Genomic DNA, 72,089 nt, shown 5'->3' with positions numbered 1-72,089 from the left:
GAAGAATTCGGCTGAAGACTTGTGGATCTCTGTCAAGGGGCCGATGACGCCCGACAGGGTCGCCCTGGCCATGGTGTAGGAGTCCACTTTTTATTCTTCAGACTTCTGATCCAGGGTCAGTCGGTGCGGTGGAGCTGATGGAGTGTCTCAAAAGTGTAAAACTCAAACCAGCTCAGACTGAAAAGACAATGTTCAAAGTAGTGAGGCGGACCTCACATTGCAGTGGGCACAGATTTGGATGAAATATGTAAACAGTGTACAGATTCCTGTCATTTTGTATTCATACAATGTCATGTGCGGAGAATGTTTACAACATTTTGTATGAGCTTTTTAATGTGTGGTACATAAAGGAAGAAATATGCCGAAGCATATACATATCTGCAAATGTGCGTGTGTGTGTGTGTGTGTGTGTGTGAGAAAGAGAGAGAGAGAGAGGGAGAGAGATGCAGTGTTATTGGGAGCACTTTGTTCTTAGAGCTCCCATGTGAAATTCATTGCGTGTGTATTTGGGAGAGAGAGCCAATTTAAGGTCTGCCCAGTGCTCTGATGGCTGTAATGCTGCCTACGTTTCACATTCTGGCTGCACTTGAGACTCATGATTGACTTTATTTGTACAAAAAAAGAAAAAGACACCGATGGCCAACAAGTTGATTTGACAGGATGCAGAACAAAAACTTTCTTTCGACTTTTTTTCTTAACTTTATTTGCTTAATATGATACAGTAAAGGCCACTGGAGAGACTCCTCCTTGTTTTGCTTTTTGATTGTTTTAGTATTTAGAATAAGTGAGCCTGAAAGACACCACTCAAAATGTTAATTTGTGGAAAGCCACCAAAAGGTAAAAAAAACTAAATTTGAATCTTTTACCAAATTGATTGACAGAAGTCAACAACCGTATCTAAATCAATAATGTTTTCTGGGCCTGTATTAATTGGAGTTTTGGATTTTAGTTAAATATAAAAGTAAAAGATATTGTTCAACCCCTATTCATCAAATGTCTTTCAACATAAAAATGCTATTTTTTTTAAAACTAACTTCATCTGCATTGTAAGAGGTCAGTGTGGTCCTAAACTGTATGATGTACATTTCCTATATTTCATCCCTCTATATATCATAAAACTAGTTTCTTGTTGAGTTGTTCATTTCATTCATTACTGTTAGAAATATCAAAGGGGGCATATAATGCTCATTTTCAGGTTCATACTTGTATTTTAGGTTTTCTATAAGAACATGTTTACATGCTTTAATACTGAAAAATACATTTTCAATACAATTTTCTCTGATTGATTTGATCTGTTTTTGCCCTCTGCATTGCTCCATTTTATCGGTCTTCAGTCTTCACTAATAATGCATTTATTTGATGAAGTTAATTGTGATTGTGGTAAATAAACATATTATCACTGAGCATAGAGCAGGATCAGCAACCTTTTAGATGTCCTGTGCTAATTTACAATGTTTATATGCATGTTTTTAGTTCTTTAGGCTGCTGCACGTCTCCTGTCCAAATGGAACAGTATGATTTAAAAATAAAATTAATACATAACTTGTAGCCTACTATATTTTCAGTTTCAGATTAAAAATCTCATATAACACATTGGAGTACAGATACATCCTTTGTTTATCCCATTCATCCATTGCAGCCTCATCCCTGCACATGCTTTGTCACTCTTTATACTAACACTACTACTCCTACTACAGTTACTGCTAAAGCTTTCTGGCACAGGATTTTCTGTTAGAAACCCATGTCTCCCATGTGCTCAAGCTGTGGGTGGAGATCATCAGATGGGGGGGGGATGGTGAACTCTCATGAGCCTTCATGTGAAATAGGAAGAGGAGCCAAGTCAGAATGGCTTGTTGAATCCCATGTTGTTGTTTTTCTATCTTGGCAGCTCACAGAAAAATGTCTTTTGAGTTGGTAAACACTCCAGATGCCCAAATGTATGAGTACAATCACGTTTTATGCCTCCTTTAATGATACATGCTTACATTATGTATTATTTAGCAGAAAACACATCACTGTGTAAGATCTTTTAAAACAAAGAACAAGCAATGCAACAGATATATTTATTTGTTTTCTTTTCTACAGCATTTTTAATCTGAGAAGTTTGATTAATAAGGGGTTTGAATTTGTTTACATTAATGTTTGTACATACAGCAGCATTTAATTACATTCATTCAGTAGCAAACAAAATGGTGATTTAATCATCTATGTGTGTAATTATACCTCAAAGTTATGTGGTAAAAACAAGAGGCTTAAAGTGTATTCACAATTATTTCTGAACTTATTCAACTTCACATGTTTTAGAAAATATCCAGAGAAGAGAAACCTTGAAATAAATGATTCGGGCTTCAAATGGATTGTGCCTGAAGGCTCATATTTTTTTTTAAGTATGACATCTCAAAGCCCAATTAGGCAGAAGCATCTCAGCAGTATCATCATGTTCAGGCGTTAGCTTACACTGGCACTAAGTTGATCTTCTTGCTCAAGTGCTGCTGGGAAAACAGGCCCCGACTCATTTCATTACTGCTCAGACAGACACATTCCCATGTGGAGATGAGGGTTTGTATCTTCTGCTGCGTGTTCAGAGAGAGAGAGACTGTACTTGTTGAGCTTAATTTGAAAGCTTGCCCTGCAAAATAAAAGCCTTAGTAGCAACGCATGATCACAAGTGCCATCGCCCGCACTGAAAGGCTTGCCAAGAAATTACATCATCGATGTGTTTGGGGGCCGGCTGAACATGTCACTGTGGCTTGCATTAGCAGAATGAGACTTACAATCAGTTTCTTCTTTTCAATTCAGTTTCTATTTATCATTGCAGACAGTGAGAGGTAATGATAAAAACAGGCAGTTGATATAAGGAAGGTGAGATTACCATTCTTGAAGGAAATGTTTAACATGTCAGGAAATACACTTCTTTGCTTTCCTTTCCAAGAGTCAGATAATATGCTTTAAACCAATCACATGACTGTAGCTGGTTATTCATATTCCTATCTTTTAATTATTATTATCATTTAAAATTTAGGACTTAAACATGTTTTGGGATGCATAAAAGTATAGTATGTCAAAAACTGGTTAAAGTGTAGTTTCGTCCAAAAATGCCTAAAAACAATTTAGAATAATAGATTAATCGTTAATCGGTTATAGTATAATATGCCCAAATATATTTTAATCCACTTTATGATATTATGGCCAAATATAATACAATATGTCGAAAAACAAAAAAATGGTCAAAGTGTAGTTTGTCCAAAAATGCAATCGGACACTGAATAGCATGTTGAGTATGGTGATAGTATAGTATGTCCATTTAAAAAAAACACTATACATTATAGTACGTCCAAAAATCGGAAATAACACCATACTATATGTCATAGTCAGTCATAATGTAGTATGGTCAGAAATGCCAAAAAAAGGCCACACTATAGTACGTCATAGTAGTATAGTACTTCAGTGGAAAGAAAATTCTTTTTCAGGTTCCCATTATGTGCTGTATAATGCTGGGGAACAGAAGACCCTTGGAAGATAGAAATGAGCTGCAGGAAACCGGGGGAAACAGCTAACCAGGCTCTTTTCAAAGATAAAAACAATTCAATTACTATATCTTGCTTGTTTAATCCGTGGAGGAACTGAATTGTAATACTAAATTGTGATTTTTTTATCATTTTTATCATTCAACCATTTTTATTGTGTGCAAAAAATTATCATTTTCTATTCTCATTTTGTTGTTTTTCATTCATTGGGTGTCAGTTGCCAGTTAGCAGCTCACCACAAGTTACTGAATCTCATTATCAATGTTCCAATCTGTCATACAGCATTAATTAGATCACTTTATTTTCTGTTAACTTGTCTACCCCATCCACACGTTTCTGTTAACACCTCGGCAGTGTTTGTGATGATGAGCCTCGCTGTGTTTTGACTTCTCTTATTTTAAACAGATGATATTATATTTTCAAAGAGAAGTATGTAAATCAACTGTCACGTGTCAAAAAGGTAGGGAATATAAAATGTATATGTTTGCTTTGTATGCTCTTTTCCCTTTGTCAGTTTGCTGTGATCAGAGGGAATACAGGTGGGAGGATTTGTCTTTATCTCTTTGAACAGCAAAACCCTAACAGTTTTATTTACAATAGCACAACTTTTTTGATCCCATCCAGTTATGCACAACATTGTATATTTAGGACATGTTCTCTGCTGTTCCACAGTTGAAAATAATGCTGAAATAACTCTTTTATTAAATGATGTGCTTGGCTGGGCTTTTGTATGCATAATTCATCCTGACATATATATCGATACAATGATAAAGGACAGCACAATGTGGAAGATGACAGACAGAGAAATAAAGGTTTGGCTTCTTTGTGGGATCTCATCTTTCAATTTCTGTTCTAAAGCGAAGTTAACAGAGCCTTTTAGTTTTGACATAAAGTCATTATCTTTGCGTGTGAACATGTCATATATTCCACAGGACTCTTCATTAAACACAGCTGGTAAAACTCAGACAATATGCTCACAAAAATGCAATATTTATTAAGCCAGTACATGTATTTTTAGCATATAGGAACAAAGCTCCTGGTCATTTTTGCATACTGTCAGCAGAGAGGGCCTATTGAAACCACAGGAACTGTGAAATGTAAGAATAAACAAACAACAAAGAGCCACATTTGTTTGTGGTGCATTCACATACAGCTTGACATCTGCTGTCCAGATTAAACGTTCCTATCACACTAACATCTACTTTATGACAAACAGGTACATAAAAGAAATGGAGGAAGGTTTCTTATAAACTGTGTAAATAAACAAAACTGAAAGCTGCAGAGGCACTTAATAAGCACATCTGCCTCTAGTGATCCTCACGAACATGTCATTTTCATCATTGCTTTGATGGCCGTAGCGGAGCAATCTTTGATGCAAGTAATTAGTTTGGCTTGAGGAGCAATTCATCTTTGACAATATAAAGACTCAAACATGTACTTTGGGAAAATTTGTTCCGGCTCCCTATTCCTAACCTGCGTGAAATACAGTATTTGTCAAAGTATTAGCATAACTTAAATCTCAGCGTAAACAACTTTGTTTGTTTATTTCTTTCTTAGAGGCCTGTGGTGTGAACATTATCTTTCACAACTTGTCATCTTTTCACTGCCGCATCTTGCATTCGATCAGGAGATGGATCCAACTCCCTGACAAATATTTTTTTTAATTTTTTTTTTATCACTGATGTGCTTAGCCAAGGTTTGATAAATTGTAAACAACAATCAGTGGTGGTTAAAGCCACATTCAGGTTACCCAGCCTGTTCAGTGGAAATTAACTAAACAGACATGCCAGCTGTGGCTCTTGACATTTGTGGTGAGAGCATATTTTGGTAAAAGGTGCAACTGGCACCTAAAATTTGTCTGCTTGTGTTTTTGATAGGTTACTTACAGGGATGGAAAGAATAAAACTTGAAACACCAGAATAGTGTGTCTTTTCAGCTAAATTAATCAGCATTAAAATGACTGCAACATCTTAAATGCATGCCCGTTGCTTGTACAGGACAGAACAGGCTCTGTCACCTTTCGGTTTCTTAAAAAAGTCATATTATAGTATGGTATCAAAATTTTAATGAAAATGTCAAAATTACATAAAAAATTTCATAGTACAGTATGGCATCCAAATTTCATAAAATACATTATAGTATAATATGACATCAAAATTTTAATAAAAAATGTCATAGTACAGTATTTGATGAAAGTTATTGATAAGAATGATTTAAAAAAAAAAAAACTCTTTCTGTTCTGACATCCAACAACACATCAAGACATCGTTACCAAAAACAACAAAAAAACGACACACTATACTATGACTTTATTTTGACGGGGTCATTTTATGACATCCCATAATATGGTGTTTTCCTGTCATTTCTGCCCATAGTATGCTGTAATATATATCAACAGACTATAACTGACCCATTTGAAGCATTTTTAGGCATTTGAAATTTGACAATTTTAGACAAAAATCGACATCCTATAGATTTTTTTTCCTCCAGTTTTGGGCCATATTATGCTCGCATATGTATCAACAGACTATAATTGACCCATTTGAAGCATTTTAGGCATTTTGAAATTTTACCATTTTTGACAAAAATTGACAAGTATGACTTTTTTCTTAGGGGGACATTTTTGCACATCCCATAATGGTGTTTTTCTGTCATTCCTGGCCATATTGTGCTCTGATATATATTAACAGACTATAATTGACCCATTTGAAGCATATTTAGGCATTTTTAAATTGTACCATTTTTGACAAAATTCGACATTCTATAGTATGATTTTTATTTTTATTTTTATTTTTTGACATTGCATAATATGGTGTTTCCCTGTCATCTCTGGCCATGTTAAGCTCTCATGTGTATCAACAGACTATAATTGACCCATTTGAAGCATTTTAGGGGTTTTAAAATTTTACCATTTTTGACAAAAATCGACATGCGACAAGTATGACTTTTTTCTTAGGGGGACATTTTTGGACATCCCATAATATGGTGTTTTTTCTGTAATTTCTGGCCATATTATGCTATGACCCATTTAAAGTATTTTTAGGCATTTTAAAATTTTTATTTTTAGCTTTTTTGGACAGACTACACTTCCACATGTATCCACAGAGTATAATTGGGACATCTAGCATTTTTAGGCAATTCAAAATTTGACAACTTTTGACAAAAATCGACATGTGATGATTAGCTACATTACAGCAGGAATCGGAAGTCAACAATAGCTCTAGACAACCACATATTCAGTATATATACATACACACACACACACATATATATATATATACATACATATATATATATATACATACATATATATATATATATATATATATATATATATTTATCTGTGATGCCAAAGTTAGAGCTTTTTTAACAGCCCCACATCAGTCCACATGGATGTGAGCACTGTGGAGCAGTCACCAGAAAGGTTCAGGCAAGGAGTCTTTATTTAGATAAATACATTTCAGAAATTTGTACTGATGAAAAATTCAATCAGCTTGAGAATGCACAACATCAAAATATCTTACACCCTTAGTCTAAATTGGGGTTAAGTGTGTTTAAAAAATTCTACTTAACCATATACACTTGTTTTGGATGAGACTGCTGATCTTTTTGCTGCCAGACCCACACATTTACAAGTTTCAAAACTTGGATGGACTTAGTCAGAAGCTTATCCAACTGAAAGGTACCATTTCTGCAACATATGCACGGCAGCTATCCTTTGAAGAGCACGATCACTGGAAAGCAACAGAGCACCACCGATTCATGTTATACACAGGAGTGTTGATGGATGTGTTATCTCACGGTTTGTACTTCCACAGTCAGATCCTCCATTCTCTTGGAGAACGATGAGGAAAAGAAAGGACCCTATCTGGAATATGTTTTTAGATTCTAGTTTAGAACTCTATTGTCTAACTTTTGCAACTTTCTACATGGATGTAGCTGATGGTGTCATTAACTGCATTTGAAAACCACCTACAGTCATTTCAAAAAATGGCCTGGATCAGTAAGAATCCAATAGCACAAGTAACCAAAACAATTACTGCAAAAACTCACACACAGAAATACAAGAACACAAACTCTGCTATGTGCCAGCCAAGGTAACTTCTTATTGCTTCATGTTAACAGTGTGTTTGTGAGCAAAAAAGGGGAAGATGGACCAGTAGTTGTCGATGTCATAAACGGAAACCCCACTGACACGGCACATGACTCAAACCTATTTCACAAAGTGTGTGTAGTGGACTTTCAGAGAGCAAGGATCTGTAATAAAGGAAACTAGCATTTTTACCAGTTATTTGCAATCTTCCATTTACTACACAACAAGGAATAAAAATAAAAAAGTAATTTACTTCTATCATGTTTTTAGGAATTTTAAAATTTGACAATTTTTGACAAAAATCAACATGCTCTTTCACTTTTTGGACACCCCGTAATATGGTTTTCCTGTCATTTCTGACCATATTATGCTCTAATATGAAACAACAGATTGTACTTCACCCATTTGAAGCATTTTTAGGCATTTTAAAACAATTTTGACCCCCCCCCCCCCCTTTTTTTTTTGGACATCCCATAATAAGTTGTTTTTCTTTGAAGCTTGGTAATTTCTTGTCAATTCTATTTATTAAATATGATCAGGAATTATGGAGGTGGATATTAATTGCTTTCAGGTTTTTAATTTGATTTAGGTCTTTGGGATAGGTTGATTTGGGGCCAAGTTAAAGGCTAATGCCTTACCCCAAGACTTAGAACACTTAATTCAAGGCTTTTCCAAGTTTACATATTTTGGTGCAACAGAGGCCTTTCTCCCACAGTGGCATGCTGTTAACATTATACAATTGGTAACCACTTTTAAAAGAGAAGTGGTGTCTTTGCACTACAGTGGTAGATTAGTTAAGTTCATTTTGTCATTAGTTAATGGTCAACAAGTCTCAATGACTCTGAAATCAGACCAATCAAGTGCAAAGTTACACCTTAAAGGGAAAGAACATCCAAAGCTCACTCTATTTGCTTACCTAAAAAAATTTGACAGGTAACATAAGCTCAAGGTCTGAGAGAAATGTGCTCTACAGTGAGGAACTTTACACCCTGTGGTCAGACTTCTCCCTTGTAATTTAATTAGTCATTAGTTAACCTTCCCAGAAAGTCCTACTCTTCAATTTGTCTTGTCATGTTCGGTATGTTACGCTTTGGCCTGCAGATTTTGACAAACAGAAGTTTGATTCTTCTCTTCTCTTCTCTTCTCTTCTCTTCTCTTCTCTTCTCTTCTCTTCTCTTCTCTTCTCTTCTCTTCTCTTCTCTTCTCTTCTCTTCTCTTCTCTTCTCTTCTCTTCTCTTCTCTTCTCTTCTCTTCTCTTCTCTTCTCTTCTCTTCTCTTCTTCTCTTCCTCTATTCTGTCTGGTATATACTTCTCTCTTTCCATGAACAGCTCACATCCCTCCCCTTAAAACAAACACTCCCTTGTTACAACATTACCAAGTTCCCTCATGGAAAAAAACACTTCATGCTGAATCCAAGGTGCAAGTGACATGGACAGCCAAATGTGTATGTCTGCAAGCTGTACACTGTACTGTATGTACCCAGACAGAGGAGACAGGCGGCAGGAGAGAGACAGGCTCTTTCTGCCCTCTCTGTTTATGCTGGCACTAAGCAAACCACTTGCCTTGCAGAGCAATGACAGGAACCAATCTCCTTAAAGTAATTTGCAATCACTGTGGCTGAAAAGGTATTTCGCATCAATGAGCTTTTGTTAGACATTTCATTTCAAACTTGAAATGAAATGCTATGCTAGAAATATTTGCTGCCAAATTTTAGGCAGCAGCCTTCTCACACTCTCATTTGATTTTGATGAATAAACACTTAAAAAAACATTTTCTTTTCTTCACTTGGCCTTTGAGGAAGGGTTGACATTCCAGAAGTTGTGCAGTGTTTGTTTAAATAGATCATATCTTATATCTTGCACGCTTTTTTGGGCTCTAATGGCGTAATGTGCTTTTTATATCCTTTCCAAACATTTTTAGCAGCTGTGCGAAAAATGCCATAGCCAGCGAGCTGTTGCCATCTACAGATTATGAGATACAGAATTGGGAAACTGTGGTGAGACCAGACGGCAAACAGTCATCAGTCCCGGCAAGTACAGTTGCTGAATTCAGTATGATGAAAGTGTTGCAGCGTGGGAACACTGCAGTTATAGATAGAGAAAATCAACTGAAGAGTGTCAGCACTCACTGAGCAGTTTCATTATAGATCCAGGTTTCATAAGAGATAAATAAAGTGAGCTCAGATTGAGAAACTCCATCTGCTGCATGTTGTTGAAAAAAGATTTTTGCAATGTAGATAATTGAATTAAAGCTTCTGTTGATCTGTTGGTCAATTACTGGTGTCACAACATATACAGTTACTATAGGAGTAATTGCTGTGCAGTTTTGTCAACATTCATGAGAGACTGAATCGCAATGAATTTGGTGATCCCTGACTTTTCCTCCAGCACCACCAGCAGGTTGACATTTTGGTTTCAGAGTGAAATGTCTCGACAACTATTGAATAGATTGCCATGCCACTAACTCTTGGGAGTGCACATAATATCATATACTTGCAGACTGATGACATCCAGCACAAATCTAACTTACTTGATTCCTGTGGTCTAAGTCTAGTACCTTCAGGTTGAATGCACTTATTGTAAGTCGCTTTGGACAAAAGCGTCTGCTAAATGACATGTAATGCAATGTAATATAATACTTATAAATGTCATTGTGAGCCGTGGATGACTGAAGAAATTGACTTCCATGTACATTGAAAGTGTGTTTCTGGTGGCTGTAATTGTTCCTCCCCTCCTTACTGCCTGTGAAGAGTTCCCATATTAAAGCAGTTTCAGTGTAAATGAAGGGTGAATAAAATCATTGAGTCTAAGTGCTACTGAAGCTGATATGAGGAAGTTTAAGTTTACATTGAATGCAATTGCTTAATGAAAGAAACCAATGTGATTATTTTCTCTAAGAGACCTCTGATAATAAAATCATGCTAGCATTCAGTTAAGAGTGCCAGCCTCACAGAGCTGCTTTCATGTCTATAGAGATGTGTTACATCAAGATGAATCAATACAGTGATAGAGTACTAAAGCACTTGATAGTAGTTACAACATATGGGAAGATGTGAAGGCATGTTTACCGTTGCTTGCAGCTATAATTAATTATTAACTTGTGCCACTGAAGGCTCCAAGGAATTAAAATGTCAAAACAAAACCTTTATTTTTTTACTTATTGTGTGAATATTTGGCATGGATGTGAATGAGCAGCTGTGAACAACTTAACAAGATATAGATTCATATATGGGTTTTTCTGACCTTGGGAATCCTGATTGACGATTGGTTGGAATAAAACCTTATGGGCCATGAGATTTTAAAAAGACATTTTAGTGAATGCAAGATTTATGACGAGCGGCGACTATAGATCAGTTCTGGCAGATCAGCAGAAATGTTGATTGATGTGCTCCATCCTTGTCCCATAAACCAACACTTTGTAATGAAAGAGTAAAAAATGTAATTATGTAATAAAGTCAAAGTCAAAGCAGTATTAATAACCTTTGTCAGCTTTTCAGACTGAAAACAAGAGTTTGGTGGTTCAGTCCCTGAGGATGGGGCCAACACACTCTATCCTTATTGACGTCTGATGTCGGCACGTCACGTTGATTGATATGTGCTGTCCCGACCATATGAATGTAAAGCAGGAGCAATATGGTCACCCATTGTTATTCTGTGGCTTGTCCTACACACACTAATGTGATGCGACAGCTTTGGTGGCACAGGACAGCTGAGTGTGACACAGCCAGCCAACTTCATAGTCAATAAACTCGGAACACTAACTCGCTGATTGTTCCTAAAGCAAAACACCAGAGCCATTTTTATCACTTTTCTTTTTAACATTTATTTTGTTAATGACAATACTACTATACACAAGTAAAAGTTGCTACTCCAATTCTTCATAGGACATAAAATGAACAAATATGATACAAATAACCCCGGCTGCTGCCTTGAGGTTTAAAAAAAAGGTAAAATGAATGCAGTAATTGGAGAAAAATTTAGATTTCTTGGTTTCCGAATTTAACTTAATTCTACTGTTTCCTGATTTATAATGGAGGTTACTATCAGAATCAGTGAAACAGGAGTTTAAAAAAAAAAAACTACTGACTGAAAAATACTGATGAGACTTAACTCATTAATGTTCAACTTCAGTTCACTTCAAAACAACTCCAAGGCAGTTTTCTATTTGCTGCTTTCCCACAATCACACTAAACCCCAGAATTTCTGATAAACAGATAATAAGTTACTATCGCATATGAGTTTTTCTCTCTTTGCCCAAAGAATTTTACATACTGTCCAAGAGCTGAGACACATAGAGGCACGTAGACCAGTGGGGACATATGTATGTACATATGTACAGAAACACCCAAATCTAGCGTGATGGCAGGTTAATGGGACTGGTGACGGCTGTTGTTGTGCTAGTGGGAAGTGCTTTATTATTTATTTTGGAGGTTTTTAGTTTTGCTCTTCTCTCTGGCCATCAACGACCGTCTCTTCCTGCTGGACAGGGCTCCCAAAGGTCGGATCTTCATCTCGGTGAAGTCGAGGGACATCAGGTGGCCCTTCCACGGCTCCCAGTTCACTCCCTGACAGCAGATTGAGTGAGAAACAGATTGAAGAGGGGGAAAAAAGTATGTTTAGGAGACATTGATGTGATGAAAGCAGAGGGAGAAGGGAAATGAGGCAGACAAGAAAAGGGTGAGAGACAGAGTCACAGAATAGGCAGGCAGCAACAACAGACAGGCAGAAAGACAAACACTAATAAACACCAGCCTCTGGCTTCATTTCATGTGAGTGCAAACTTGTTTTGACTGTTATTGCATTTTGCCGACAAACATTGCGGGAGACATCTGCAGCGGCAATATTATGGATGAAATCTCGACAAGCGCAGAGAAATCCCCCGGCATTTTCTTCAGTATCAGACTCTCTTAGACATAATAACTGTTGTTGTTACCCTATCAGCCTGGTAAAAAACACTTATGGTTTATAGCTGGTGTGAGAAATGTGTTTTCTTATCACGGCTGATGGATTCAGGCCATTTCTGCTTCACCTCGACAATCCAAAACAAAACAACGCAGAGTGGGCTGGGGTGAAGCTGTCTTTGATTGCTGACCAAGGAACAGCCTCCCGGTAGGCACTCTCTTTTTTTGTTTTTTTTGTCTTTCTGTAAGTATGTTTTGGAAGAACCCCAAATAACAGTGGTGATTGTTTTTTGATTATGGTGGTTAGTTGTATTTGTTCTGCATCATTTTAGCAGAAGCAAATCGATACAGGAGAAGCAGCTTGATGTAAGTGGTAGCTGTGTAACTACGACCTGCATTTCCTTTATCAGTGACAGGTACGCACAATGAAAACACAGCAGAACTTCCTTGAAACCTCCAATGACAGCTGAATTAATCAAGAACAACTCAATGAAAATTTGATTTGTCACATTGACATTTTGAGCTGAAGGAGACTCAGAACAACACAGAGAATAAAACAGTTTTGGGATCCACTTATTATTCCCAGACAAAAATTTTACCATAAAGCTCAAATTAATAAGGCAGATTTAGACTTTACACCAAGTTGGAGATTAATATTATACACTGTTAAGGGTGGAGTGAAGGCATGTTTGGCAGCATAAAGCCCCAGATCTCAAGAATATAAAGACTGTTAACTGGTAACTTGGGTTAGTATAAATCTGTCATCATATAATAGTCAGTGCCACCTATTGGGAAGAAGGCACACTACACCAGAAGACTTAATCCATGATGTTAAACCATTAAGACTTGTTATGTTTGGGGTATATTTATTAATGAACAGTAAAATTTACCCTCTTAAATCCATCCGCCTGCCTCAAAAAATTAACACCATATAGTGACCTTGTGCCATATTGTCATATGAAATTATGTATTTTAATACACATGCCCAAGTTTTGGAGAAGTTCATGAAAACCAGTGACTCCAGAAACTCCCTAGCTCTCTATAGCCCAAGACGTTTTGAATTTTTATACAGTTGTGGTTGACAAGATGCAGATCATGGTCTGATTTTTATATAGTTCTGACATAAAGCACGTCAAACTTACTCATACTCAAATATGACTTATTATAGCCCAATAACTTTTTTTGAACTGATGTATTAAGGATGTGTTTTAGAAACAGCTCCTCATGAAGTGTGAAGTGTGTATGATATGTGACAAATCTCAATGCACAATTGTTGCATGATATGTTACAAAATCTATCTGTTTTGACAGTTGACATTTTCAATGTGAAACGGTTGCACGATTGCTGTTAACATGTACAGCTGGATGCAGTTAAGTAAATGACTTGGAGGTTGACTTACAGATTAACCTAATTTAACAACATTGACTCCAAACAGCTCCTGGGGTCACAGTGCTGTGTTTGTTTGACCCCTCCTGATCACCCTAAACACACGTTCTCAGTCTTTATATCACTTCCTCCTTCTCACGGCATAATTACTACAGCCACTACAGGTCGCCGCCTAACAATTAATGTCAATATGGGGAATAATAAGCTGCTACCTTTCATAGTTATGAAGATGAACATTGAGAACAGCCAGATTTAGGAACATACTTAATAAACACATTTTCAGAAAAAAGAAGATGTTAACTTTTCAATTAACCTCATACATGCATTTTGACCTAACGTAAAAAAGAGGAGTCGGTGTTCAAAGATTAATATTCTTACAATTAAAATTTAAATACTTTCTTATCTTTTGTGTTTTTGTCATGTATGATATTTGCCCTTTTTTTGTTATGTATGGTGATGCAAGTACCTGCAAGAACTGGAGGAGCCACTCTACCAGCTGCTCCCTTTTACATGTTTGGCTTTTTTAACACCCACATTGGCATATCCACAATAATGGCACAATATGAACAAAAAACATGATCCAATGCAGGACTGCCTTCCCGCTCACTCACCAAACTATGCCTGTTGTCTCCCCATTTTCCATTGAGGTTGGCCAGGTGACAGTTTTTGTACCACCAGGCTCCACGGTGGGTCAGGGCACAGTTACCCAGGGCGATGTCATTATCATTGTCAATAGTAGTCCAGGGCCGGCCTTGGTGGTAGGTCATAGCGTCGCCTGAAGATCATCAATAATTAAATAAAATTAGTTGACTTTAAATGTTACAAACCCTACAGAACAGTCAGTATGCAGTTCATCCTTCCCCTATGAACAATATATTCTCAGATTTTGCTGCTCGCTTATTTTCTTCTGTTTGTTCCCTGACGGAAGAAATGTAATAAAAAGACAAAAATAGAGAGATACAGTATATGTTGCCTCAGCACAATGTGGTATGTGTAGACACAGTGTCCCACTTGCTGTGTGTCTGTATCTGTCTGCTTTCAAAGCCCACTAAAACCCTGCCTTTGTCAGATCCCACCTTCCCCATATAGCTGACTGAATATACAGTATCTCACCTGCTGTTAGCTTTCTCAGCACCCCTCAGAATGATGGGTGGCATGCCTACAGCTTGAAGCCCCTCTATTCCCCTCCCTGTCTGTCTCATTGCAGTCCTTGATCTCGCTTCTTCTTTATAACATTTTTTATTTTTAGTAAAGTGTCAGAGAAAAATATTAGTTTTCAGAGCTACACATGCTGCCTATTGTGTTGCTGGTGGTTTTGAAAAAAGGTGCAAAAGGCTCACCTGCTGTCCCACTGTATGTGCCGATAGTGAGTTTGAACTTCTGCTTGACCGGTGCAATCTTAAAGTTGTCATATACAGCATAGGCTCTCTCAGATCCCAGTCCCAGGTCAAACCGCAGCTCATATTGAGTAGGAGTGTTGGTGAGCTCATATATCTTATCCAGACCTGAGGGAACAGCCAGACAGAGAATGTGAAAGCAAGAAGAACTCCTCCATTACTGTTTATATGTGCATGTTTCAGTGTCTGCAGAGAACCAGTGCTCACCAATCCAGAACTCCTCTGTCAAGTTGCCAAAACCGGCTATGTACTGTCTCCAGCGTTTCATGAAGTCCAGCTTGCCAATGGTACGTCGCTGGAGCACCTGGAGGCAGCGAGCACAGGATGTTCACTCACAGATGTTCCACAAATATTTAAAACTGACTGCTTTCAGAAGTGGGTTAACATCTCCCCCACTCAACTTCCAGTAGCAAAAACTGTACAAATCAAAGCACAGAGGTCCAGATATCTTGACTTTAAGTTCTTTATAGCTTGTCAAAAAAACTGGATCATACATTACTCAAAATGCAACTGAACAGCATGCGGATATCATCATATTTTTTCAGACTTCGAAAAGCAGAATAAAACATTTTTTACAGGCTGTTTGAGTCAGTGGTGTTTACTGGTAGAAATTCTGCTATTCTACCATAAACATTACTGTCAATAAAAATAATATTAATAATACAAAAACATATATTATTATTAATATATTAAAACTATATTCAAAACATATAACTTTCCGTTTTGTTATGTTTCATGAAATATTGTGTATTTCTGAAGAGCATTTATTTATCCTACAATATATATATCTTTTTCTAAATTTCTAACTTTCTTTTCCACTAGTTTTGATATGTATGTATGTGGATATACAGTCATGGAAAAAAATATTAGACCACCCTTGTTTTCTTCAATTTATTGTTCATTTTAATGCCTGGTACAACTAAAGGTACATTTGTTTGGACAAATATAATGATAACAACAAAAAAAGCTGATAAGAGTTTAATTTAAGAGCTGATATCTAGCCGTTTTCAGTGGTTTTGTTAAAATAACAAAAATCATTATCGAGAAACTCTTCTCTGTGACTGTAAATGTACTCATGTATGCATTGTGGATTGACTGATCCTCTGTTGTACTCTGACACTAATAATTTATCTAATTGTACAGTAGAACTTAGTTGCTACTGCCTGATTTTGATGACTTTTGAAGTGCATTTGTAATGGGAAATGTAAATCTGTTGGATTCTCAGCTAATCAACAACCTGATGATATAAAGGCACACCAGGTAGTAATCAAGCACAGTGGGAATCTGATGAAGCAACATGCTCCTTTTTGTTTTGAGTGTTGTCTTTTAATAAAACAGTGTCAATCGTAGTATCCTGGTCTGCACTGGAACTTAGATTTTGAGTTTTCCATATTTTAATCCGTGCAGTAATTCCTACCAGCCAGCCGCCTCCATCAGTCTCCATGTCGCAGTAAGCCTCAAATGGTTTGGAGCGGTCGCTGTTAATATAGACAGTGTAGATGCCGCTCTTCTTATTGCCGTTCTTCATGATCTGAAGGCAGTCCACGGGGAAGGGGTACAGGAGGCCGACTAAGGAAGAGGTGTGATGGCATTATTAATGTTTATTTAACGCTCATGATGTGAGGTTACAGCTCAGAACAACATAACCTGATAAATGTCAGACAAACCAACATAATATAATAAAAAACAAAAGATCATATTATATAAAGAGTCTAGGAGCAGTTTTAAAGGGATCAAACCCATAATGGACCAACCCCCCTCCTACGTACAAGGGTCTTTGGGCGACCCAAATCACAAACACATATTATTATTAAACACAATATATATTATAAAATATAGAAAACATGGTTTTAAAAGCATTCAAATTTCTTCTCAAAAACTACAGAATGAAAAAATGCCCAGTTTAATTTGCTGGACTGACCTTGCTGACCTGTTATTGTTATAAGTAACACTGGTGGCAGCCAAGACAACATGATTATTAACATGTATTATGCATCATTTAAAAATAAATAAATAAAAATAATTAATTCCTTTTATTTTCAAAGCTTTTTCCCATCCACCCAACCTATTGACCCTTGACTGACACACAGACACACACACACACACACACACACACACACACACACACACACACACACACACACACACACACACACACACAGGATCAATTGTTGGAAAAAAGGGCAATATCATGAAAGAGCATAACACTCAGACAACAGCAGTGACTCAGCAGAGCACAGACCTGTTTTGAAGATAGTCTCTACCACTTTGCTCCTCTTGTTCCCCCTGTAGGCGATGATGGTGACGATATATCTCTTCCCCGACTCCAAACTGGATACAGCAAAACTGGGCTCTCTGGCCAGAAGCTGCTTTTCAACTGTCTAAACACAATAAACAACAAGTGAAGTTAATCTAACTGAACTCACTGTATGGGTCATGACATCATCCTGAACTTCAATCCAAGACAGGAGTTAAGTGGGCTCTATAATTTTATGAAAAGCTTTATAAAGCTATCAAGAAAAGATCAATGACCCATACAGTGAGCTCATTTATGTTCTTTTTTTCTCATTTTCTCATTTATGCCCCCCACCCCCACCCCCAGTTAAATCATTTTAATTTTGACCACAAGAGGTCAGCGTTCTACAGAGCTGAAAGTGAACACACACCTTCACTGATGCCTCAGTCTATTTCAAACACTCAAGAAATGTTTTTCCAAGTGTTATTTGCATGCTTGTAAAGACAAAGCTATCACATAAAACCCAGCATTGTCTAGTTTAATATTCCCATTTGGCTATGGGATGCTCAAAGGAACTGCATCTCTGCTTTTACCGAGTGCAGAATAAAAGGTTTTTGCATCCTCCTACACAGTCAAACTCAGTTTTCATATGAGGGCGTTCTTTGTAATACAACAGTTTTATAAAAAAAATATATGCATATAACACTGAATAACCCATCTCTGTATTTACAAATTGTGAAACAAATGCCTCAGTTGTGGCACAAACTAAGAGTGAATACTTTTGGGTGCGGCGTGTGTGTTTTTTGTGGCTAAGTTACCTCCATGCTGCCATCCTCATCTCTGTAGGTGAGGATGTAGCCCTCAATGTCAGCGAGCGGAGGAACCCAGGTCAATAAAGCAGACTCCAGCTCCACGTTAGCCGCCTTCAGGTCTTTAGGGGCATCGATGTCTGAAGAACAGTAAATTAGAGAGGATTACAGCACAGGAACATGGTGTATTCTGTATGTTCATTAATACATCCTATTAACTCAGGTCTGGATTGCGTAAGAAGAGGATTTTGGTTGCTGCTTTTAGTTTAGTTTGCTCACTTAAACAGGGGAAAATAATAAATTGGAAGTTAACAGAGTCTCTTTAAGTAGTACAGCCCTTTCCTATACACACATAATTGTTTCTCACACATACACATAAGTTTAGTACTCATCACTCTATTCCCTTACTTAATGTATCTGACACTGCAGCTTTCAGCCTCTCTCCACCTGAAGCACAACACCACAGCCGCCTGCGAAGTCACAATTTGCTTCTGCAGATAAACTGGCACTTATTCCTCTGTCTCATTTAAATGCTTTGAAGGGCTGACCTGAAATACATGCAGAAATAATTTGTCTGACACAAAGATGCCTGCTGTGACAGTGGGAGCCTTAACCTCCCACGGCTCAAGAAATTACAGGAAGCGTATGTCACCGTGCTGAAAAAAATCAGCTCAAGCCATCTATTATTTATTCAAGTCAAGACTTATTCTTTCAGTCCTCTGCCTTCTGTTTATGTTCAGGAATCATCCAATTGTTAGTTTAACTATCACTGAAAAAATGAAACGGCTTTCCTGGTAATTAAATTGTGATGGGAAATGTATGAACGGTGCCAATTTTAGTCCTGCCATTTGTGGAATCATTAGTGGAAAGAAATGCTGCTGAGAAAGTCTGTGAAACACAGTGGCAGTTGGTTTGAGACAGTCTTAACTGACATATTAATGGTGCTTGTTACTAGGTACAATAAAAGCACAAGTGTAATAACACGTGCTTTTATGTGCCCCAGATGATATCTTTTGACACAATGGCTTTCCTATCTGAGCGCAGCGCCACGCTGGTCTGCAACCGCCAACCGTTTCTAATGAGTTACGACGAGACAAGTTTATAATCCAAAACTTGGCCATTTGCTGCCTAATTGAAAAAGATCCAGCTTTCACTTAGAGCTCCCAAGTGATTTTACACATCATCTGGCTCACACAAAGATACCCCTGTTATAACCTGTTCACCATGTGCTGCCGCCGCTGCTATTTTTACCCCACACTAAGTTACCAGACATACCCAGTGACCTGGCATGGCCCGTGGGAAACATTTCCTGCCGGAGCAGGAGTTTTGGTGCTCTCTGGTAGTTTTGAAGTTCAGAGTAGAGTCATTTTTGATATTTTAAGAAGTCTACAGTTGAATATATCAAAGTTTATATGGATTTATGGATTGCTGTTACAAATAAATGGGAGTAACAAATAGATATCACCATGAAACTTCCCTTTTTGATTACTTACATTAAGGCAATTATTTTTTGTATTACAGATTTTTTTTTAATGTGAAATGTTGCATATGCCAATGAGACATTATCTCATGCCAACTTTTGATTAATTAAGAGAGAATTCTACAGACACAAACAGACAAATTGTACTTAAATAAACATTGTATTTTGGATGTTTTCTTATTTGAATGCAGACATGCTATAGAAACAAAACAATGACTACTGTATTTAAAAAAGATAATGCGTTAAAAAAGATATGTTTTTGCCTGCAGGATTCAAAATCCAGTAGATTATTATAGTTCAACTGAATTACTGTTTGTCAGACTAGCAGTAGTTTGTGAGGTTCAAATGACATAAAAAAATAAGGCAAAAGTTGCTGCAAGTTTACCAAAAAGTGCAATAGGTCTCACACATGATGCAAAGGTAAAGTAACTCTCTGTCCCAGATGTATTCCTTGTCCTTCGAATCTTTAACATTGACCCCTGGGAATACCGATGTATCCAGTATTGTCACATCAAACAACATTGAGTGAGTAAGATACAACCTCATTTGCAGAAATCAACAACCACATTCAATGCAGTTTTTCTGCACAAATTAATATCATGAGATTTTCCAACAACTGTTAACATGGAATCACTGTAGTTCTGATCCTCTTCATCTGAAAGGCTACAACTTTCCTGCATCTGTACATAATGCTGCCCCAAGATAGTGACCTGCTGCTTCTGTTAAATCCCTATTCCCATAAACTTGGGCAACATGTAGCAGAAAATGACTGATAGGAAATTCTTATTAGCAGTCTCAGATTAAGGCCTTTGTTTTTAAAAGGAATAAAGGAACAACCAAGCAAAGATATCTGGAACTTGTTCCTTTAAGATAGCTTTGTAGTAAGATCACAGCATTTTTTAAATCAGTGCCCCAGCGGTGGTGGTTATGCACAGCTTTTTGATGCCTATTAATGGAAATATTCAAAGCAATCCAGATACTCCACATGAATTTTTCACCTAATGTGGGTATAAAATGAATGGTTGTTTTTTTAATTAACAGATATATCATATATAGATTGCTGCCACAATTGCAAAAACCAACCTGTTTTAAGATACTTATTTCATGACAAAGGAGAGCTTAATTATTACAAAAAATAAATCCTGCCTCTTGGTAGTGTATTAACCTGTCTCAGCTTTTGTTGAAATCTTCCTGGTGGCTTTGTGTCCCTTGACGGCCCAGATGTAGACAGTGTAGAGGACCCCAGGCCTCAGGCCAGTCAGCTTGTAATAGGTGCTGTCAGACCCGACCGGGATTTCCTCACTAGAGCCCTCAGAGGAGCTGTAGGTTAGGACGTAGCCATCAATTTCTGCCAGGACTGGATCCCATGACACTCTGAAGCTGGACTCTGCTTCATCTCGGGCTAAGAGGTTAGCAGGAGCATCCAGTTCTAGAGGAAGATGTTAGTGGAGGTGGTTATCATCCTACAGATGCAAACTACAAGAACTACTGATGCAAACTACAAGATGTGTTGTTGTCATTTTCTCACCCGAAGGCGAACAAATGAAGGTTGGCATGCAATTGCTAAAAACATTAGTATGATGATGATCATTACAGGGAGATGAAAATGATGTTTACCTTCATATACTGCATCGCAAAAATAAGATACCCTCTATTTTTACGGAGTGCAATATATGTTTAAATCTTCCCACTTGCTTTGTCTCCCCTTATTGCACAAAACTAGATGATTTAAAGGACAAATGGACTCAGGCAGAAGGGTTTTAAGAGCCAGCATGGGGTCCCAGAGGTGTCTCTGTGCTTGAGCGCACATCAGAACTGTAGTTAAACTTATGTCCATTGATTTTTGCCAGCACTTAATCTCATGATACAGTGCTGATCAGCCAAGACTTTAGTTGGAGTTTCCAGGTCTGCATATGGAGTCACAGTTATAGCAAGAACATAAAAAGATGTTGCCTGAAATAAGGACATGACTTTTTATGTGGACTTTCTCAGTCTTGAGACCATATCACTTGAACTATGGAGCACTTGGACAAGTCTGAGCATCTAATGTTGGCGCAGATGGATGTGTTTACATTTGAGTAAGTTGAAAGCACGCTGCAGCACATACAAGCACTGAAGGGTGCCTTGTGCGTCGGTATCAGGTGTTGAGGGCCATGACAAAGGTAAACAATATGGAAGCTGCAGGTTATACCGGTTAGGAAAATCATACGGACTAAATACATTGTAATTCTAAATGTACATCTCTCTGAAAGACGAAGAGCTAATCTAAAGCTAAATCTAATCTTATCTTTCCTGTTTTTTCCTGATAGATGGAGCATGGTGCACCTGCATGTTGTCCTCTTGGTTTGCTGAAAATACCTGGTATCTCTGCCCAGAATAATTTCAACTCCCAACTATGAGCAAACATTTTCTGTATTCATTTGGAGGTTCTATTCAGAATGGACTCTGTTCAAAATCCAGCTGGAAGCAGCTGCAAGAAGCCGTATTGAGACACCCCAGAAAACTTGGTGTTGCACAGCAGGAGTGAAGAGTGAGTTGTCCTCTTCTGGTAAAAGGTGTTTTCTTCTATTTAGATTAGCAGCAAGCTCCAAGGATCCAGGTAAATTGTGATTTTACACATGAGGTAGACCATAGGGGGAAAAAAAGTTGTGTGCAGCAATGCAGACATGATATCAGATCATGCTGGTGAATAGACAGCTGAGCAAAAGAGCAAATCTTCAATCCATCCTTGATCTGGGGTCACACACATTGGGCAGTTAAGCACATGGAACAGATGATGCTCCCAAACATGTGGCTGATCTGAGTCTGCATGACAGAGTTAAAAGTATTTTCCAGAGTAGCAGGTAAAGGTGTTTTGGTCACTTGGCAAGAACGGCCCTGAGCTCTTATTGCCTCCTTATGCTCCATGCATGAGTGGCTGAGGGGAGACTGCAGAGCAGCCACCGGACATGCTGGAGGGATTACACCTCTGAGCTGGCAGGGGACTGCTCAGGAAGAGCTGGAGTAAGTTATTGGGGGAAAAGGATGTCTGGGCTGCTTTGCTCGCCGTGACCCGCATAACAAGTTGGCAAGTAGATGGATGAAGTGACGGATGAATACATTGGAAAACTTCTTAAAATAAACAAGCTGATTAGTCTACCATGTGAAGAACATATATGTCTGCTTTCTTAATAAAATAACTGTAGAAGATATGATGTATTAAACATAAACATGACCCCATGAAAGAATATGTGAGGTGAGTATTTTATTTGAGGCTTTGCTTTAATTTGTCGGCTTAACAGAATTGTAGATTTGAGACCTGTCTCAGCTTGTGTCGAGATCTTCTTGCTGGCTTTGTTTCCCTTGACGGCCCAGATGTAGACAGTGTAGAGGACCCCAGGCCTTAAACTAGTCAGCGTGTAAGAGGTGCTGCCAGGCCCCACAGGGATCTCCCCACTAGAGCCCTCAGACGAACTGTAGGTTAGGATGTAGCCGTCTATTTCGGCCTGTGCTGGATCCCATGACACGCTGAAGCTGGACTCTGTCACATCTCGGGTTGACAGGTTAGCAGGAGCATCCAGTTCTAGAGGGAGATGTTAGTAGAGGATATTAATACACTCCTGATGCAAACTACTGACTACAGACCAGTCCATCTACTCAACCCAGGACCTACAAAGTTTCATCTTTCAGGGCTTCAGAGTGTGATCATTTTGGTTGCACATGCACCAAGTGTGACTAAACCTTTTCACTGGTTGCACCGGTGCGCCTGACATTTAGCAGGTCAGTCTGTGTGTGAGTGTATGTGTGTAGCCTTATTTTTCTACCACTCATGGGTGGGAGGAAAAAATAAGGCATGTGTGCAGGTTTGAAACCACAACCTTAAAACATACCGGTAATTCAGGATCCAACACCTGTTTAGCTGGTAAGATGCCTAATCCTGAATCAAAACCTACACAGGTGGCCTTATCTGACTCTGAAACAGAGCCAGAGCCTTCCACATACAAGAGGGCCAAATTAAATGTCTTTCCAATCTCCGTGGCTCGGATATGATAAAACAGTCAAGATTATGCATTGCATTTTTTGCCAAGCGTGCAGCCAACGCATGGCTTGGAACAGTGATTCTGCTGTTGGAGCATCGAGGATCAAATTGAAACATAGAAAGCCCTCAATGTCTCCTAGAAACACATTCTGTGTTGAGACAGGTGCATGGCCAGCAGAGCAGCCCCTCTTCTTTCAGTGTTTCAGCACCAAGCAACAGCAAACTGAGAATGAAGCCTCCAAAATAAAAAATGAGCACTGCTTATAATATAGCCAAAGACGAGCCTTCTATTTAATCTAAGTCCCAGATCAGCCTCATATTTATATCAAGCTCTTGTTTTTTGCTTTGATTTACAGTAAACAAAGAAAAAAAACTGTGCTTTTATTTCTGTTCAGAATAATTATGATGTGTTAAGAAATTATCAATGTGTATGCAAACTGACAAAAAAAGGAAAATGCCTAAAATGTATTATTGTGTTGCCCAAAGGCCTGAGAAATAATTTAGGTGCACCTAAAAGAAAAAAATAGGTGCACCAGTGCAGCCAATGTAAAAAGTTTTTCTGTAGCCCTGACCAGGTGTTGGTCAAATAGTTTTAAGTGCATGTAGATGAGCATTTAAGTTAATTAAGTGCTTTGGATTTGAACAGAAAGTTGTAGATTTGAGACCTGTCTCAGCCTGTGTTGAGATCTTCCTGCTGGCTTTGCTCCCCTTGACGGCCCAGATGTAGACAGTGTAGAGGACACCAGGCCTCAGGCCAGTCAGCATGTATGAAGTACTGTCAGACCCAACTGGGATTTCCTCACTTGAGCCCTCAGAGGAGCTGTAGGTCAGGACGTAGCCATCAATTTCTGCCTGGGTGTGATCCCAGGACACCCTGAAGCTGGACTCCGTTTCATCTCCGGCCGAGACGTTAGTAGGAGCATCCAGCTCTGCGTGGGAGTTATGGTTAGTAGAGACTACTACAGTACATCACTACATTCAGTGCAAACATAACAACTATACACACAGCTGACACAAATCAGTACAATGTGGTCTCTCTTACACATAACCTAAGGTCACTGTGTAAGCGGTAGACATGTCAAACTTGGATCAAAGTGTTTTTAGGGGTTTGATGTTTTTTTTCAGTCCTTTAATCAAAACTGGTCTTTTTCTCATCAAGAAGATGAAAACTGCCAACAAATGTTGAAAGTATTTATACATATTAACCAAGGAATCATATGTGAGATTTTTTTCTGTTGAGGTTTCGAATCCAAGTTTGACGTCATAACACATTGTTTGTCAGCAGGGCGACAATAAGTACACTATGAACTATGTTAATTAAAGAGCATGCAAACTACTATTGGAAACAGTAGATGGTGACAGGAAATTGTTAAGAAAAATCTGATGTTGTGTGATAGAATATCACTGTTTTGGCTTCTTGATGTACCCATATCTTGTCGTTGCTGCTCTACATCAATCTGAATGTTTGTATTCTCCAAAAACAGATAAGAAAGAGTCCATTTACTGAAGATATCAAATTTCCTGATGTATGCAGCAAATAATTTTGCACATCTGTCACTTATTATGACAAAAGAAAAAATATATATATTTCCCATACTGCTCATGTTATAGTCAATTGAGATCACAATTGCGAACATTACCAGCTAGCAAAGTGAGTTTCAAGCCACTTTAGATATCTGCAGCCATGAGCACTCCCGCTGGTTGATGTATGAGTGAAGCTATTGGAGCTAACATGTCTGCTTCCCTCATCAAAAGGAACCAGGAAAAATCTGAAACCCGTACTTGAATTTAGAAAAAGGAAAATGTGTAAACAAGTGGAAGCAGGGCCCATTAAGGCAACCATTTGAGGACTTCTATTTTGAAGCCTCATGTTTGGCATTTTGGCTCTAATCATCTTGATTTTTTAAAGCCAGAAGCTAAATTCAGAGGAGAGGGTGGATCTGACTGAGAACCTAAGGACACTATACACACCTCTACCGGCAGCCTGACTGCACCTGAATCCTGGCTCTTTCTGTGAAAATTTGCTGCTAATAAAGTTCCATGAGTTTAAAGCAAGCTAAATGTACACAGTGGCATATATGCATTGCTACGCCCATATCCTAACTGAGGTAGCCCAGCTGCTTAATCTTTTATTTTAATCTAAATGGGACTACAATTTACGAAATTACCATTATGCTGTATCAAAGAATACTGATACTAGGAAAATGTTAATAAATCAAATGAGAAGTAGGGACATTTTCTCATAGACCTCTATGCAACCTGACTTCTTTTTGCAACAATAAAGTTACCCCCAGCAGAAAAAAATCATTTCTAAAGCACAACATACATCACAACATACCATATACCTGCATTATTGATTCTAAATTGCTTATAATAAAGAGTTTGGGTTTTCCCATATGGATCTCATACTGTATACCTGACAATATCAAACATTTATACTGTTTGTATTTAACAATCATCTGAACACAAGTGGGAGAACTATCCCTTATTTAAAAGCTAATATATAAAGCCCTAATATATAATAAATATATAAGCCCTATACTTTTGGTTTCTAAAGCAATTTGGATATGCGCCAGTCAGTCCTCAAAAGCATTTTTCTCTTCGGAGACGTAAAGGCAAGAAGACAGCAGCAGCTGCTAGTCTTCACAACAGTAAAGACGAAGAGACAGGAGAACACAGAAGAAGAAGAAATTGCTGGCTTTGTTAATTAAGCAAAACTGGCCCTTCTCAAACTTCTTTAAGACATTCAGCCTGAGGCTAAACTAAACCGCCTTTAAATGAGGTGTCCAGCCCAATTATGTTAAATAGCTGTTTTCAGGGAGAGTTCAAGTTTCCCTCTTGGCAGTCAGGCAAAGGAGGGTTACTGTGCAAAGGTGTAAAATGTCTACTCTGATGCTCTTTACTTCTTGCCAACACAAAAGAGACAAGGAAATTGTGCAGAAAAGCAACGCACAGAAGATCAAAAAGAAATGATTGGTGTATTGTACATAAGGGCTATTTGAGTCAAGAGAGTATTACACAAAGGAGTTTTAAAAAAAGAGCCACTAAAAACATCTTCCCTTCTGCTCTCCGGCTGTAAGGAAGGAAGAAAGGGGAAAAAAAGAGTCTGCCTGGAAACACTTGAGATATGTGAGAATCAAAGGTCAATACACTTGTTTTTACACCTACAACTGTGTTCAAACTAAAGTGTTGGTAATTCATCTCTTATGTCAAACTCTTTGTTGATTTCTTTGTTGACTTTATAGCAAACACCAGACCCTTTAAACATATTTGTCCAGCATTTATATAAAGGTCATTCAAGAAAAATGCTTCGATCCTCACCTGACTGATGTATAAATGCCTCGCCAAAGAACTGCAGTTGAAAATAAGCCAGCTGGCCAACACTGACAGATTACAGAAATGTAGATTGTGCTTATAAATAAATTAAATGAGCACTCCTTTCACACACCAGGTTCTCATTTAAATTTTACCTGTTTCTGCTTCTGTTGAACTCTTCCTGCTGACTTTGTCTCCCTTGTAAGCCCAGATGTAAACAGTGTGAAGAACTCCAGGCTTCAAGCCAACCAGCCTGTACGAGGTGCTGTCACGTCCTACGGAGATGTCGCTGCTGGAGCCTTCGGCAGAGGTGTAGCTCAACATGTAGCCCTCGATTTCTGCCTGGACGCGATCCCATGAAACTGTTGCAGTGTCCTCTGTCACTTCAGTGGTGATCAGGTTGGTGGGAGCATCAATGTCTGAAGAAGAAGAAGAAGAAGAAGAAGAAGAAGAAGGGATAGAAAAAAGGAATAAGAGACAAGCAGACAAATAAAACACGAGGAGTTCTTGTTCTTCACTGATCCTCAATGACCCTAGAAATTAAATGTTACAGCATCAAGGTTACAGAAAACAGAAGAAAACGGGAGACATAATCCTAAGATATGGATTACACTGTGCATAAACAAGACAAGCCTGAACACACAAAACAGGAGTACTGGGTCATGGTAATGATCAAAAGAGACAAATGCTGGCTGTTGGCAGGAGACAAAATTGAAACTGCTATAGAGAAATAATTTGGATAGCTATTAAGGAAAGAGAGCTAAGGAAAAGTGGTTTAACTCATTAGGACAACAGTTGCAGTTTAAAACCCGTTGTTAGCGTTGTGTAATGTTTGATTAGGTTTAGGCACAAAAACTTTTGGTTCAGTTTGGGTTAAAATATCTATATATGTTACATTACTTCACTTCTGTATCTAAGTACATGAAGTAGTTATATTAAGTTAAAATAATTCAACGTCGACTTTTAGCAAACACAGAAAGCAAACACTAGTCTCGTGTGTCAAAGTCTTGTGTTTGTTTGACCTCCTCCATCAGTGGACTTTGTCGCTCTTTATAGTACGATACCAGCCGTGTTTCCATTCAAGTCTAATTTTAAAGCGAAATTTTGAAATGAGGGATGTTTCCATCAACTGGTTTGGATTGAATAAGCAAAAAGCTGCACAGATGTACTTTGGTCAGAAGATGGCAGTGTAATGTATTGTATACGTTAATGTGTCAGTAAACAGTAGTAGTAGAGAGATTATGCGAGAAAGAAAACAGTAGAAGAAGAAATTGAGCAAGAGAGAGAAAAAAAAAACAGGTTTCTAATCGGACAACTTTGGCCTCCCATGAAAGAGAATATCTCTTCGGGAAATAGATTCAATCAGGCAACTTATAATTGAAACAGCTGATCAGTCATGTGCGTTAAATGTTTGCTACGTAAGAACTTATTTTCAAAAAGTGTTTCTATCTCGCGCTTAGCACATTAACTATTTGTCCAAAAAGACAAAAACCACCTCAAGTGAGTGTAAAAACCTTTAATGCACATTTTCGAAAGTTGTTTTTGATTTTTGTGTTTCCATCACCTCATTGATTGAAACAAGACTATGTAACCTGACTTCCTTCTTTGCCTCCCAGCTTAATTACTGAGGCCACTAGAGGAAAAATGAACATAAATATGGATCGTGATAAGCTGCTTGTCTCACTGAAAGGACTAATATTCTTCTTGGAAAGACAGTCTCAATAAAACAGGGTGGTGTGTTAACTAAATTATAAGGGGCAAGATGAGCATTGCATGACAAAAGTAAAATGTAGAGCATGGTAAGAGTAGGTCTGAGGTTGGACTACTGCTTTTATAGAACAGCATTTAATTGGTGTGTCTGAAGGAAAACAGCAGCATGTGGCAGGTGTAAGCAGTAGTCTGAAGCAGCATTTGGCAACAAGGTACAATAGAGTCCTTTGAAGAAATGCCACTTATTGTTGTTTTTCTTTTTCAATCAGCTGAGAGGGAGTGTATGCAGCAAACTCGTTATCCATATTTTTTGTATGGGCGCTGAAGATAATAAATGAACCAACAGTTCAAAAGAAAAGCTCTGTGAAGCTCTTGGGAAAAAAACCAGCAGACAACCCAACCCACAGTTGGGTCCTAGTCAACAAACTCCACAGGATGAGGTGCAGTGGGACGAGGACACGGGAGCACAGCAGAACACAGAGCCTCTGTTCGTTAAGTCAGTGGGCTTGAGGAATCACAGGAGACATATGGACGATGCAGGCGGAGCAGTTGGTCGTGCATGTGTGGATGGGTGTTAGTGGCAGTCGAGGGAATCTCGATGAAAGCGGAGAGAGAGAGCAACAAAGAGAGCCAGGGAGACAGAACATAAAAGAGTCACAGAGGCATAGTAAGAGAGACACAGAGGAAGCAAGGGGAAATGTAAAAGCAATCATCATTTAGGATTATTCCTCTGTGGCAGCGGCTCAGTGGAGGTCAGTCTTGTGTCAGTGCGCAGTCTGCATCATGAAAACTGATTGATGATGCATCTAGGGGAAGAAAGGAACCATGCAGCTGTCTAAGTCTATACCCGCTCTTTGTCTCTCTTCTCCTGTTGTCACTTTTCTGTCCTTGTGGCTGCACTGCTTGACAGTCTGTCATGAGCTAAACCACAGGAAGAATTCATAATAGCTCCATTTATTTAGGACTGAGTGTTTCCTCCAAGGCCTCAAAATCAGGTCAACCAGTAGTCTAAGTACTTTAAGTGAGCGCCACTAAGGGAGCCCAGAAGGCGTCTATCACTACACATACACAATGACACAGCATATCAAGTGTCCATCCAAACGTCTGGTTTCTTTGAATACTATACTGGTGACTATTAAAAGCAACATTAACTCTCAATATGAAAAAGAAACAGTAGCAATTTGTGTCACAGATATACCAAATAAATCAAGATATATTACATTGTATTTTTTGTCTTTTCCAAGTGGCAACTTCTGGGCCATAAAACTGAAGCCAATGCTGTATTGCTTTTAAAATTAAATAGTTTGTAACCGCCAACACAGGAAGACTTTGCTGGCTGCAAAAAAACTGTCAGATTGTATAGAAGTCTATGAGAACATTACCCTAATTCTCACTTAATTTATTACCTCAGAGTAAAATAGATGATAAAGCAAAAAATGCTATAAGGCGAGGCTAACTTATGATTAAGTCCCCACCATGGCACACTGTGTAAATTTATAAATAGGTGACGTTGGTTTTGGGTAGTGTCCATGTTTTTTTGTCTTGTCTGGAATTTTGCCTCTTTCACAGTGGCAACATCCACTTCTTATTTCTACAGCTGCCTTTTTTTTGCCAGCCTTAACCTTCGTTTTAATATAGTTTGATGAAAAAGAGAAACTTGAATTCAGAAGGTGAGCAGTTGTATTTTAACTGTATAAAGGAAATATGTGTAATAATATTTCCTTTTCCTTGGCTATTTATTAGACAAAAAAGCTGAGAGAGCTTGTTGTAGTGAACTTGCTGCATGGAAAATGTTTAACCTATTGCCCAACACACACACTGTCTACTTTTTACAATTACACCAAATTATTTCTAAAATATTTCTTCTGTGAGCACAAGTTGGCACACAAACAGAGAGTATGGGCCATAAGGTAGATTGTGTTTGCATCTTGTAATTTGGCAGCAACTGGAAAGTGGTTGTTGCAAATACTAGCACCAGTTTAATTTAAGCAGCACTAGCAGTGGAATTATAATTTAAAAAAGAGTCCAATAGACTATTTATAAAGTTTTTCAAGCCAAAACGTGCCCATGTGCATAAGAGAGACAGTCTAATTACCATGCAGTAAAGCTTGCTACATCTTTTTCCTATAAAGACATCCACCAGTGCTTTCTGTCTGTTTGTCCCCAGTGAAAACCTACATAGACCATTCTAACTACCATTGATAAATCTTAACATTTGACTTCAAACACTACTTTAGTCAGTCTGAAGAGGATGAACTCTGCTTTTTTCCCTTTTTTTTGTTTAAGTGATGTTGGCTACAGATGTACTCTTAATTCAATAACATTAAATTAAATGAATGGGCTTCAAATTGATTTACAACAGTCAGATAGCCCAAAGGAAGTATGAAAGTTAAAAGCATTTGACAGTTTGAAGGAGAGTCGGCTTTTTCTTTTTATCCCTCTCTACAAATGAGCTTTAATTTGGTTTATAACCATGTGAATTCAGCTTGTATTGAATGCCTTGTTTCCCTCTCCCTCTTTGGTGTTATTTTGTTACCCTCTGCAGCTCCTTTGGCTCTTTCTTACAAGTGGTATAGCTGCTGTCTTGGCTGTCTGATGTAGTCTATATGTTATTAGATCTTTTTTCCAAGCACACGCTACTACTTTCTGAGGGCACCCTGCATTTGCTCTGAAGTTACAGTGTGTGATGGATTGAGTTTCTCCAGACGTTCTACCCCACTAGCTGCGCAGCGACAGTGGCTACCGGGCTGAGGAACATGAGCTGCAGCTTTGGTCGTTTGGAAAACAGCTAATCCATTATAGGTGGCATGTTCAGTAGAGGCATCGACCACAAGGCGCACAGCAACAGGCCATCTTTCATCATTTACAGCCTCGCAGCCTCACTGTGGATGCCATACAGTACGTCTGCGGATGGAGCCGAAGGACAATGTGTCAATATGTCCCATTCTTTAAGACAATACAGCATGTCAGGTGTGACTTTTTTTTGTTGTGGAGTCCTCTGGCTACCACAGACCTATTTATGCTTATCCAACAACCTATTAGTATCCTAAGCAGCTCATAATTCTTTAGGAAAGTAATGACTTGTCTATTTTGCCACAAGTACAGTAGTAGAAGTAACATATGATATCATAAATCAACCGGCCATTATCCATTCAATGTGCTAGCAGGCATGCAAATTTTACACCATTAGATAAATAGAGTTCTTTTTGTTTTTGAGCCTTCTGGATATTGGTTATAATAACACACTACCAAGTAGTATCAAATGTTTTTGCTTCAAATGATACACACATTCAGTACTTTTCATGCCCGGATCCAGAAAAAAAAAGACAATTTGTATGGTTTTGCTCACAGCCAATCACCGCAAGCATTCTGTCATCCCCTATACTAGTCTGCGGTGTTGTGAACTTGAGCGTGATGAGTTCAGCATGTAACCTATCTGTGTAAAAATCATTTGGATAGTGAAGAGTTTGCAATGTATGCAACACATTCGCATGAAGGGTATCATATGAAGTAGATAGAAAAGGCATCAAATGAACTTGAAAGTTCACTTTAAAGCCACTGATATTGCATTTTTTTAAATGATGCCAAACTCTAAAGCCCACATTAATGCTGGCAAATAAAAGAAAGCATCAATATTAGGGATGGGACTACTTAATGGATGATCGATTAATGGTTGTTAAGAATTTGGTCGTTCACCTGAGTGTATTTTTTAGTTTTACCTATGACTGTGTCTTCAGGACTCACTGAACTACACGGCCGACCGTTCAGTTCTGTGGCCGACCTTGAATAAGCCAATAAGCTGAGAATTCAATTGGATAAAGCTACAGTTTGCAAACTGAAAGTTGCAATAACAATTATAAAACACACAGAAGAGTATTACTTTGAGCAAAACTAGCTTAATGTATCAAACCTTGCTAGCATGAATACTGAGTTTAATTTAATCAAAAACTTATTTAAACACAAAACACATTTAAATATGAAAGATTGCTTTGAAAACGAACCTGATGCTTCTTCGGGGCTAAAACATAAAACACTGAACTCCTTATTTATATCTTTACAGTATAATCTCACTTGAGTTAGCTTTACATTCAACATCTTTTTATCTTTTATTTTGCCCATGTATGCATGTTTTTTATTCATACTGCAGTATGAATCATGTTAGTATTAGCCTTGCCACAGACACATGCATGTGCAAACACCCACACTATATTGAATAACATACAGGTAGAATAAGAACGGTAAGAGTTCTCATCACTATCTTCATAAAATGTCCCTTCACACATTTCCACTTGTCATTCTCACTTGTCATTTTCCTGGCCATGATGGTACAGAACTGTTTTAGAGACACTGATGGACAAGTCTGAGCTGACAGGGTACTCCCACTGGGCCACATGAGGTGCTATAGTGTGTCCAGATAACATAAAGACTAAACATTCAACTCCTCTACCGAAGCCAAGTCCATCTGTTTTTGGTTATATGGGCCTTGGTGGTTGCTTTATTGAATTTGAATCAGCAGTAGCAGCCGTGGTATGTTGTGTTTATACGCTTTATAATCTTTTGGCAGGTTAGTGACTGTGAAACGTCTGCTCCAAGGAAAGATCCATTTAACTCCGGTGTTTTCTTAAATGTAGCTGTCATTGAATAATTTTACTTCTGGACTGATGTATGTTAAAGGACACTATACCAAGCATATATATATACACTGTATTTTATCTACAAAACTGCCACCCACAGAATCACACACACATATAGATTGCATCATTTTGCCGAAGACCACCATAATTCCAACATACCACCGGCTCAGAGATCATGATTTATAGAGCCACACTGGATACACATGTGGACATCACATCATATATATTAAATATAACACAATTAAATTACTACACACAGCATACAGCTCACAAGGCCAAGCCACAGAGAGCACTAATGTCAGCACCATTCACAGCGTTGTCAATTAAAACATGTTTTTAGGTTTGGGACCAACTTTTTTATCTTGACAAAATGACATAGGCCTATTTGGGATTTTTTTTTAGACCAACAGCAATTTTAGATAAGATAAATTCACCAGTTTCTGACACTGAGGTGAGTTTTTTGTTAACTGGAATGAAATCTTTCCTATGTGGATTGTACAAAGATTTTAAAATGTCAAATAACAGATGTTGCCTCTCTACGGCTGCAACTAATGATTATGTTAATTATCAAATGTGTTACTTTCTCGATTGATCGATGAATCATTTGGTCAATAAAGAAAATATAATAATGTTAGGAAATAGTGGAAAATACCCATCCCAGTTTCTCAAAGTCCAACGTGTGTCTTCAAATGTCCTATTTTCGGAGTCCAACACCCAAAGATATTCAGTTTATTGTGATAGAAACAAAGAAAAACAGGAAATCTCCATATTTAAGAGGTTAAAAACTAAATTTTGTACATATTTACATGAAAAATTAATTAAATTAACCAATGATCTAAATTGTCTGTGATTATTTTTCCGTCAATCAACTAATTGTCAAATCATCGTCTATGGTTGACTTATAATTGCAGCTCGATTTATGACCTATTAAGTTTCATATCTTGTCTTAAGTTGTGCTTCTTATAAATCTCCAGATTTCTCATTGTATCCTTGCTGTCCCTGCAGTCCCCTTGTTTAATTTTTTTTAAATCATAATTTCTTGCTGCAACCATAGCACTAACTGTCTTCTTTTTCATTATGGCTGTTACTCTTTCCTACATTTCCTCCTTATGTTCCCTTTATCTCTCATTGCGTATAACCGCACCGGCCCAATGCAAACAACATGTTGGGTGAGATAATAATAGGTGAGTGTGGTCTCTGTTGCACCATGCCAGACATCATGAAACCAGCACATTCTTGCTGGCAAGCAGAACTGAGGCCTATCCTCCTCAATCACCTCTAAGCCTTTTCATGCAACACCTAAAATGAAGGATTGTAGCTACTGGAGTGGAGACAAGCCACTGTCTGTCTGCTGTAGATTAGCACGCTCACACATACACACACACAGCTACTACACAAGTAGATGGCACACACTCGCACACAGAAAGATTAGCAGTGACAGAGGCCCTTGAGTACCTGACTGGCTGCAAAAGAAGAGAGGTGAGTCTTGAAAATACCTAGCTAACACTGATGACTTAAAAACCATTAAATTGGCTGCCTCTGGGTCTAAAAAACGAAGAGCCATCAACCTGGAGACTGCTTTTGAACTGAGTAAGCTCTGAGGGTGGATGAGAGTGAAGGTGAAGGAGGAATGAAATGAAAGACAGTAAAGGAGAAAACAACAAGGCACAAATGAGCAGAGTGACGGGAGAAACTGAAGACCCGCTGTGCCATTGTGGACCATCCGTCAGTCACCTCAATGATAATTTTACAGCAACTGAAGTCAGGACCAGCTGTTGGAGGGAAACTGTAAAATGAATTCCTCCTCACGTCCTTAAACCGAATGTTAAACGAAGATTGCGTCAAACTCAGTGCCACAAATCCGACATTACCAGATGGACTCTGTAAATCACGAACCTTCTCACCTCAAGCATCAGGACGCATCTTGTAGTCGTTACACCGTTCATATTGTGTTTCCTCTTGGTGAACAAGCTCACCACAGCCATTACGACCTGTCCAGATGATTAGGCTGTAAATTCCAGCCCTGCATTATTAACCCATAATCGTGCTCTTGGCTGGCCGTATTCATTACGCTATAACCATTGGCTGTGTGGGGAAAGTAATACCAGGTTGTATCACACCACATGTCAGTATTGTGCATGACAGATTATGTGTTTTTCCTATTAGGTTCTGACCACTGGTGAATTACTGGTGAGCTAAGAGCTGTCTTTGATGCTGTACCCAATATGAAAGTGGAATATTGATGTCCTCACTGTTTCTTTAATGCGTTTCACTTCCACAAGTGGCTAATTTATCATTCTAAGTGTCGTCCAATTCAGACACAGTCAGTGGTTGCACAAACACAAGTCTCTGCAATTTCCGTGCAGCGGTAATTCATTTGAGTTAAATTGGGCCTATTTTGGGCTCATTAATAATCAATGGTGGGAAATGAAGAAGTACTTTTTGTTCATCTACTGTTCTTATGTGCAAGGTGCTTGTGGTACCTACTTCTCATCTGACAGGGTAATATTGACTTTCAAAATAAATGTAGTAACTTTTTTAATTCAGATTATTTATACGAAATAGCATCAATAAATGATGTATTGATAAAAAATAAATTAGCTTTTCCAGCTGCAACATGAACACATTAAAGCATTCATGTTTAAAATACAATATCATAATGTATAGTATTCTTAAATGGGCCACTCTGCACAATTACTTTTTATACTTTATACTATTTTTGTGTTTTTTCTTAATTCAAATTTTGTATGCAGGGCTTTTACTTGTAGTGTTTCTATAGTGTAATTGTGCTACTTTTGGATCTGAGTACTGACCACAGTACCACTTTCACTGATAATTAACAGAATTTGCAGGTTAAATGGACCATGATGTGTTGACACTGACCTGTGGCTCCAGTGACAGAGGAAGCTTTTCCCTCAGTGGTTCCTTTGATGGCCTGCACTGAGATCTGGTATTCTGTTCCTGGATACAGACCTGCAAGAAGACACAGTTGTTAATCTCATCCGGAATATACTTTTATTCCACTACATGCATGTTTTTCTTACTTTCACTTCTTTGCAATCTTGCGATAAAACAAACTTGCAATATCAATAAAGTTGTACATAACGTTATATAAAGTAAAAAAAAAGAAGATGTTTACCAGTTTGGTCTCATAACTTTGAACCTTTCACACTGTATTTTCACTTAATGAAAGTTTATTTGAACGTTTTGTTCATTAAAAATGTCTTGTTAAGCATTTGGGTGGACTAATAGAAACTACAAGGAGTCGCTGTTCATTTTTCTGAGGTAAGTAGCGTACACTTTGTTTCTAGCTAGCCAAAATGAACATTCCAGTTAATGCTACAGTTAATGCTAACATGAATTAGCAGCGGCTTCTCTCAGATCCCTCTCGCTCCTCCACAGTCCATATATGGTCTGCTCCCCGTATCGGAAACAAGATGGCGACACAAGATGGCGATGAATGTAACGCTGAACTGAAAAAATCCTATTGCTTATTGTGATATAATCTGTGAGATAAATTTATGATAAAATTTATTCCACTTATGAATGCATTTGCATTCCATTCCTGTATTGTAATGTATTCAAAATTGCATGTAAGCATGTAAATAATGATTTAATATCTAGCAATTTTCAAAATAAAAGCCTTTGCCACAATGCATCAAACATGCAGGATAGTCACATTCTCTAGAATAACGGGGAAATAGCAGAATTTTTTTTTAAAAAAAGAGTAAAAATCTAATGGAATCTAAATTAAGAAAAGTAAGTGAGTATAAGTGATTATTTACCATTGGATGATGTTACACTGAGAGTTACATATTACAGAATTTAGAGGCAAAGAGAGAAAATGCACGGCATCACTTCATTTTAGCTGACCTCTGGTAACATCCACTGCTAGACAGTGCTTAGCCAACCTGAAGGACTTTAAGATAAGGGCTTCATGGCCTTTTATATTAACATGGGTCTGCTGTGCAAACTTGAGTTCTCTCCATTTCACCTAGCACTTACCAACAATAGTGTGCTTTGTGCGCGCCTCCTGGCTCTTCAGTACGTTCATCTCCTCCTCCTGTCCCGCCGGGTCAGTGTGTGTGAGCCTGAAGTGATCCACCTCAGCTGCTGGGTTCTTCCAGTCCACTTGGATAGAGACTTCTGTCTGGCCAAGAACTCTGATACCATCAATGGCGGAGACATCTGGGAAGGATACAAGTGTTGGACAGCGAGGTGGAAGCTGGAGTACAATACAGATATGACTCTTTAACTGTAAACCCTGCATTAAAGCCACTGAAATTGCCTCCCTGTCCTTGAGCCAAACCGTGAATCCCTTTCACCCTGAAATGTGACCTTCCAAGGGAGGAGGCCAAACAGGAATTTCCCTTCTGGCCGTCAGGAGAATAACACAACCAAACGAACATTTGTATCAAAATAAATAAATCACACTTGTCGTACCACATACTGCAGATAATATCTTCACTTAAATGTGTGGAAAAACACTGAAATTTATACATATATTTAAGCACAAGTTGTTATAACACACAAGCACTGGTCTCCTGGTGATCTCTTTGGTACTGTTTGACAGGTATTCGTCAAAGACTAGAAGCACTAAAGTATTTTCTACACAAATGCCATTTGATATCCATGAAATACATGTGTACAGATAGGGACCATTTGTGATATCAGCATGTCAGAATTAGCAGAATATGGGGAGAAAAGACCGAACAAAACCACCAAACAAAACAAATGATACCAAATGAAATGGGTTAGCATTTTTTATGCCAGCTATTAAGTTTTGCCAGGGGAAAAAGAAAAACATTCACTTAAGCCTTCTTTTGAAGTAGATCATCGTTTGAAGTTGAAAAGTATGTAACCAGTGTGCCTCATGCTGTGTTCTCCTTACACAACTATAAGCCAGATGATGGCGTGTTTTCTCATGCCCATATGGGAATGCTATGCTCTGTGAGGTTTTCCATGGCTAACCAGGCTAACCACACATTAGAGTCAAACTCAATCTCTCCCTCTGTCTGTCTGTCTGTCTTTCACGCCCACCGATCCCGTCTATTAATCTCTTTCTCTTCACATCTGCTCCTACCACATCTGTGAGCAAATCCGATTTCCATTAAAACACATCCGTGCAGCCATTTCCTTGTAATTACCTTGAAATTTAATGGCTAACAAACCAGAGCTTAATGAAACACTTAGTAATGACAGGCTTCGGCTTGTTCATTGCTTCTTAGCATAGCATTTCCGTAAATTACATTTACGGTAAATTTAGATACAGGAAGCAAAAAAACCCCCTCCCCAACTTAACTGTATCTGCAAGTGATTTAGTGTCAGTGGAAAAGACTGACTCATCCATGCATGGATATGTACTTAATTATGTGACTGCCCACATTAAGATGGGATCACAAGGTATTATTGTTCAAATATGCAGATTTTATAATAATTGTATTGAGGACTTGTTTCAAATGTGTCCTCTTTTGAAAAAAAAATATATACTTAACCTGAAACATGTTCTTCCTCTAAACATTAAATGTTTTTTTAAGTGGGGTTGTATGAGGAACTGATAGCATAGTCAGTATATAGTCAGTATATTGCCTACAGTAGATGGCGGTCAGCACACCCCCAGTTTGGAGAAGCAGGCAGAAGTATGAGCTAAGTTGTATACTGGTGTGGATAGGGGGCAGCATCAAAACAGAGGTTAAACACCTAAAAAAAGTATCAGATCAAGTTCAGGCTATTTTTACTGCTTTACATTGCTGTTATAGAGCTTTGTTTAAGTTCATGTAAAGGGAACTGATACCATCCTACCCTGTTGTCAAAGACACCAGACTCAGTTGACAAAAACAAAAATTTTACCTCTCAGAAAGAGGAGTTGCTGGTGTATCGCTGCTTCAATCAGTTAGTTACCAAAGTCACACAATAAAAAAACAAATTGAGGCAGCGGTAGACCAGCAACTTCTGCATTTTGCTGAAATAAAATTTCTATTTTTGTCAATGGAGTCGGGTGGCTTTGAAGAGAGCCAAGATAAAGGCTTCAGTTCCTGCCACATAAAATAAAACAGGGCTGTATGACGTAAATGTAAAGTGTTACACATATTCTAAACAGAGCTTACTCTTAAACTGATATTGAGTTTTCTTTTTGTTGTTTTGCTGCTGCACCTGTCCTCAGCTGTACATTGCATACCAACTGCCATATACTGTGGGTATAACTGGCAATGAATAAGTACCTCTTACAACTACAAAAATCTGAACTACTCCTTTAAGAGCTCTGCATTTAAGTGTTTTCATGCCTCATCATGCAGGAACTTAAATTTGATCTTGAACCACAGAAAGTCTAACTAAAACCCTAACACCTGCAGGCCATACCTGGCCTCCCTGAGTCTTTAATGGGTCACATCTGCCTTTGCAGCTAAACCACCAACACATTTGAAGGTATCAGGCTGCAACCGCATTCCACTTCACCATTAATGGATCTTAATCAACGCCGTGCTCATTTAGTCAAAAGACACTCACATTTTAAACCCTTGTTGTTTTTCAATCTTGCTCACAGTAGTCTGTGCTCACCTGTGGTAGCTTCGATCGAGTCTGCTTCACTCTGGATTTCTTTGATGACCGCATACACGTTGACAAGGTAGGTGACCCCAGGACTCAGTCCTGTGATGAGGTAGGAGTTCTCTGTGTTGGGAACACGGACCTAGGAGACAGTCGGTTGAAACAAAGGTGTTTTACAAATGAAAAATATGGTTCTCTGCTACTTCCTTTATTTGACATACCTGCAGCTATGACAAAAAGGAAAGAAAACCTACTTGCTCCAGGGCACTCTTATCATCTTTGGGCTGATATGTCAGAATGTAATACTCTGCCCCATGGACTGATTCCCACTCAACCAGGAGGGAGACGTCTGTCACCTGGACCAGCCGCAGACCCTGAGGGCCGAGGACTGACAGAGAAAGACAGAGGTAGACAGAGACAGAGAGACATTTTAAAAGCGGTTGTAGCACATTTCAGTTACATTTTCTATCACTTTGACAACTTCCTTGACGGTTTCCTCTAATAATTCTAATAACTCTTTAAATCTACTTAAAGGCCCTCTCTGTAACACTTATGCACGTGTTTTGTTGATATATTTCTTAAGTTCATCTCAATTTAGTGGCAGTCTGCTTGTACAGACTTAAAAATATAATTGAGATACTGCAGATATTAGTTAGCATTTTAGTTTCTCCACAGTTGAATTACAGTATTATTAGGCAAGGCAGTGCAGACTTTTCAAACACCTAAATAACTACAAAAAATTAATTACATCAGGAAATCATGAAAATGCAGTGCGTTGAGGTTTGTCCTGAACCTGAGATGGAAACTGTGGAAAAAAATATTGCTTTTCAGTGGTTATACAAGGCCAAATGGAAAAAAATATGGCAGGGGGCGAATCAGAAGGTATATAACTTTGGTGGGGTACAATAACAAAACAGCAGCCAAAGGACAGAAGACAGCAAGTCAGCAGTGTTGAGGAGGAAAGCTTTCAACAAACAAGAAGAACTTTGTGTGGGTACGATAAAGGGAAATTAATGGTAGCTGGTGGTACATTTCGGGAAGTGCACACAAACGTAAGCATATTTCAAGGGGAAAAATGTGAGATGGGTGGTGAAGGAGGCCACCATAACTTTGGCAGAGAAGGAATTCACATCAGGTTCAGATGCTGTTCCACAAGGCAAAGTCAGGAAGCTTAATGTTTTTTTTCTCAAACGTAGCAATCCTTTTCCACCCAGTAGCCGTTAATATCCCCCTTTTGCTACTCTAGGCATGACTATCAACAATCTTTACCCTCCAATAATATCTCAAAACAGCTGGGGTGAATAAATTAACATATAAAGATAGGAAAAAGTGGAAACTAATAGTGATTTGTGTCTTCTCTGAGGGAAAGATGACTGGAACAACATGTTTGGACTTTTTAAAAAGCCTATAAATCTGCAGTGAGTGAGCGCTAAGGAAGTATCAGTGTTAATGTTGTTCGGGATAAATTAAATGGGAATTTAGTCCTCTGTGTCCTATTACTCTTCCCTTCTGTTTGTTATATTAGACATGTGAATCAAGACTGAGACGACTCACTTACATGCAGAATCCAAAAATGGCTGTGCTTGTAATTCTTCTTGTAATTCTTTAGTGCGGTTTTCTCAAGATCGAGATAATAAGATAATTACCTCCTTATCGTAAATTAACAAAAGGTCTTTTCCTTTTTTACTGAAAAAAAGGTAAAATCAACCAACATGAGATGCATTCAAACAAATGTGATCAAGCTCACAGTGACAATAAAGTTGGCAGATGAGTCTACGTCTAGTTTTTAATATAAAATTTTCAAAATAAGATGCTAACAAGTGTTGTATATTATACAAAATTAAGATGGAAATAAAATGTAACAGATTTTACTCACATGACAGACTAAATGTATTGGGTCTACCTGTGGCCTTTAAACTTATTTCAATATATGTATGTTGTATACGCTGGTAACACCTTATTTTGAAAAATCAGACATCCTTCCATTAACTAGCTTGATCTGAGTTGTTTGTCATTCATTTGACTCCAACATTTTAAGTAATGAAAATGATCTTGTGTTTTCTCAAGTTAATGAGTTAATTATCTCTTTATCACGAGATAGTGTTATAAAAAAACAATTATTGCGAGCACAGCCGTTCTCAGCTTCTGTTCTCACACACAAAAGTGTTGAATTGAGGACAAAATTCAATGGGTACATTATGTTGAACATAATCTCAAACATTTTTGAAACAGTCAAAGGCGCTACGATAAGAACATTAAATCCATAGCGTCTGCATTTTGCTGATACAGCTCTTAAGAAGTTACTTTGTTCGGTTTAAATAAATAAACCCACACTCTTTATATCAAGATTATCTTATTAGATGCGTTTGCTTAACTTGCCTCTTTTTTTACTCTCATCTGATGGATAGACAAGAGTTCAGGCTAGCAAAATATTTTCCTTGTTAAAGACCACTGATTCTCTAGATCATGTGGCATCTGCCTTTGATACCGGTGAAAAAAAAAGATAAATATTGAAGCTACATTTACATCAATGGCAAGGAATGAAGCTGCATTATACTGGATGTACAATAAAGCCATACTTTATGAGTCATGTCATCACCCAGGGAGCAGATTGACATCCATCATCCAGGTGGTGAAATGGAAAGTAGCCACATAAAACAAAGAATGTCTCTTCTTCGCTTGGTGCTTATTACCACTATTATTACTAACACCTAAAAACAACACTATGTATTTTTTTTTCTTACCTCCCACTTTCCCTTCCTCTCTGACTTTTCCTCTGACACAGTGCCACTGTTGATGTTGGACTCCATTCAACAGCACCTACACACGAAGCTGAAGATCTGTCTCTAGCTATGCTCTGACTCTGCAGAGCAAAACGCAGCTTGAAGAAACTAAATCCCCATCAAGGGTTTTGATATAGCTATATATACCTGCTACAGTAAAGACTGTGGTTCAGGACCTGAAACTGGTTGTGGAGCTTTTATCGATGGATCCACGCTTAGGAAACATTAAAAACTCCCTGCTTTAAAGTGTGTGCCCTGTACTCTGGGTTAAATGTAGGGGAAGGCCTTAGACCTGTATAGACAGAGGTTGCCTCATATAGAATCTTATTTTAAAGCTATTTTTGCAATCCAAAAGACGAGAACTGTAAGAAAGCTAAATTTCGTGCCGTTCACCTGCAGCTGATTCTTCAAGATATTCTCCAAAATAACCGTCATAGTATGAACTCAGTGAATTAAACTGCCCATGCCTGGCTGCTGCTGCTCACCTTTCTGCCTGCCTGGCCTTAAATTGCCATAAAATGCAATTCTCCACTTTACCCTGAGGCAGTACAGTAATAGCGGTTTGGTGAGCAGTGCATTTAGCAGGAAAGGTGATGATTCTTCTAGGTCAATGCCAGATGGAGCCCCAAAAGACTGATGGATGTTCTTATATTTCTGTGGTTAGTATGTGACCTGATGTCATGTGTTGTCCCGAAGCCATAGCTGTCAGTGGTCACGGGGTCAACACACTGAAAGGGCCCCATCAGCTGCTCTAGCTGAAATAACTGTTGCAGAGATGCTTTGAATTCCCAGGAAGTAGGTCACTACAGCCGTTATGATAACTTTAGGTTTAGTCAGAAACACTTACAACTGCTCTTTTAAGAAACTCACACTCAGCTGGTTATAATCATTATGTTTTTGGATAGTCAAAAGTACCAAAAGCCTCAAAACTTAACAAAGAGAAGGGGTGGTGGAGAAAGCAAGCTGCTTTTTTATAAACGTGATTGTCGCTGTTTGGAACACATGGTTAACATTGTGAAATGGAACTTAGGGGTGTGCCATATCGTATCGTTCACGATAATACCGGTATATTTTTTTTTATGGGTAAAAAAATGCATATCACGATATTGGCAACATGCCCTACTTCTTGACAAAGTGGCGTAAGGATTTCCTATTAATTACCTAGACCTTGGCGGCCCGCCAGAGTCTCTTGTGCTGCTCTAACGTCACATTTCAAGCTAATGAAACTATATCTACACTATTCATAACATAAAGTTATTTTGCGTTGTGTCTCTGCTCAGCAGTGTCTGTCACCCGTCAGTCAGTCTAAACCCCGACCCACCTCTCTGTCCTCCTCCAAGACATGCGCACGCATTCACACACACGCACTGAATATACTGAGCTGCCCTCCCACTGCGCTTCAAAACAAGCACCTACCTGTCTGTAATGTATCAGTCCCGTCCCCTCTCTCTCTCTCTCTGTGTGTCTGCGGGTGCGTGAGCCGATCTAAATACTGTCAACATGTCCGGTCAGAGGTCCAAACGGTCCAAACACACTGTTACATTGTGCCGTTCGTTAGCCGCGAGCTAACATTAGCTAACAATTAAAGTTGTTTTAATCACAAAAAGCTACTATACTATTAGTTCCTGTCGCTTCACAAATGCAGCTTTCAAAATAAGAGCACAGAATCCACCACAGAAATTACAAGAAGACTGTCAAAATAAGATGCCTTAAATAAAACATAGAAGAACCTTTATTCTCCTTTACAATAATTAATTAAAATAGGCAATGATGTGTTTGTGAGTTGTTTGCTCACATTTAGCTCTCAAAGTGGACGAGATTGATCACATTGTACTATAAAATGTACAAAATTTTCTCCCAGGGGGCCCCCAGACCCACTAGAAGGTTATTTTTTATTATTATTCGCTAATACTCAAGTAAGTAATTTTTTTGTATTTGGCAACTGTTGAGATTTGCAATTTACACTACATTTAGATTTATGATTGATTTTTATTTTGTTGTACATTTTTTATTTATTTATATGGACTACAAAATAATTTTCTATATATTTTTCAGTATTTTTGATATCGTCAAGAATATCGTTATCGCGATAATACTCTGAAATATCGTGATAATCTTTTAGGGCCATATCGCCCACCCCTAATGGAACTACAGTATTTGGTTAGGTTTGGATGCCAAAATGACTCAGATAAGGTGAAGAGAAAAAATCAGGGTTCGGGTTAGAAGTAACCAAACTACAACACAGTAACGTAGATAATGTATGTGACGTTGAAGGTGAAGTAGAAGTGACTTACAATGTAGAAAATGTTTGTAGAAATTACAGTAAAACATCAAATTGCATCAGAAAGAGGGCGTACATTTTAAAATTTGAAAAAAAATCACCGTAGTAGACTTTTTTTAATTACTGTAAATCAAGGTATGAAACAAAACTTTTTTTTTTTTAACTTTAGAAAACACAGTTTTTTCATGTAAAATTAGAGGAGAAAAACCATAATGTCACAAGGACACAATTACCCTTAAAATAAAGGGACTAATCAGTCTAAATTACAGTTTTTGCTTATATTTACATTTAAATTTACAGTAGAAAACCCATTCACTGTATTTTTACAGTAAAGATCTGGCAACCACAGCTGCCGATATTTTATCATAAATTAAACAGATGTTTTTCTTTCACTGTGTATCTACATATAGGAAGTTAATTGACTGGTTAACATAATAGAGGGAATTCCACTCTTCAAGTTAAAGCTGGGAGTTTGTTTGCCTATCATGTCAAATACATTTTAGAGTTTAAATGTCTTCTTAATCAGATCATCACTTTTTGCATATCATCTCCTTATTTTTCTTTAAATTTTACTGCACCTCCACTATTTGGAGCAAATTGCTTGTGTACAACAAGGTTCTACAATGAGTAGTCTACAGCTGTTATTTCAATGTGTTTCCACATAAAAGGACATTTAATCTACATTTTATATCTTCTGCTTTTCATCTCCTTTTCAGGTTGTTTGCAGGTTGTCAACATTATATACAGCAGCATTAATCAAACAGATGAAAGGCAGATAAGCTGGTAGCAGCATGTATTGCTTGCTGTATGTCATCAGAATTCATTCAGGGACATCCTTACATTTTTTTACTAAATAATATAGAGAGGCAATTTATATGAAGGTGAACAGGGCTTTTGGGGCAGGTGTTATGTTTTTAACGGCCCCAGAGCTTCTTGCAGCATCTGTGTTTTCCATGAGATGGCAGTTAACATTCACAGCTTAATGTCAGCAGAGCTGTAGAGGTGACTAAATAAAAAGGTGAAATATGAATTTTAATTCTCATGAGCAACACAGATCAAACTTAATGCAAGCGTGTGTCATAAAAAGTTATTATGCTGCACCCCAGATATATAATGCGCCCATAAAAAGATCATGGTGGAATATGCTTACTAAGACACAATTCATCTCTGACACTTTGGAAATGTTGCTGGTAGTTTGTATAAGAATAAAACCTGGATGAATGATTTATCTCTGCAGGGATCAAGTAGACCAGAAAATATGCTGGTGATTTGTTTTTCTTTTGTACTGTACTTCTTTTGAAGTGTGAAGAGCTTGATAACTCTCAGTTCCTGTAAAGAGCTTTATAGCTCTCAGTTCGTTACTACTACAAAAGTCTGTGTTGTTCTTTGAATAGCTTACCTAATGAGCAGTCCTCCCCGTAAAAGCCTAATTCACAGATGCACTGGCCGTCCACACACTGGCCGTTACCAATGCAGTCATTGGGGCACTTCTGGACGCTGCAGTCCTCGCCGGTGAAGTGCGGGAAACACACGCATTTTCCGTCCACACACTGCCCCTTGTCGTTGCAGTTATCTGGACACATCAGCTGGCTGCAGTCCTCTCCCGTGTAGCCCTGATGGCACACACACTTCCCGTCCACACATCTGCCGTTGTCATTGCACTCGTCAGGGCAGGAGGACACTAAGCAATCTGGACCTTCCCATCCTGGGTTACAGAGGCAGCTGCAGGTGTCGTGTTGGTAGGTACCATGGCCGCTACAGCTTGTGTCCACTCCTTAAGAAAGAGAAGGTGGAAAGGTGTTTTCAGTATGAATGGCAGGTCTTATTTTTAGGTGTAGGATATAATAAATAACTGAAAATATACTGTTTTCTGTGGTTCAGCTCACCTGCAGCCCCACCTCTACCACAGCATCCCTGAGTACACTGAGTCTTCAGGTAGTTGACTTCTTCCTCCAGCCCGTTGACTCTGTACAAGAGTGACTTGAAGGTTTCAGACTCCCCGCAGTCACACTGCGGTGTCTGCAGCCTGATGTTGTGTCTGAAGATTATGTCGTTCTCTCCATTCGTAGTCGTCTCTGTCTGCAGACCTACAGACACAAGAAAAATGCAACTTTTTGATTTCTTGATGTGCTGTAATGTCACACACAATGAAGTATAATATTTATTTCAAGGTGAAACATCTAAATAAGCATTGCATACTAATGAAAAAACAAACTTTTCCAGTAATATCCACCTGCAGCTTACACTCCAAATGTCATTCATCCATTCAAAATAACAATCTTCACAATAAAATGCATGAAATTCAACTATATTTGTCTGTGTTGAGATCTGCATGCTTAAATGTCATCTTTGTTACAAAAAACAGTCAATTTCTTCCACTTTTCATCCAATTTTCTGTTCACACACTCATATTCCTTCTGTAATGTTTTTCAGTTGCAATCTCTTTCACTCTAATTCTCATTTTTCTTTATGACCTGTGTTGTCCTGGGTTGGCAGGTGCTCAAGTTTACAACCGGGGCTCCCCGGGATGTCGATTTTATAGACGTGGCTGAAGGTGACTCCCTGCTCCGGAGCGGAGGGTTTCAGGTCATTGGTGGCGGAGCTGAAGGGTGACACGGTGCAGAGTAGGACCAGCAGGCACAGGGCCCTCCACAGGAGTCTCGTGGTCATGGCTAGAGGAAAAGATGAAGCAGATAATTGTTAATTTTTCTGATGTTACACTATTTCTTTTTTGAGGTGTAATTAGAATCCAAGAAATAATAAGAATCTAAAAACACCATATAGGGGAAATCTTTACCTCCACAGAGGTCATGATCTTGATTTGGTTTGGGTTATGGAAAAACTATTTACCTAATTTTAATGACACTTAGTTGAAGGGTGTGAGCCGAGTAAGAACCCATTAGAGATTGAATCAGATCGAAATCAGGGGACAGTTAGACATATGATTGTTCACTTTCATTAACATCGCAAGATACAGCAAATGTGCTGAATTTGTGTGCTGTTGGAATAATCAGAAAAATTAGTTCCAGACTGGGGAAATTTACGTAAGCGCCCTCTCCAGTTGGAACATGGTGAGAAAGGGAATGGCTTGGCAGAGGTCTGCGCTATCCAAGTACTTTCTAGTGTTATTTGTTTGTTTGTCTGTATTTTAAATTGCACACCATCTGTGAGCTGACTGGAAGGTAATCCTTTAAAACTTTGACAACTTAAAGAAAGTAGGGACTTGCCCCTTCCAAACTGATCATAAATGCATTTTTTCCATGAAATAATAGAACATAAAAGAAACAAAACAAAAAACATATTTACTTTTATAAGAGAATTGTGAAAGGTAAGCTAAGCTTGGCAAAACGAATTCTCGTCATAAGCAAATTTCCCAAAAGGTAGACTTCATTTAAACAAATAGTGTTTTTCCCTTACAAAATAGACAGAAGTAGGAACAAAAAGAAACTCCTCACTGTTAACTGTTAAGCAAATCAAATTTTCTTCCAAGTTTTTCACACAAAGTGGCATTAGACAGTTCTTCATGTGGAGATGAAAGATATATTCCATCTGTTTTTTTAGTGTGAGTTTCTACATTTGTAAAGATTGGATCTTTGGCATGAAGCCTGTGTAACAGACTCCTGAAACCGTAGATGTTTGTCGTCACGGCTGACTGGACCTGAGTCTCTGGGTTGAAAAAGGGTCACATTTGCTCTTTCCAGTCAGTTTTATATAGAGCAGAGGACAGAAATACTCTCTGGTCAATGCATAAGTTACATTACATTCAGTGGGGCACGCTGCTGTATATTTGATCTCAGGAAACCTGAACCATTATGTCACTGCGGTTATTGTGTGTGTGTGTGTGTGTGTGTGTTGTGCTCTCATTCCACAGTATGGCAGCAGAAAGTGAGCAGTCATCACTTTGCCAGAGATCTTTTTGCTCTGAACCATAAGTTGTGCTCAGTCAGGCGATTCAGAGCTTCAGGGACTTGTCCTCTGTGATGATGTCATTGTGCCTAATGACAGTGATGTCATGTGAACTTAAAACCTCACAGCAGCAAGCGGCTTCCCCGGAAAGCCAAATTACATGCTTTCAAAATAGCAGGCCTGTTTTAACCTTCAGTTGCTCTGCTTTAGGACTTTGGTCTGAATTTAAACTTCTGGTGTAAAAGTTTGGATTGCGGCAGAAGAAACTTCTGATCTAACTGCAGAGCTTGTGTGGTCTATGGAAACACAAGCCCTCTAATAGAGTGACTCAAAAGAAAGCTCAGTAATAAAATGTTGTGGGTCTTGCTGTGATGCTTGACAGCTGGAAAACTTCATAGAAATATACAGTAGCATTTGCTTGAGTAAATATGTAGGGTTTGTTTGAAATCATACAGGATTATTCAATGGAATATGCATGCTCTGCAAAACCTCAAAGTTGACTAGAGATAACCCCAGAGGACAGAAAAAGGACAGACCGTGTTATCCCAGACTTTATTAGCGTGACATCGTGATGAAAGACAAAAAATAATTTTCTCATTCTTTCTTATTTTGAGTGAAGAATGTTTTAGTGGAAACTATATTGCCCCGATGGCCCCTCAGGTCTTAAAACCTTTGTTGAAGCAGCTTTTAGCTATTATGCTCCTATACACGGGAACCGTCTGCCTGAGGTCCTCAGAACAGCTGGAAGTGTTGACATTTTTAAAAGTTAACTTAAAATCTACTCTTTCAGTCAGAAATGTGATTCAGAACGGTACTTTTTTTATTTTATTTACTTTATGTTTTGTATTATTTATTATTATAATTATTATTATCGATAATAATTTAATTTGCTTACACTTTTGTCTTTTTAATATATTTTATAATAATAATAATTATTATTTTATTTATTTTATTTATTTTATTTATTTTATTTATTTTATTTATTTTAATTTTAAAATAATTAATACATTATAATAATTTATTTAATCTGCTATTGTATTTTTTTATATTCTATTTTTATTCTGAACTATTTTCTTGCATCATTGGTGTATAATTGATAAACTGTTTGTCTTTTTTATGATTTTTCTCTATCTTATTATGGACTTGTCAGTCATCTGTGAAGCACTTTGAACTGCATTAAAAGTGATATATCACAAGGGTTTGAAAGGCGAATTTGACCAATTACAAACTATAACATTTGCTCTTTGAGCATCAAAGACTAAACCAGATGGAAAAGTCGAAACTGTGCAGGGAGAGAAACAGATCCTATAAATCCCACTGGACACTGAGTGAGCGTTTGCCAGAACATTAAAATGTCAACAAGTGGATCTAAAACCTGCCAATCCTCCAATGATACCATTATCAGATTAACTGAGATTCAGAGAAAGTGAGTATCTGATCCTTTGAGAATGTCGCAGATTTTTATTTCAAAAGTTAAGGCGGAAAACGACTCTACTTAACTCAATTGGACACAATTTGTTTTCAGTAAATTAAACTTTGGCTAATGAATGATCCCTCTGATGATTTAGGCAGGTTGCAACTAAAGCAGTTCTGTGATTCTGAAGTCCTTTAAATAGACATTTAATTACCATGACTTGTTTCTAACTTGTCCAAACTCAATACAGCTGCCCTTGTTTGGTTATTTTAGCTGCCTTTTTGATTGCTCTTGGTCAAAAGCTTGAGGTCGGAGACTGGTGCCTTTGCAAGAAATCCAAGCTATGACATCACTGGGAAACTGCTTTTTTGACCCTGTGTGGTGGCCAAAACTTTAGTGGGTGTTTTATCAATGGCCAAGACTTTGGAGGGCAAACCAGAGATGAGGTAAAAGAGACATTATGGGAAGGAGAAGGAGACAAATGGAAAGTAAGGGGAATGGAGATGAAAAAACTGTAGGGTGAGAGAGATCAAGTGAGTTAGAAAGAGTGAATAGGTAAGCGAGGGGATGATGGAGAGAGTGTGTTTGAGTCAGTGACAGTCCAGCAGTTAGCCACATTATAGACAGTATACTATAGCCATGTGGAATGGCACTGAGCACTGGAGCACAGAGACGCTTAACAAGTATGTTTATAGCTCCCTGTCAAGGTTTTTATTTGATGCTCACCATTTTCAGGTCCTTTTCTTATTTCTCTTGGAGGAGATAGCACTGTGACCTTCCAAGCATAGCAGAGGGCCGCTACTGAGTGCTAAGAATGTCCCGGTGCGGGAAAGAGAGACAGATGGAGGGATTAATGGAGAGAGGAAATGGGAAATAGGAAGGGAAGTGGGGCAGTGATATTTGAGAGTTACTGCCAGAGAGACTGGATGAATGGATGGATGAATGGATGATGGAAGTTTGGATGGAGTGATCATGGCTTTTTGGAGATATATTGGAGGATAAAGGGAGCATTCCCAACTCACATACGGACACTTGTTTAGGACTCATTGGTGTTACTTTTTAAACACACTGCGTAGCTCACCATGTGTAAAAACAATGAATGCTCAACTAATTAAAATATGATGCTTCAACAAAAGAGCTGTTTTTAAGGAAATGCTATGGCTTAAAATAAATACGTTTGTTACATTAATGAAGTTACATCGCTCATGAAATTTAAGTTGTCGTTGTAAACAACAATCTCCTGTGAAAAAGTCCAGTATTTGTTTGATCCATCCACTCTGGTCTCCTCCCTCCGCAGACTTTGTTGCTCTTTATACATCGTCACCAATTGCGGACCAATTGCTCTGCATGTTTGATAATACAGCAGATGGGTTTCCATGTAGTTTGTTGAAAGCCCGGTGCATCTCAGATGCTAAAGGTTGCCTTGTGGATTGGTATCAGATGTGACAAAGTGTCTGTATTTTACAGCGAATGAAAACGTCTGGTTTGACAGGAAAGAGTAGGTAACACTGAATGAAATACTAGATTAGAATGGATATATGCAGCATTAATTGGCTGTCTTGACACAAAGCCAGACAGAGAGATTTCTCTCAGTTATTGTGAAACAGAAACCATTTACTGGATATTCTCCAATAGACGAGTAACATAAAGCTGAAGACTCTGGTCTGGAGTCAGGGTCCAGCACATTCATGATCTAATAGCAGTTGACTGTCATTAGTCAACATGCTTTGGACTGCAGGATAAAGCTGGAAAACAGGATCGCTTTAGTCCAGTGAACGCTCTCGCTTAGCACGTGGGCCATGCAGATAGCATTTCAACCTGGCTTTCAATCCTTCTCAAGTAAAATTCAACATGTCCATAAACACACTTAAAAATTCTTTCCTGACAATAACTTCTCGATGTCAAAGCAGAGCTATGTCAATGGGCCTGTAAAATGTTTTGTTGACTACCTGTGATGTGTGTTCACTCGTTTATATGGGAGAAAGAAATGCATGGGTCTTAGCCCATGTGTGTACAGTATGTGTGTAAAACTACTCATTTACAGAGACAAGGGGAGATTGCTTCTGCATGTAACAACAGTTTAATCACCTCAAGACAATACTGTCTGGATACGCAGACACCTTTCACTGAACGCTTCTTGACAAGCTGCATGTGTGTGCTACTAAAAATATCTGTTTTCTCTCAGTGCTTTGGAAACAGTGAATGCACTTAACACTGGGTTGAGATAAACATTGGGAGGAGAAGACCGTGAGCGAAACGAAGACAAACAGTTGGAAAAAAGCTTGTATTGGGAATACAGATAGGCAGAAGAAGACTTGTCTGTGCACATTTGCCCTGTCCTCTCTAGAGAGCCATTAAGACTCAGACAAAAGGCCGACTGTTTTGCCAGGTTTCAACTCAAGACAAATCTCATCGGACCAAACCAACAGGCCTGAGGATGAGAAAAAAAGGGAGGGTTTAAAGAGAGGAGCAGCTAGGTTCAGCCTTTATATGCGGTTGAAAACCTAAGGACCTTTCTTTCCCTTCCTCCTTTCCTTCCTTCGCAGCAGCTTGCAGACAGAATGGGGGAAACTAAAATGAATAAAACGAAGCTGAAAGCAATTATCGTCTAAGCGCGGAGCTCATATCTTCACCATTCTGTCTGCCTCCCGCTGCCTTACAGACCACAAGTAGCCCTCGATAAGGCCCTCACTTCATCAGTACCATAGAGGCTCCATTCCCCTTAGTGGGGCTGTCAGATGAAAAGCTAACCAAGTGAGAAGAAAGAAAAATAACACAACCCGAGCATTAATAAAACCTAAGCCTAAGTTCTAGAGAGAGATAAGTTTTTGAAATAATAAAAATGTGTTTTGAGTAGCTTTCATGTGCCCGGGGGCCATTTTCAATCAGTGAAAGTAAATGAAAAAAAACTGGAGTTGTAAGGTTTCCATGAAAGCAGTCACGTTATGCAATCTGAACACTTTTTTATAAGCCACCCACTCAGGGTTATGTCTCTCTCTCTCTCTTTCTTTCTCTCTCTGTCTTTGATTCCCTCTCTCTATCATTCTGCATGGCTGAGGGCCCACATCTGTAGTTCATTTTGCAGAGGGCTTCTGTGTATTCCCTGAGCCAGCACAGTAGCATTAAAGGTAAATCTAGTGGATCGACAGCCCTGTGAGAATATCTATCACCCAGACACGTAGTTATTATAAATATTTATGTTATTATCATAGAGGAAAATCAGTCCTGGCAGCTTTGTTGACACACAATACAGGATTAGTTACAATACAATTTGGAAGTGGATATATAAATAATAACCCAAATACATTTAAATTAAAGGCTGTCACAGCTCCTCCAAAGTGAAAATAATGATGTTGATTTATGCAGTACTGTTCAAACTGTAGCTTTAAACAAATGCTAATGTCCAAATGTTTAAGAGAATCTAACTAAAATAATAACTTTTTAACATACCCCTTTTTTTGTATTTACTTTATTATAATACATAATTAATTAAGCAACATTATGAGGAGGTATTCACATTATTCAGTAAGTAAAAGTAGCAATACCACACTATGAATACACTTCATTACAATTAAAAGTCCTGTATTCAAAATGTTAATGAGGTAAAAGTGCTGCAGAATTGCCCCTGTCACTGTAATAATATATTATTGGATTATTAATTGGAGGATTTATTACTGATGCATTAGTTGAATCTATAACAATGGATTATATTTAATAAAATAGTTATATGTTTTGTAGGTAATATCTTAATAAGATAAAGCTGTTAAATCAATGTAGCGCAGTAAAAAGTACAATATTTACTTATTTATTTATTCACAAGATTTCAGATAGAAGTGGAATATATAAGTATAAACAAGCATAAAATTATATATATATATACCTATATATATATATATATATAGATATATAGAGATTCACTTTCCATGATTGAACTATATGCAGCAGTTTCAGTGGATTTTGTGAAATGCAGGAAAATCTGTCACACCTTCACAGTGAGCACCAACACTTTACAAATGCTGACATGCCTTCATTCGGTGTGTCAAACCCCATCACACATCAATATGTATCACTGACCAGGATTTCTAGAGCTGCCATGCAAACAAACATAACATAACAAAACAGCAGCTTCAGTCCCAGGACATAAATTCCAGATGTCAAGTTAAACTTTAGACTGTCATGCAACTGACAGCACAAGCTGGCTGAACGTCTGATGTGGACTGTTTAATCCCACTCTTATCATTCCTTCAATCATAACTCAGTAGATACAGAAAAAGAGGTGAAGCAAGGAAAGAAGAGAAAAGGAGAGAGTGAGGGAAAGAGAACTAAAGAATAGATGGAGAGTGGTGGTATGAAATGGCAACATAATGAATAATTCTAAATGAACAATTGTCAGTTTTTTTTCTCCTGTTAGTCTTAGAAATGCTTCCAGTAAGGCCACTACAGCTTTAGAAATGTCATAAAATAAATTATTTTCCACGGTACAAAATCTGAAATAGTAACACACCTGCAGGTTAATTGGACTAATAATGGTCAGTAAACTAAATCCTTTTATAAAATGGAGAATGACCGAGAATAATAAAATTTAAATGTTGCCTTACCCTTGAGGGTTTTCGTGAACTTTCTCCTCCTCTACCCCCTTTCTCTCTTTTCTCTGAAGGACTGAGCTTCACCAAGTCTCTGCCGCTGCCACCTGTTGACAAGTCCGGGCCAATGATTCAAAGACCTCCAAACTGCCAGTGACTTTTGCTCTCTCCCTCCCTCTTCAATTGCTAAAATCTCCCCTAAATGCCTACAGGCCAATGGGCAGTTAGTCTGGGAGTGTCTCCTCTCCTCCTCTCCTCAAGTGATTGAATGACAAGGGAGAGAAAAGGGGGAGGAGAGAGATAATGAGGGGAATTTACTACTCTTTTCCTGAGTTAATCACACCTCTTACCTGGCTTCTTAATCGTCTCAACACTTTCGTCACTTTTTAATAACTTTTTTTATAATATTAATAGCAGTTTCTCCTGCCTGTATGTGTTTTGTGACTGTAGCAGAGGAGGCTGAAATAATGTGTTTTGCAGAAGGAGTAGGGTCTCAAATACAGAAACTGGATAAAGGTGGGTTTCAAGATCCAAGCCAAGAAAAACACAGAGTCGGCTTCGGATAGAATGAACCACAAGGTTATGTTTGACAAAATACATTTTTAAAAGTCTGCACCAGAAAACACTTAAGATTAAGGGCAAGTTGGGCCACAGCTGTGTCATACAGATCTTATTAAAGATGGAGACAAAAAAAGAAAAGAGCACTATTTCCTGGAATAAAACCTTCTGGGGGTGCGGGTTTTTGAAAATAGCGATCATATCCACAAGGGCATTTATTATTGGCCGGTTGATTGGCAGTTAGACACCAAGAAGTCTTGATTTCATTTCACATTTCACATACACTATTCTTTATGAAATGTTTCTCTGGTTATTTTTGTGAGAATAGGCCACCGCTAAGCATGCTGTGAGGACACATGCTATGTTCTCAAAAATGTTCCCCCTCAGATTGCATTAGGGTTGATTCAAAGCATGCAAAATAATAGATTGATAAATAAATTGTGTTTCAGTTTGGTTTCTCTATACACTTCAACTGAAAATCATACAGGCAGCATACAAATAAGTAGTGCTAAAGTAGTAGTAAATAAGTGCATACAAACAAGCACAGAACACACACATCACCAAAGACCCCAGGTGTCAAGGTTGGCAATACTTTACGCTGACCATGTCTGTTTGTCTCTAAATATATGAGTAAGGTTTCGAATTTCTGTGCAAACACAGAGGACGCTGGGATTGTTCAAGTGAAACTGGAGCTGAAGCAGAGAGGCCAGGTGTTGTTGTTTGTGCAGAACAAATGCTGCTTGAATCTTTAATCGTACTCTTTGACATGTTGGACAACTAAAAGGTTTTTGGCGCATCTGTCTTTTTTACCCAATATCTGGTAAAATGCTTGGCACCATAGCACTTTGCACACTGGAAGGCAATTACAGAATACAGGAAAACTAAGACAGAGATGTAGCACTGACCCTGTACAGCAGCTGAAAGGCTAGATGTAGAAAATTACAGCCCATTAATGCAAACTAATGCAAACCGGGTAACATAAGGTGATGCTTTTTGGAAAATATTTTTGTTTGCCTGTCTTGTACGATTGATATTTTCTGAAGGCAGTTCCCAGTGATAATTATTTAAACTTGCATCGATTCATTTTTGGCTACTTGTAAACAGGGCATAGACTGGAAACCATGCAGACAAATCTGTCGAGCACATGTTTTGTTTGCTCTTGGAGATGATTCAGACGTATCTAAGAAACTACCTTATGTCTTTGTGTAAGTTACATTACAGAGTCTAAAAGCAAAGTGGAAAGTGAGGATACAAAGTATAAAGAACAAAAAGGTCCACTTAGGGATTGGTGGATAGATGGGTGAAACAAATACAGAACTTTGGCCAAAGTGAACCAGTATTTGTGGCCTGTTAGAAACTAATTGACAATGTTTTTTGTCATGTTTTAACTACTTGATGTAATATAACTACCTCACTTCCAGGAGTTGGTTGTATATTTAAATTTTTTAACTGTCTTTTATAACGCTTAACCATGTACTTTTCTGCCCTAAACTTAGGCAAGTTGTGTTGTTGCCTAAATGAAACTGTGACCTTTTTACAGCTTTAACGACAAGTTTAAATGGTGACCTTTATGTTTAGGTATGAGGGGGCGTGCTGATGTCCTGCTGGTGGTAGGGGCACTAATTTTATCCTGTGGGTAATCTTTGGGGGTAGGAACGGACAACATAGTGGTCGTACAGTTGGAGGACTATTTCTCGCCTTAAATGTGTATTTATTGAGGATGCAGTGGTGATGATGGCCAACTCATGGATGAATTATGTTCAACACAGTAATGCTAAGTCTGTGTTCTCTGACTGTTATTTGATGTTTGTTTTATGCTGCACGTTGCTGCAAAACCGACTGTCTTTTGGGGACAAATTAAGTTGAAAGCTTTGTGTTTCTTTAATATCATATTTGCCTGTATATAAAAAGGGATAAGCATTATGTTGTTTGCACTGACACTGTCAGCATAACTCCTGTAAGATTATATCTTTCATTCTGCTACAGTGTCTGCAGTGTTTGTTCCTTGGGCCAAGGACAGATATGAATGAATCACCGGATGCTCCATAATGACACAGTCATTACAGCGGGTTTACACTTCCTCTGGAAGTTAAGATATAACCTTGGAGCATCAGTGGATGTAATGTTTCAGCCTCAGATTTGGTATTGCAACAGTGTTTTCTAACCATCGCACTTATAGCCACGATCAGAGAGCTTCGAAATAAGGACACTTTTAATTATGCTATGTGCAGAGAATAAAGACTACAAAGATTAATTAAGTTGCCTTGAATTTTCATTTCATCATGTTGAAAGATTCTTTTAAGCAAGTACAAAGCTCTTCAGTCTTTGTCATGATGAAGAGGGATCTGGAGATGTATTAATTAACTTTGACAGAGTGGAGGGAAAAGGCACCTGGAATTAGAGTTTTATGATAGAAAGTGAAGAAGAAAGGAAGATGAGCAAGTGATATCTGCATTGCCAGACAAGTCTCAAAAAACACGTGGCCTCGCCTGAACTGTAATATGGCATGCATGGGAAAAAAACCTGCTTCCGTGTTTATTCAAAGGCCTCCCGCAGAGACTCATAATAGTGATATTTCTCATAAATTCTGTGACAAACTACTACTACATAAATACGACTACATGCAACAGCAGAAGTGTGATGGTAGGTACATGTACATGCCCAGTATGTGTGTATGTTGGATTCATGGTTGGCATCTTTTTGCCAAAACTCATGTCGATCAACTCTGCTTGTGAGAGTATAGCTGTGGCTGTCAGTTGATTATCTGAGATCAGCTTCAAATGTTTGGACCCAATTGCTGACTCTTTGATTTGGACATAGGCAAACTGATTCCAAACTAGCACAGAGGAATGCAGTAACAAACACGCACACACACACACACACACACACACACACACACACACACACACACACACACACACACACACACAGGAACACACACAGGAACACTGACCAATCAGTCAAATAGCAAAGTTGTCAACATGTTTGTCACAAATGTCAACAAGCATTACATTCCTTTTTCAGCTGACAACCTATCCCCAAATGCTTTTTTGGGAACATTAAGTAAATCAAAAGATCTTTTTGTGTGCTTGATAACATCAAACTTGTTCGTCTACGCTGCTGGAAACTTGCAACAAGAAAGGGTCACGTTGGAGAGGAAGAAGCGGTCCTAAGTGAGACTTTGTTTCACGAAGAAAGATGACAACAGTGCTGCTTGTAAAATCTGTGAAATTATCATCTCAAGTAGGGTGAAACACTACAATAGAGATTATTCAAATTCAATTTCCCATCCGAGCAACACTTCTGTTACTGAAGATAAATAATTTGGTATAATAACATTAGCGCCACACAGGTAGGTTTAGTTGACTTTTTTTTTACTAAGAAATGTAAATGACATTGACTGTTGTAGAAATATTCTGTCATCTCACCTGTATAAGCCTACTCTTTCCCCACACATAGAATTGATTAGGAATCAATAAGGAAACTGATAAATAATCAGACCGATTAGCAGACTTGATAATGGTGATGTTTAAACTCAGTATTATCAGTTCCCATCACTAATCTCAACTTCACAAACTTCAGCTACTGTAGTGTAGTGGACTGACACGATACTGTCATAACTGTGGCATGAATGTTATCATTAAGTGTCATTTGGTAAATGATGACTCTTTGCAGGCCTGTGGTCATCAAACTTAAATAAACTATTAAACTGTATGTGTTATCATGACATTAAAATGTCATACATCATTGGTTTTGACATTGTTAAAGTGATACTATTTGAACTCATTATAAAGACGTCATACATTTTTATTACACTGTCAAAAGTTTATCCAGGTAATACAGAACTGACGTGATGTAAAGAGTTTTGGACTTCTTCGAGTAACTTCTAACTGCTGCTAACTGAGAGAAGCTAGCCCTCATTGTTAGGTTTAGGAAAAAATATTATAGTTAAGACGGTGTCAAATCAGTTTTATGCAGACATCTTTAAATGAAGTATGAATGTTACTTAAGTGAAACTGTGTGTAGCAGGGGGTCTTACTGTAAATCCTCACTCACTTCATTCATGCTAAATCATTCCATCTCTCCGTCCTTATGCATAAATGTACTAATAATTCCTAACAAAACAAGTTCTTTCCTCAACTGACACATTGAACTTGATTCATGCATTCGTCTGCTGCTATGACATGCTGGGTGGGAGGTGATGACATTTACAGCGCTTCATGGGACAATGAGAAGGCCTTTCATGCGTGTCACTATACTATTCAGGGAAATATGACTGTTTCCCATTGTTGCTGGTTTTAGCCCATGTCGGGAAACGTACCCCACATTAGCAGCAGATGTACCAGAGCTCCCACAGAACTCTCAGCAGGGTGAATTTTATATTATGTTTCTTTTAATGTGATGCATGTCTGTACTCGGTTTCCTCTTGCTGAACTCTTATTAGGAGTGCCCACACACCTTCAATTTCCCTTCAAGTTATCCCTGTTCTTTTTCCACCAGACCAGATGTTGTCAAAATGCAAACCATGACATGCTAAAAGGTCAACCTTCCTGTTCTTAATAAGCAGAGTGCTGATTTCAACTATCTTCATCTGTCAATTTACTTTGAGTCCTCATTAAAAGCTCGGTATTTAACGATCTGCTGCTGGGCTCTTTTAGTTGATGGAGTTTTTTTCTTCACCACCATTGACATCAATGAAGTCAGAATTCCTTCAGTGTTCATTGTTCAGGAGGTTTTTACTGGGAGGAGAATTATCCACGGAGGTCTAGTCATTTTTTCAACAATTTAACACTGAAAAGTTACATATTATACTTTAAAGCAAAGTTATTTCAATGAACAGAGAGTGTACCAATACATCAATCTGTATCGATATAACAATTCAATGACCAGTGACTTTGCATGGACCAAAAAGCATCCATGCAACAACATCTTTAAGATATGCCTTTATTTTGAAATTTCACCTTTATATTCTCGTCAGTAAAACAGAATAGATAAAATTGTAAAATCTAGTTTTAGTTGCTTTTTGTGGGATGATATAATGTAACTGATTGTGATAAATTGCATATGGTATCACTTCATATCGATCACAGGCCCTCAATTGAATTGAATTAACATTGTATCCTGGCAGACTTTGAAATATTGGGAAATATCGTAAAATTTGCCAATCAATCTCATATCATTTTGTAATGAAACTTGTTAATTAACCCCCTGATCAGCATGTTAGACAGAGGTGGATCTGCTTCCTCTCCCCTGTTGATTCTTTCCTCTAAAGTTAAACCACCTCGACTTTGCATCAGTAGACTCTATGTGATGGATAAAGCTGCATTATTTTATTTTACGCATTCGTGTAACACACAGCATGGAAAAACTCTCATAATAAATTAACACTTCCACAAATAGCACTTGTGGTGATAGATACTAACATTACAATGCATAAATTTAGGATGAATCTCTGGAAATTGCTGGTGGGCTGCACAATAACAACAAGACTTTATTATGATGAATTCCATTGTTTCTTGTGTTCCCTTGATGACAGTGGAAAATATTGGCTCAGACACCACTTTAACATGTACTTTTCAATTAGGTTGGGATTTGGTTTGTAGGGTTGGTCACGGCATGTGGTTTACATTTTTCTCATGTTCTTTAAAGGGGACCTATTATGCTCATTTCCAGGTTCATACTTAGTTTCTTTAACATGCTACAAAGGAAACAATGTTCTGTAAGTGGAGGAATGTTCCTCGCCATAGCTTTGCATTTATTGGTTAATTAGTGACCTCAGTAGATATAAAACCATGCTGAATAAACACTTTAACCCCCCAGTAGCCCGTAAACTGCATGCTAGCTGTAGATGTTGTCTTTGGGCATTACTGCTAGCTGGTTGCTATGTTGCAGTTTAGGAAGCACCCTAAAGACATTGTGATAGGGCTACAATAGTTACAAGGTTGCTCATTTAAGCTGAAAAGCATTGTTAAAGTCCTTAACATGCAACATTCTTTCCTACATAGCTCCAAGACGAGACAACATCAGTAATTAAAAGCTTCACTTTAATTGTACAACTTTGTGAAAAAGGGCAATGCTATTTTTTAATTATTTCCAAAGATTCTTGGTAATTTTGTTGTTAAGAAGTATAAAATTTACAATGCATTTTTGTCTGTTACTCACACGCCTTTCATTATAACCAGCACTAATAAATCAAACTCAACAAAGTTTGATATTCTTGATCTATGCAGAATTATTGATAGAACTAATGAAGCCATGAGCATTGCTGACATACCTCAATCGTTCCTCCCGACTTGTTCTCTACAGCAGGTTTTGGATTTAGTTTGAAAGTTTTTGCTAAATAGAGGAAGTAATTTATTGTCCACTCCTCCTCCTGCCGCAGCTCTTTGCTATCATCTTGTTTTTCCTGCCAGCTGGATAAATAGCAGCCCCCCTGATGCTCATATATTTTTGGTTTACAACCATGTGTGAGAACTTGCGAGCACTGTCGACAAATGGAACTTAAGCTTCCTAATGTTCTGCCATAATCAACATGATACTTGGAAGATTAACGGTTAAGCCAAAGATGTTATTAGCAGACCTATAAACTGTATTACAATGTGTCACACAAAGAACAGCAAATTGTAAAACCCCCAGACAACTTTTTTGCAGTTTTCAAATTTACATTATATGTTTGAAAAAACTGTGGGTATAACCTATATTGATTTTTCTGGGTCTGGAGTCTATTCTCTGGAATATTTCAGGATAAACACATCCTTTTTTAACATTCAACTACTTAGATGAGATAATTGATACTATTATGTCTGTATGGTAAATATGACACTACAGACAGCTATCATCTAGCCTAGCTCTGTCCAAAGAACTGTACAACACAATACACATATGAGTATATCTTATAAACAGCTCATATTCATAAAATTATAGATGTGGTGTCTATGGTTCCAGCCCTAGGTTTCCAAAAAAAACAATGTCATACTGGTTGCACTCCACCTAACTCCTGGCTAATCCAAAAATGGGCAAAGAGGTGGAGCATGGGTGAGCTGAGGACGGCTGAATGAAGCCTGGTTGCTGTAACATGCCACCTATGGCACCCACCTGTCGCTCAAAGCGGACAACCCCTAATTATGCATAACAAACTTTAAGCCATAATATAATTCAAATGAGAGAGCTGTATGAAATTTTGAACCTGGTCTCACAGAAATCCGTGAAATAGCCACGGATTTCGCTTAACTCAAAATCCGTGGAATAGCCACGGAATCGCTCAAATTTCCGTGAAACTGACACGGATTTTGCTACAATGCAAGTTAATGACAGTCATATCCCGTGGCTATTGGTTTGTTCCAAGTCATGTGACTTTCAAGGTCCCAGCGGTCAGAACAAAAAACATGGCGGACAGTTCTCTCATTTTTAGTGAAAAATCAATATTTTGACTTTTGATTTTGATCACATTTCTAGCGAGAAATATATGTTTTATTTTCTAAATCTTCACTCAGTGAATGTACATAATCACTTTGTATGTTGGAATAGCCACGGGATATGACTGTCATTAACTTGCATTGTAGCGAAATCCGTGTCAGTTTCACAGAAATTTGAGTGAAATCCGTGGCTATTTCACGGATTTCTGTGAGACCATGTTGGAAATTTTACTCATGGGCAATTGTCATGAACTGTAAAAAATAATAATAATAATAAATAAATAAATAAAAAAAGAGTTAAGAGTTAAAAAGCTGTAAAGAACAAAACCTTTTTCCCCACCAAGCTGTAATTGTGTATTTCTGCTGTAAAGTTTGCAGTTTTAATATGGGGGTCTATGGGGGTTTCATTTTTCAGCCCTTGAGGTTGCAGCTTGGTTACATATTGAATCATAAAAACAAAAAATTTCTGGGTTATGTACTGAACTAATTCTTGGCCTGCAGCTGTAGCTTGGTACTGTCACCATGAAGTTGCCTCCTCCTGGTTGTAGCTTCACATCTAACAGTATTGATCTTCTCCTCTAACTCTCAGGAAGAAAGCAAATACGTGCATATACTAAAAGATACAAAATGTTCCTTTAAAGTTGAAAACTCTGCACTGTAGCGTTTGATCAAAGGTTAACCCATCATGGAAACACTTAGCCATGTATCAGATGGACTCTGGAGTTAAGAGTGTCTGAGGCTACCAACCACATTAATGTAAATACATTTTGATGGAATCGACCAGTCATAACTACTGCATGTCTATCTGCGCTCAAACAACCACTTTCTGTAACATAAACCTGAACCTTCATTGGATCCTTTCAAGTAAACATAGAAAAAGTACATCAACTATGCTCTTTGAACCATATGGTATATTTCACCACCCACAGGCTAACTGTGGTGAGGGGAACCGAAACATTACTGATTGCGTGTTTCCTCGTGGATCTGGAAACTGTTGATTGAAAGTGCTGATTTGATCTGAAGGCGAGCTACACTATGAGGGGCTTTGTGCGAAATGGGAACTGACAGACAGATCCAAATAGCACCCGCAGATATCTAACACATGAAATATGTTTAAAGACTGAATAAATGTCTGTCTTGTCTGGAAGTTATTAAAATAGATTAACAGCACAAGTCTAAGCTGACAATTCTCCATCGTTGTGGTAAAAAGTTGATTTTTCCATTCCCGTCTAAACATTTAAAAATAGGGACAACGTGTTTTTGCATTGTTTACCTGGAAAAGATCAGATCAGAGGAAGTTGGGCCAAAGCTGGCATCAATGCCACATTCTGCATGTTTACACTTGTGAAACGTCTCAGAGGCTGTTTTCATTTGTTACCGGTGTAAACTGAACGTGTGTGACTTTGGCGGAAAGCAGATCAGATTAGAGGACACAGTGTAGATAAAACCTAAGTCATTTAAGGGTAAACAAACTAATGCCATATGGAGGTTTTGTGAATGTTTTCCTTTCAAAGCCCCTCTTGTGTGTGTGTGTTCAGCTTTCTTTGATGCCATATTGTGCACATACAAACAAACTTGTGGTTTCACATAAGCACTCACATACACACATACAGACCCACATATGTTCACAAACTAGAGTATAAGTATTTTCCTTGTCTCCAGTTATCCAGTTTATGCACACCACAGTGGAGTTTTAATGTGTTTTTTTCAACCACACAGTATGGAAAAGGCAACATATGTGCAGTAATTGTTCATTTACGTGGTGATTATCTGCTAATGTTGTTCAACTGCTGTGAGAGGTCAACACATCCGGCTTCCAGATTTTCAAAGATTATTTCTTATGTGGCTTCTGTTTTGCTAGACAGCATATGGTAAAGATCAACAAAAAATATCAGACCGATATGAGACAATGGCTGTGGTCTTTGCTCAGACCTGGCGATCAGAACTACAGTACACATCTGCTTCAGTTCACATCTACCCAGAAATAGCTGCAACACTGAGCTTCAATATTGAAAAAGGCAAAGCAATGCCTGGATTGGACCAAAACTGCAAGTACCCTAATTCAGCAGTTGCATGACACGATCACCACATGTGTTTTGTATATAATATAAATATGTCTTCTAGGCTTGACCACCAATAGTCGACAATCAGATGTAGAGAGTCTGATTCAATCACCACATTGGCCGAGAAAAGTGGTTATGAAACAATGGCTCATTCTCTTAGAAATAGAAAAATACTAGAGAGGACATTCTCATTTAAACCAACATAGGATGGTTAAAACTATTTATATATGAGGTTTTGCATTAATGAGTAGTGGAGTAATACGAAGCATGGAGAACCAGCCGCCAAATAAGTCAAACTTAACAACTTGACGCTTCATTCACACACTCTTACCACTCCGTAAAAAAGCACATTACTATCATGGTCAGATGAGTAACAGCTTTGTTAACTTTAATGCTACACTGGTTATAGAAAATGAGCCTAACAACAGGCTGGTGGTCAGCAGCTGCTGCTTCTGCCTCACTCCCTGCCACTAGGAGATTACTTTCCCTCCAGAGAAAATAGTCTTCGAGCTGCCGACACAATTTACGGCCACAGATACAAAGACCAATGGTCATTTTGTTGTTGTTTGTTTTGTTTTACCAGCTGAATGTACAGCAGTGCAATGTATGTAATAGTCTTTTCAAAACGACTAGATCCTTCTGCTCCTCTTTTCCAAAAACTCAAGATAATGACAATTTTTCAGATCAATATATACCAAATATGCATTTTTGTCTTTAAGTATATGTATATTCCAAATTCCATTCCTAAACCTTTCAGTGAATATTTCCAAGTCAACTCACAATTACATAAGTACAATACTATACAACTGACAAGATTTTACCCTCCTCATTATCATATTACCAATTCAATCAGTTTTCCTTAAAATACAGATGTACAATACTTTGGAATGATCAATTTTATAGTTCCATACAGTTTTCCTCTCTTAACACAAGAGTAGTTTAGTGGCTGCTTTGATTGTTCAGGTCACTAGGTGCCACATGCACAAACACACATTTCTACACTTTTTTTATTTACATTTTTAATATTATCATAATTTTGCTTTATTTTTATGGTAATTCATTTTTTCCCTATTTCATGGTAACTTATTTTTGATTTAACTTGTGAATTTTAATATAGGTAGAGGCCCTGTATAAGCCCTTTTGGGTTTCTTGCTGCTACATTGCACCTTTCTTTTGTTGTTATGTTTTTTATCTTTTTCATTTTGTCTTATTATTGTACAAAATAAAAAACTTCAAACTTCCATTGTCTTATTCTATTTCTATGGTCATTCCATTAGGGCTATATGGGAGTGCTGAATGACTGATCTTGCATAAAAATGGCTTGTTTTTCCCCAATAATTGGATAGACTATCAGCCTATTCATAATACTGTTAATGAAAATTTGAAGTAAGAGTACTCATTTGGACATAAATCTGAATTGCAGAGACAACCTGGACTCCATACATTTCACCATAGCTTTCATCTTGTTTAGGGTTACTATGTTTTGAAGTTCAACTTTAGTCTGTAGATTGTTCCAGGCAGTAGGTGCAGACAACCCAAAAGTTTTTTTGTTTTGTTTTTTATCCCTAGTTTGGGGACTTTTGGAAGAATAATTTGCAGAGAATGAAGATTGTGATATCCATATCAATTATATATATATATGTATTGTCTTAAGTTTTCATCAAAAACTAACCAAAGTATAGATTAATTGGGCATTTACATACACTACAATTCACAAAATGAGACAAACCTGCCATCAGAATGATAATTAATGAGTCTTGTTCATGCGCATTGGGTCAGTGCAAGCACATTAGCAAATGAGTTAATAGGAACTGACAAGGCAAGTCAAGCAGCAATCTGACGGATGAGCCGGTGTCAACAGCTGTTACACAGCTTCCTGCACGGGCTGATGTGGATACCAGTCCTCAGGGTCGGGTCATCCTGTCATGGGACGCCTTGTGAAGACCTGACCTCCACGTCCACAGGCTGACATAACCTAGCACCGTTTATTCCTTTTGATCTCAGGGACTCAATGGTGGTTTCTTTTTGCCTCAGAGAAGAGAAACAAGATGAGAATTTTTAAAAAGGTGCAAGCTCGAGCAGGTAAAGCCAACAGTTGTGGCTCATTTTAATGGGACAAATATTTATAGATAACATAAAATGTCTTTAGCTTTCCACAGGAAGAAAATAAATAAAACAACCCGTCACTAATTGCTGCTGAATTTGTGACAGTAATAAATCATCTGATTAGAGCTCACCTAAAAGTAAAAACAAAGCTGAGATAGCCTTTGACTGACAGGCCTTGACCTTTAGGGTCTCCACTGGAAAGTTTAGGTACCTAGTTACAGGCAGAGTGATAATGACAAATAGCACTATTCTTGTCATCTAGTTCTTTCACAGGAGTGCTTAATAACTCTTTTCCTTCCTGTACTAATACGATTCAAACATGGAAAAGGTGAGGTCATACGAATCAACACTTCCTCAAACTCTGACAAAAAGGAAATTATTTTTCAGCTTTGTAAAACTGCACCAGGAGTTACCCTTCACCGGATTCTCTTGGGTCAAGAAAGATTTGTTTTCAGAGCTTGCGGCCTACACTTCCTAAAGCACTGGTGGTCTGTCACTAAGTATAATCACAGATGTGTCTGAATCCCTCTCTCTCTCCCTCTGTTTCTTTCTATTTTTCTCTACCCTCAGAAGTAACTGGAATCATTTGAATTCAAATCTCATCATCTTAAGGTACTTCTGACATCAACACCTAACCATAAAATCTAGGGAATAGGGTTTGAGGCTTTATAAATATGTCTTTGTATCCCCTGAAATGGGCAAAAAATGAAGTGTGAGAGAAAAACAGCACACAACAGCTAATGTTTTCCATTATGAGGTTATACATCAAACATTTTATTCACACAAATAGTGGAGCCGCTCTTAAATAGAAGAGCTGTTGGTTTTATAAAATCCTCCTCTCAGCAGAGCATAAGTGAGCGCCGCATTTTTGCAGATGGGACTCATCATTTTTACTTGACCCAAAAGACTCACTTCCAAGTCTTACAATATTGTGATTGATTATATTAGGTTGGTCATCTATCTGCCAGGACAAGAAAATGATAAAACAGATGCGATGAGACAATCACGCATATGACTGATGTCCACACTGTCCCGCTTTAAAACTTTAATGTGTTTGATGGGGAAATAAATGTAGGCACTTTATATTTGTGCATTTATGGAAGTGTCATAAATTATAAACTAAAGATGTTAAAGACAGACAAATTTATCAAATTGTTTCATTATCGCAGTCCGCGGGGTAAAAGAGGAAATGTGAGTTTTCTAAGTTAAACTTAAGTTTTGTGTGTAGTATGAATGCAAATACCGTATTCTTCAACTTTGCTTTTATAAAACCTGTATAACCTCAATAGAAACTTTTAAACTTTGCAATTTAGCACATATGATGGTTTACCTGATGTTGATAAAATGTGTAATGTATGGGTATGCATATGTAAATATGTAAATTAAGTGCTCGTAATCCTGTGCAAGTTAAGCATTTCACATATTTTATTTTTTGGAGCAATACTTCACCCTTAAAACAACCCCTTCTGTATTAATTACTCATCCCATATGAATTCTAGAAGGAAACTTTGTTTTCATCACATGCCTCCCCCATGAATGGAGAATCTGAAAACAGAGAAACTCCTTGATGTATTGAAGTAAATGGGGGCTGCCTTTAACAACAGCAAAACTATATCAAAACATCATCAAATTCTCACAAAACGGATGCAGTAAACTCCAAGTCTCATTTATCCCATTATATGTTCACTTCTTTGCAAACGTGCATTTCCCCTCAAATCTAAAAATCTCCTTTCACTAACATTTAGCTGTTGTTACGCATAGCCCTCATTTACTAACTTTTGTGTTTCCTGTTCACTGTGGAGCTAAAGAAGAAAAGTTTTCTTGAAGGATTCAAGGTAACACAGGTGTAATTTATACAGAAATGTTTATTTTAAGGATGAGTGTTCCTTTAACACATTTGTGCAGAAATTCTATGATGTAATATTTCTAAATTGACTTTATAATTAATAATAATTTCCTAAAACACAAATTATCCTTATTCATTTCCCCACAGTGGCCATTAATTCAATTGGTATATAACCCCCAAATGTACATTTTATTAATTTTAAAAGTGCTTATTTAGACAGAGCAATCTTATTTACAAGAAAGTCCCTATCCTTTGCATCTTTGCACTTAAAAATATAACTTTGGCTGAATATACTGTGATAGGCCTGTATTTGTGTGAAGCTCTTGTGTGTGTGTGTGTGTGTGTGTGTGTGTGTGTGAACCTCATTATTCAGGATGCGAGTATACTAACCTGCTTGCATGCATGCCATACATTTGACCTTTCTTTCTCTCTCTCTCTCCTCAGGGAATGCTACACATTCCTGAGGTCTGGAAAAGCAGAGACCTCTGAGTCAGTCAGGTCAAGGCCTCCCACTAAATGAGCTGTATCTGCTTCAAATGGACACTGATTACTAAGAAGAAAAGGAATTCCCATGCTGACGTGTCAGTGAAGGTATCATAAAGGCTACAGACTGCTGATTCAGTGCCTGGAACATAAAATCAATGTGGAATATGTAGAGATTAAAATGTAACAGCTAAATGTTTACAGTATTCATTTCAATAGTGTGGTTGATGATCAAGTGGTGGATAGGCCTAAAAGATCTCTTTCTCCTCTAATTTTGCTGTCTCAGTTTCTCCCAAGGCACACTTACACAGTGTTTAAATATAGCTGAATGACTTTTCCACGATCAAAAATCCAGTCTGAATGGTTTGCTTTGTCAATGATTTATTAAATCGCCTTTTAAATACTGTAACATGTGCCTGCTTCTTTTCATTTGGCCAAGAAAGTTTGTCAGACACGTCCGGAATTAAACAATGGTCCAGTTGAAGGCTTGAAAACTGTGGCTCCGCTTGTGAAGTTTACAACATCTCGAGGAGAGAGAGAGAGTTATTTATTTTACCCAGAGAGAGTAATACAGGAAATGTCTCATGGTTACGTTTTTTCCTCTTTGCAACAGGTACTGTATGCATTTGATTATAGTTTCATAGGAAGAGTGGAATATTTAAAATGGACTGTAACCACATTTGTATAGACTGGTTTGTCAAGACATAACGTTTTCTTGACATTAAGTGACTATAATGTGTTTGGTGTAGATAAAAATAGGCACACACTGAGCTAAAGTAAATAAATATTGTAATACATTGGGAAGAAATGGCTGATATAAACTATTTAATATTTTATCTGTCATGACCAGGACTACACAGCAAAGATAAGTCAATCCAAAAATGTTCAAATAAGGATGACATCTCTGTTTTATGTTTCCAACCTCCATCACATTATGGCTCCATATAATATGTTATGGTATAGAAACATAAGGAGGAATACTGCTTTGGCAGCTGGAGATGTCTGCAGTGAAAGTTGGTTTCAAATATTTGAACTACCAGAGGAATACATGCTGCGGTGTGATGCTATAGTCAAACCACGGCCTTGGGCAGTCTCAGCTGAGATCACCGTCTCTACCAGATGTCAATGTTTGGCTTTGCTAAGTTTTATTAATATATTTCACTACCATTTTGCTCGTGACTGGTACAGCCTAATTATGTGGGCATAGTTTATGTTCGCAGGATGGTCATGTTGTAAACAGTTGGGTCGAGGGTGGGAAAGCCCACCCACTTAGAAACACAGCAGCTTGTTTATTGCTTACAAGTTAAACTGTATCCATAAAGATGTCGTTCTGATCAGAGGTGGCAGATGTGGTCATGTTTATCCTGGGGTTTGTTGACATATGTGTGTCTCTGCCTGCATGTTTCACACTATCCATGAACACAGCAGTCAAATATTTTCTATTCCTTCGTATGTTATGGATTCTATTTTCAGCTTATTTTCTTTTAATTATGACATTTTACCAAATGTTTTAATGTTCATTTTATGTCTATTATGTAACATATGCAGCCACTTATAATAATAATAATAATAATAATAATAATAATAACTTTGTCTATATAGCACCTTTAAAAACAGCAGCTTACAAAGTGCTTCTACAGAGAGCAGTTAATTACAACGAGAATGATGCCATGACACTGAAACAATTCTTACATTAAAAGAAAAACAATAAAAGACAGAGCAAAAGCAATCACAAGATATTCTCAGATACACAGAAAATAAAAGGTAAAAGGACTATGTAAAAGGAGTAAAAAAGTAAAAAGGAGTAGTAAAATAGAAAGCATTACATAAAAGCAAGTACTATAGTATGAGTAGAAAGCATTACATAAAAGCAAGTATTATAAAAGTGGGTTTTAAGAAGTGTGCTGAATTTATTGTAGAACAAGTGCTATACAAATAAATCTATTTATTATTATTATTATTATTATTATTATTAGTGGTAGTAGCAGTAGAAGTAGTAATGCATAAGAAAAAAACACCAGAAAATACATTAGCATTAATAAAAATATTGCAACAAGTATTCCAACCCATACGACCATATAGGTAATTTGTTCCTATACAACCCACATCAATGTTTCCTAAAATCAGCAACCCTACCACTGGCAGGAAATCAACATGCTCTTAACGTCAACATTTATGATTAACATACAGTTGGCGTTTGGTTAGGTTTAGGAACAAAAAATACCTGGCAAGGTTTCATGGTTTTGGTACGTAAGTACGTAAGTTATCCCATGTCAGCCAAAAACGTTACTTATGTGACATAATTTAGGTACAAAACTTAAGTTAACTGACGCCTGTGTCCTGTGTTTGTTTGCCCCATCCATCCACCCCAACCTCCTCTCTATGCAGACTTATTCGCTCTTTATACTATTTCCCCTGACTCTGCTCCTGTCACAATTACGACACACACTGGAGGCCACCCTAATAATAAACCTAAATATGGGTCGTCATAATACTGCTTGTACAAACAACATATGGAGTCGTTTTTCTTTAAAATACACCACTTTCCCACTCTCTCTCTGAAATCCAAACTGTGTCAAAGCCTCTCAAACAACCATAT

At 38.0% G+C, this 72,089-nt stretch overlaps 2 protein-coding genes across 2 annotated transcripts in view; one reads left to right on the top strand and one right to left on the bottom strand.

Moving 5' to 3' along the window:
- The window catches only part of LOC131981129 (uncharacterized protein KIAA0040), a 9,513-nt gene extending 6,152 nt beyond the window's left edge, over window positions 1-3,361 (top strand). Inside the window, exon 2 of the mRNA XM_059345434.1 lies at window positions 1-3,361. This exon is cut by the window's left edge and continues 791 nt beyond it. Within this exon, the coding sequence (XP_059201417.1) occupies window positions 1-79 (79 nt within the window). The 3' untranslated portion in view covers window positions 80-3,361.
- An 8,674-nt stretch (window positions 3,362-12,035) lies between these two features.
- tnn (tenascin N) lies at window positions 12,036-47,786 on the bottom strand. Its single transcript, XM_059344823.1, has 18 exons — window positions 47,591-47,786; window positions 47,003-47,203; window positions 46,516-46,890; window positions 40,307-40,440; window positions 40,065-40,194; window positions 37,512-37,694; window positions 36,390-36,479; window positions 27,318-27,581; window positions 24,513-24,776; window positions 23,128-23,391; window positions 20,995-21,258; window positions 18,359-18,489; window positions 17,547-17,685; window positions 16,722-16,873; window positions 15,512-15,608; window positions 15,248-15,412; window positions 14,519-14,682; window positions 12,036-12,185 (listed from the first exon to the last, which is right to left on the bottom strand). The coding sequence occupies exons 1-18, from the start codon at window positions 47,784-47,786 to the stop codon at window positions 12,036-12,038; spliced, it is 3,363 nt and encodes a 1,120-aa protein (XP_059200806.1).
- Window positions 47,787-72,089: the final 24,303 nt, after the last annotated feature.

The sequence above is a fragment of the Centropristis striata genome, chromosome 11 (genome assembly GCF_030273125.1).
Source record: "Centropristis striata isolate RG_2023a ecotype Rhode Island chromosome 11, C.striata_1.0, whole genome shotgun sequence".
Taxonomy (NCBI): Eukaryota; Metazoa; Chordata; class Actinopteri; order Perciformes; family Serranidae; genus Centropristis; species Centropristis striata.
The sequence above is the reverse complement of the archived record's forward strand: the minus strand, read 5'-3'. Positions and strand labels throughout refer to the sequence as shown.

Excerpts from the sequence above, each read along its gene's own strand:
- tnn (XM_059344823.1), bottom strand. The coding sequence starts at position 47,786 with ATGACCACGAGACTCCTGTGGAGGGCCCTGTGCCTGCTGGTCCTACTC. Across the intron at positions 14,683-15,247 it reads CACATACAGTGGGACAGCAG|GCGACGCTATGACCTACCAC; the intron begins GTGAGCCTTTTG and ends GATGATCTTCAG. Across the intron at positions 12,186-14,518 it reads GAGACAACAGGCATAGTTTG|GGAGTGAACTGGGAGCCGTG; the intron begins GTGAGTGAGCGG and ends ATCTGCTGTCAG.